The sequence below is a fragment of the Triticum aestivum genome, chromosome 3B, assembly GCF_018294505.1.
Source record: "Triticum aestivum cultivar Chinese Spring chromosome 3B, IWGSC CS RefSeq v2.1, whole genome shotgun sequence".
NCBI classification, from domain to species: Eukaryota; Viridiplantae; Streptophyta; class Magnoliopsida; order Poales; family Poaceae; genus Triticum; species Triticum aestivum.
The window spans coordinates 357,891,605-357,963,693 of NC_057801.1; positions in this window are offsets into that span (position 1 = coordinate 357,891,605).

A 72,089-nucleotide genomic window follows, 5' to 3' on the forward strand; every position below is an offset into this window, starting at 1 on the left:
TCTTTGCTGCATCATTTCTTCACGGATTATAGTGTAACATCCCAAATTTTCAATTTGGAATGTTATACATAGGTCATCATTGCATATCATATTTTATTGCATTTTTGGTTGATCCTAGAAATTCAAAGCAACTCAAGGACCCACGGAGAGAGTTGGGGATTTTTTTTATTTTCATATTTGAGTTTTTCTCAAATTTTGAAAAGTGGATCATTTTGTTTTAATAATTTTCTCTTCAAATATTTCAAATGATAAAATAAAAGAGAGGTGATAAAATGACTTCTCCAAAATAAAATAAATACTGGAGGAAAAATATTAAAATCAAATTTTATTTTATTTGGAGTTTTATTGCTATTTTATTTGAATTAGGAAAAAAATGCGTTTTTCAAAATTGCATTAGTATATTATTAGAGGACCATGAAAATTTATTTCAGGATTTTGGACTCCGTTTAGTATTTCTTTTGTTTGTTTTTCCGCGTCAGAATTTTTTTTAAAGAAGTGCACCGACCTAAACGGGTTGTGCCCGCCCCGGACACCTCGCCCGACCGACCTTTTTAAGGGCCGAAGCCGCCTCGCCGGCCTATCCGCCCCGCCACGAAACCCTACCCGCGCCACCGCCACCACCGCCTTGCGTCGCCGCCAGACGCCGCCGCCGTCCGCCCCGCCGCCGGAGTCCCCGCCACCGGAGCCGCCGCCGCCGCCTCGATCCCGCCGCCGCCGCCGCCGATCTCGCCGAGGTAGCCACCGCCCCTAGATCTAGTTTTTTTATTAGATCGGTTCTGTTTTTTTCGGTTTAGTTAATTAGCAGACGTTCGTCCGTACGTTCATTTTAACGAACATTGTTCGTCGGTTAGCCGCAGACAGCAAACGTTCATTCCTTAGCCTGTTCGTCTCATTTTGTTTTTCCATGGTTTTTCCGCGATTATTTTCGATCGTGATTTCTGCCCTGATCTTTATTTTAGTTTATCTTTTCGCTCGTTTATCCAAATCAGATGAAACAAGCGCCTAGATCTTCGTCTCGAAGCCCTCTTTTTGTTTAACCACTTGAACAAGATTTTGGTACTGTAAAATTTGACTTTAGTTAAGATTAGTAAACGAATCTTGTTTCTTTCGTAGTTTGTGTTTCGTCCGTTTGATTTGATTCTTTTTGCAAACCGGAGTTCTTCAGTTGAACTTTGTGGTTAGATCTTCTTATTTGAGTTTTACCCATGCTTTTAGTTGAGTGTTTATGTACGTTATTGTTTGTTTGTGATAGAATACCCGGAGTGCGAAGCGTGCTATTATGAGTCTCTAGGTTTTGCGGATCATCAGCAAGGCAAGTAACACTTTGATCATACCTCTTTATTACCCAGTTTTTATGCATTAGTTACAACCCTCAAACATTGCATGGTTAGGAAGTAGATGATGAGGTAGAACCTATTGCCCTGTTATTATCAAACCTTTAGGAGTTACTTCTACGTTATGCTTATATTGCTATGCTTTGCTTGTAGACATGGATTTGGTGAGTATATCCATGACATATGTGAGTATTGTTAATTAATGATTAACTTAAGGTCGCTACTTAAATACTACCCGTGTGATCACCCTACGGTTCGCCACCCAGGCTCAAAGGATCACAAGATTATTCATGCTAGAAACTTCCGTGTGCAGCCACAAGCCAATATGGGCTATGGCATAGTTGAGTATGTTGTGTGACCTCTTTCAGTGGTAGACTAGCAGATGTAGGGGATGTAGGTGGTTTTGTCTATCCAGAGTAAAGAGTTAATGCTTCTGAAAGACTGTGTCTCGGTCATCCGTTTCTCGAACATCATGTAGTGCGAGAAATCCAACGGTGGAGATCGAGTCTTGTGGGGAAAAGTGCGCAAACCTCTGCAGAGTCTATAAACTAATCATGGTTAGCCGTGTCCCCGGTTATGGACATCTTGAGTATCTGGTTCTTGGATTATCATGTTGATCTCATCACTCTAAATTAATTTGATTGGGTTAATTAATGTTGTTTAATAGGGATTGAGTTGGAGGAACCTTCTCAATGTTTACAACCACAATGATAGTTAAATAAAATGTATTCCTTTGTTGTAGGGAAAAATTGGTTTTATGCAAAACAGTAACCATAGAGCTTTCCACCATCCATATATGCATGTAGTGATAGCATTTATTCTGTTCATTACTCTATGTGTTACATTGCCAGCATATTCCATGTGCTGACCCATTTCGGGCTGCAACATATCATGTTGCAGACTTTTCAGACGACGAGTATGGTGCCATAGGTCGTTGTCGTTCACTCAGCTATGTCATTGGAGTTGATGGACTCACTTTATCTTCCAAGCCTTCCACTCTTATCGTATTTAGATGGCCTTAAGCCATATTATTGTAATAAGTTCTCTTTTGAGACATTCGATGTAATAAGTGTGTGATTGAAACTCTGTTATAAATCCTCAAGTACTGTGCGTGTCAGCATTACCAATCCAGGGATGACACTGATGCATAGAGACTAGACTGTTTGAGATCTGGTCGCTACAAGATGGTATCAGAGCACACACTAACTGTAGGACACGACAACTAAGCTAAAACCATAGGCCACTCTTCTCTACTCATTTCTGACTCCTCTCCCTTTTATCCTCTATAGGATGGCGGACTCAAGGAACAAGTTTACACAACCAGATGAAGACACACCTTTTGGACGACACTTGAAGGAAGTTACTAGGTATCTAAACATTGGAATACCAGGCTTCACCGGGACCTACATCGCCACTTTACCAGAAGATGGGCATTGGATGATTCGAGTTCAAGTTCCAGGAACAATGTTCATGCCAAACACTGAGCCCATAGAGTTTTCCTTTGATGCACCAACCTGGAGTCTAGGAAAGAGCATGGCAGCCCACATCACCATGGGACGCATTGGAGAAGATTATCACAAGGATCTCAAGGACACTATTTACAAGATTTGTGGGCGCCGAGATGAGCAATGGGAGATGATCAGCACCAGGAGGGACCGATCCATTGCAGCTTTCATCCAGGAGTTAAACCAGCACATTCATCGCCAGGAGAACCAGATGTGCGCAAGCATGATAGATCTGAAGAAGGCAATGACCAGGATCATGGAGCTAGATGAGGAACTCAAGTCTACACGCGACGAATATGAGGAGGAAATGACGATACTAGTGGAGAAGAATGACGACCTAACAAGGAAGCTAGGTGTATTCATGGGAGACCCCACGCCAGGAGGAGATGACGACGATTCCAAGGACATTCACTCGGACGACTACATCATCAATGACACTGACTCAGACCCCGACGATAGTGATGATGATTATGTTGATGAAGCTGGAGCAGATATCATGGAGTCTTCCATCGATTAAAACTTCTAGTCGACCACTAATCAGTAGTAGTATTCTCCCATGTATATAGTATAGTCTGAGCACTTTTGTAATGATAGTTAGACCGATTGTATGCCCTTGTGTGAATCGATTGAAATGATATGATTGTGTTGTCTCATGTGCATATGGGTAGTGCTTTCCATTTAGACCTCATTCTATTATGTTTTCTCACCTTTTCTAAACCCATCAGATGCCTCCGAGAGGCGACAATGAATTTGCTTTCCCACCGAAGCTTGCTCAGTTGATCCAGCAGCAAAATACCCTGATGCAGCTACTATTTTAGAATCAGAACCAAGGGAACAACAACAACAACAACCCACCACCACCACATGTTGATCACTTAGCCCGTTTCCTAAGGCTGAATCCACCGGTGTTCTCTAGTAGCACCGAGCAGATTGTTACAGATGATTGGCTCCGCAAGATTGGAAGGGAGCTGACGACTGCAGGATGCACAGATGCGGAGAGAGTGTGTTTTGCCGCACACCAGCTTGATGGACCCGCAGCATCATGGTGGGAGAATTTCACAGCCACTTACCCCATTGACACTGTTACATGGGACCAGTTTCAATAGGCTTTTCCGCACTACCCATGTTTTAGCAGGAGCCATGAACATGAAGAAGCGCGAGTTTCGCAACTTGCGCCAAGGAGGACGCACAGTGGGGCAGTATGTGGATGAGTTTACTAAGTTAGCATGTTATGCGCCGGATGACGTTGCTACAGATGATGCTAAGCAGGAGAAGTTTCTGGAAGGACTGAATGATGAGCTGAGCATGCAATTGATGGTGGCAACCTTCAACGACTACCAGGAGTTGGTAGATAGAGCTCTCATGATTGAAGGGAAGCAGCAGCAGATAGACAGTCGCAAGTGGAAGTATGGACAAGGGAAGTACAATTCAGGAGCTCAGCAGAGGCCTCATTTTACCCCGAACTCGGGAGGACACATTCACCACAACCATGGCGGCCATAATTCCAATGGAGGAAGTTCGCATAACCATAGTGGCCCCAAAAATGGGAATGGGAATGGAGGAAGCAACGGCCAAAACCGTTCCAACCCAGCAACGCCCGCCAAGAAGGATCTAAGTCACATTACTTGTTTCAAATGCGGGAAGAATTGACATTATGCCACGGAGTGTTCTGAAGTAAAGAATGGAAATGGCAATGGAAGCTCTGGGAAGAAGCCCAACCCTTTCAACAGGGGACAAGTGAACCACATTAGCATGGAGGAGGTTGAAGCACAACCTGATGTAGTTATAGGTAAGTTTTTGGTTAAGTCATTTACTGCAATCGTTCTTTTTGATACTGGTGCATCGCATTCATACATATCAAGGGGATTTGTGGATAAGTATAATTTGCCAACCCAAGCCCTTAGGTTACCCATGTTAGTAACCTTGCCAAGAGCAGAGTATATGGCCAGCCTATGGTGCGATCGGTTACCATTAAGGATTGGTAACTACATGTTCCCCTCAGACCTAATAGTATTGGAGTCGCAAGGATTGGATGTAATATTAGGCATGGATTGGTTATCAAAGTATGGAGGGAACATTGACTGTGCCAGTAAGTCAATTACGCTCACCACCCCAGAAGGAAGAAGGATTAAGTATGTATCTGGCATGTGCCGAAGAGGACTCAAGTGAATTCCTTATCAGGAGTTGTACAGGAGGAAGTACCACTGGTGAAGGATTTCCCTGATGTATTTCCAGAGGAGTTGCCAGACATGCCACCGGATAGAGACATTGAGTTTTTGATTGAGCTTTTGGCAGGCATAGGGCCAATATCTAAGAGACCGTATCGGATGCCCGCCCAGGATTTGGAGGAAATTAAGAAGCAGATTAAGGAGTTACTGGATAAAGGTTATATTCGCCCAAGTTCGTCACCTTGGGGATCCCCAGTACTTCTAGTGGAGAAGAAGGATGGACCATTGAGGATGGTTGTTGATTATCGTGCGCTGAATCAAGTGACGATCAAGAACAAGTACCCGTTGCCGATGATCATTGATTTGTTTGACCAGCTGCAAGGAGCTAAAGTATTTTCCAAGATCGATCCGCGATTAGGATACCACCAACTGAAGAGAGCAGGATATAACTAAGACAGCTTTTACCACAAGGTACGGGCTATATGAGTATACCGTTATGTCATTTGGTCTGACTAACGCACCTTCATATTTCATGAACATGATGAACAAGGTGTTTATGGAGTTTTTGGATAAGTTCGTCGTGGTGTTCATTGATGATATATTGGTCTACTCGAAGAATGAAGAGGAGCATAAGGAGCATTTGCGTTTGGTTCTCGAGAAGCTCAGGGAACATCAGTTATATGCCAAGTTCAGCAAATGTGAGTTTTGGTTGAAGGAAGTTGGATTCCTCGGACATGTTATATCCAGAGAAGGAATAGCAGTAGACCCCACCAAGGTTGTCTATGTGACTAAATGGGTATCACCCACATCAGTTGGAGAGATCGGGAGTTTTCTTGGACTCGTAGGATATTACAGGAGGTTCATTGAGAATTTCTCCAAGATTGCAAAGCCCATGATAGAGTTGCTGAAGAAGGACACAAAATTCAAATGGACTGAGGAATGTGAGGCCAATTTTCAGGAGTTGAAGAAATGCTTGGTTACAGCCCCAGTATTGATTCTTCCAGATCAAAGAAAGGATTATCAAGTGTATTGCAACGCTTCTCATCGAGGACTTGGAGCTGTGCTTATGCTGGAAGGAAGAGTTGTTTCATATGCCTCACGACAGCTTAAGCCTCATGAGCAAAATTATGCTACACACGATTTGGAGTTAGCATCTGAACTGCATGCGTTGAAGACATGGAGACATTTTCTCATCGGAAACCATTGCGAGGTGTACACGGATCACAAGAGTTTGAAATATATCTTCACGTAGAAGGAGTTAAATCTCAGGCAAAGAATATGGTTGGAGCTCATTAAGGATTATCATATGAAGTTGCACTATCATCCCGGAAAGGCTAATGTAGTAGCCGATGCGTTGAGCCGCAAGAGTTATGTTAATACGCTCATGACCGGAGGATTACCCAAGGATTTAGTAGAGGATCTTCGCGAGCTACGTTTGGAAGTAGTTCCGAGAGGTTATGTACCAGCATTGGAAAATTCAGTCTACCTTGATGGATAAGATCAGAGAAGCTCAAAAGACTGACAAGGAGATTGGCAAGAAAAAGGAAAGGATAAGCAAAGGAAAGGCTAAAGGATTTCATGAGCATGAGCATGATACCTTATGGTTTGAGGATCACGTATATGTGCCTAATGACCCCGAGATCAGGAAGTTGATTCTATAGGAGGCCCATGATTCGCCGTATTAGATTCACCCAGGGAACACCAAGATGTATCTGGATTTGAAGGAAAGTTTCTGGTGGACCGGAATGAAGAAAGATATTGCGGAGTATGTAGCAGTATGTGAAGGCAGAGCATTAGAAGCCAGCAGGATTGCTACAGCCATTGCCAATACCCGAACGGAAGTGGGACAAGCTAGGCATGGATTTTATCACAAGATTGCCCAGGACTCGTTCAGGGTATGACTCGATATGGGTTGTAGTTGATCGGTTGGCGAATGTAGCTCATTTCATCCCAGTGAAGACCACTTACACCAGTGCTAAGTTGGCAAAGATATATATGACCAGGATCATATGTCTTCATGGAGTTCCGAGGACCATTGTATCAGACAAAGGAACCCAGTTTACCTCAAAGTTCTGGAATTAGTTGCATGAGACTTTGGGTACCAGGCTAGAGTTCAGTACAACTTTTCATCCACAGACAGATGGACAGACCGAGATAGTCAATCAGATTCTGGAGGACATGTTGAGAGCTTGTGCGCTAGATTATGGATCTAGTTGGGATGACAATTTGCCGTATGCAGCGTTCTCATACAACAACAGTTATCAAGCCAGTTTGAAGATGGCCCCTTTCGAAGCCTTGTACGGAAGGAGGTGCAGGACACCGTTATTGTGGGATGAAGTTGGAGGCCATCAGTTGTTTGGACCAGATTTGATTAAGGAGTCTGAAGAGAAGGTTAAACTGATTCGTGATAGACTCAAGGTAGCCCAGTCCAGGCAAAAGAGCTATGCGGATTCTAAACGCAAGGAGACAGTTTGCAAAGTCGGAGAAAGAGTATATCTTTGTGTGTCCCCACTTCGAGGAGTTAAGCGTTTTGGAGTTAAGGGAAAGTTAGCACCATGTTTTGTGGGACCATACAAAGTTTTGGAACGTATGGGAGAAGTTGCTTACAAGCTGGAATTGCCAGAAGGATTGTCAGGAGTTCACGATGTGTTTCACGTTTCCCGGTTGAAGAAGTGCCACGCAGAGATGGCCGATATTCCTCTGAGAGATACAGTGCCACTAGAAGCGATTCAGCTGGATAGCAATCTGACTTATGAGGAGGAACCAGTGAAGTTCTCGAGTTTGCCAGTCGAGTGACACACAGTAAGGTTATAAAGTTCTGCAAAGTTCAGTGGAGCCACCATACCGAGGATGAAGCCACCTGGGAAAACGAGAGGAAGACCTACGGAAGGACCACCCACACCTATTTTCTAGCCAACCCGAATCTCGAGGGCGAGATTCATCTTAAGGGGGGTAGGTTTGTAACATCCCAAATTTTCAATTTGGAATGTTATACATAGGCCATCATTGCATATCATATTTTCTTGCATTTTTGGTTGATCCTAGAAATTCTAAGCAACTCAAGGACCCACGGAGAGAGTTGGGGATTTCGTTATTTTCATATTTTAGTTTTTCTCAAAATTTGAAAAGTGGATCATTTGGTTTTAATTATTTTCTCATCAAATATTTCAAATGCTAAAATAAAAGAGAGGGGAGAAAATGACTTCTCCAAAATAAAAGAAATATTGGAGGAAAAATATTAAAATTAAATTTTATTTTATTTGGAGTTTTATTGCTATTTTATTTGAGTTAGGAAAAGAATGCATTTTTCAAAATTGCATTAGTATATTATTAGAGGACCGTGAAAATTTATTTCAGGATTTTTGGACTTCGTTCAGTATTTCTTTTGTTTGTTTTCCCACGTCAGGTTTTTTTTTTAAAAAGTGCACCGACCTAAACGGGCCGTGCCGGACCCGGACACCTCGCCCGGCCGGGCTATTTAAGGGCCGAAGCCGCCCCGCCAGCCCAGCTGCCACGCCCCGAAACCCTAGCAGCGCTGCCGCCTCGATCCCCGCGCCGCTGCCGCCGCCGACCCGCGCCGCCGCCGCCCGACTCCACCGCCGCCGCCGACCGCCCCTTCGCCGGAGTACCCGCCGCCGGAGCCGCTGCCGCCGCCTCGATCCTGCCGCCACCGCTGCCAATCTCGCCGAGGTAGCCGCCGCCGCCGTCCCGGTTTTTTTGGAAAACCGTCATTTTTTTTAAACCCTAGATCTATTTTTTTATTAGATCGGTTCGGTTTTTTCGGTTTAGTTAATATAGCGGAAGTTCGCCCGTACATTCGTTTTAACGAACGTTGTTCATCGGTTAGCCGCAGACAGCGAACGTTCATTCATTATCCTGTTTGTCTCATTTTATTTTTCCAGGGTTTTTCCGCGATTATTTTCGATCGCGATTTCTGCCCTGATCTTCGTTTTAGTTTATCTTTTTGCTCGTTTATTCAAATCAGATGAAACAAGCGCCTAGATCTTCGTCTCAAAACCCTCTTTCTGTTTAACCAACTTGAACAAGATTTTGGTACTATAAAGTTTGACTTTAGTCCAGATTAGTAAACGAATCTTGTTTCTTTCGTAGTTTGTGTTTCGTTGCTCCGTTTGATTTGATTCTTTTTGCAAACCGGAGTTCTTCAGTTGAACTTTCTCGTTAGATCTTCTTATTGAATTTTACCCGTGCTTTTAGTTGAGTGCTTATGTATTTTATTGTTTGTTTGCGATAGAATACCTGGAGTGCGAAGCGTGCTATTATGAGTCTCAAGGTTTTGCGGATCATCAGCAAGGCAAGTAATACTTTGATCATACCTCTTTATTACCTAGTTTTTATGCATTAGTTACAACACTAAAACATTGCATGGTTAGGATCTGATATAACATGTGGGTTTGGGAAGTAGATGATGAGGTAGAACCTATTGCCCTGTTATTATCAAACCTTTGGGAGTAACTTCTACGTTATGCTTATATTGCTATGCTATGCTTGTAGATGTGGATTGGGTGAGTGTATCCATGACAGATGTGAGTATTGCTAATTAATGGTTAACTTAAGGAGGCTACTTAAATACACATCTGGGTGGATTGGTTGAGGCACCCTAGAGTACCCAGTGGTTGTCAGGGCACCTGGAGAATCCAGTGTTGTCCTAGGATATCCCAGAGTACCCGTGTGATCATCCTACGGTTCGCCACCCAGGCTCAAAGGGATCATAAGATTATTCATGCTAGAAACTTCTGTGTGCAGCCACAAGCCAATATGGGCTCTGGCATAGTTGAGTATGTTGTGTGACCTCTTTCAGTGGCAGACTAGCAGATGTAGGGGATGTAGGTGGTTATGTCTACCCAGAGTAAAGAGTTAATGCTTCTGAAAGACTGTGTCTCGGTCATCCATTTCTCAAACATCATGTAGTGCGAGAAATCCAACGGAGGAGATCGAGTCTTGTGGGGAAAAGTGCGCAAACCTCTGCAGAGTGTATAAACTAATCATGGTTAGCCGTGTCCCCGGTTATGGACATCTTGAGTATCTGGTTCTTGGATTATCATATTGATCTCATCACTCTAAATTAATTGGATTGGGTTAATTGATGTTGCTTAATTGGGATTGAGTTGGAGGAACCTTCTCAATGTTTAACAACCACCATGATAGTTAAATAAAATGTATTCCTTTGTTGTAGGGGAAAATTGGCTTTATGCAAAAGAGTAACCATAGAGCTTTCCACCAGCCATATATGCATGTAGTGATAGCATTTATTCTGTTCATTACTCTATGTGTTACATTGCCAGCATATTCCATGTGCTGACCCGTTTCAGGCTGCAACATATCATGTTGCAGACTTTTCAAACGAGGAGTAAGGTGCCATAGGTCGTTGTTGTTCACTCAGCTATGCCGTTGGAGTTGATGGACTCACTTTATCTTCCAAGCCTTCCGCTATTATCGTATTTAGATGGCCTTAAGCCAAATTATTGTAATAAGTTCTCTATTGAGACATTCAATGTAATAAGTGTGTGATTGAAACTCTGTTATAAATCCTCAAGTACTGTGCGTGTCAGCATTACCGATCCAGGGATGACATTGATGCACAGATACTAGACTGTTTGAGGTCTAGTCGCTACATACAGTCCATATGAATCTGCAAGACTTCGACGCAAGCGCTTCTGGACAACCAGTCAGATGAACTTTTATTCTTTGATCGTATTTGACAAGGACAAGGTATTTGAGCATCAACAAATTCCTCACGTGGATATGGAATCACTTCCTTGCTTCCAACTTGTCCCGAGTGTTCTTCATGACGCTGGGATATTAAACTTCTGCACTGACATTTGTGACTGGAAAGAAGAACTTATTTTTCAATTCTACGCAACACTACACCTCACTAGAACTGTGCAAGATGTGAATTCATGGGTGATTGACTAGATGACTGAAAATACTTATTACAAAGCACCGGCCTATGAATTGCTTCACGACGTCCCAGTCAGTCCTCCCACTGAAGCTGCACTGCTCCTCTATGAGGAACTTGAACTCTCAAATCATTTGAAGCAAGTGTTGATGAAGCCTTTGAAGGCTGGCCAAGCTCCAAGGACCACATTCCTCGTTAAGGAATTGCTCTATGTGCTAAGGATAGTTTATCACATCTTGACCAACTCCCTCAGTCCAATCAAGGGCCACAACTCTGATGAAGAAGAGGTTGCTGGCATCATGAAGAATCTGCTTATCATTCACGGTATTTGATGCGGAGCATCCCACGTTCATCCCCATGTACACTCCGACTACTCCCCAATCCCCAAGGATACATAAGATGAAACCTCGACTATGCGCCATTGGACACAAGGTGAACCCGTTCCTAAATGCTTCCCCTTTCCATTCGCGTGAGACATGGCTACTACCTCATGCATGGACCTTGCCTAAACTCAGGTACAACCGAGATGACCATGGAGAATCAAAGGACAAAGGCCAAGCATGGAAGAGGAGAAGGAAGAAGAGCCAGCTGCTACAGGCCCCGGACATCCGGCCCCAGCCCGGACATCCGGCCCTTCCCGCAAGCCCGGACATCCGGCCATAGCCCAGACATCCGGCGCCCATCACAGAACGCGTCCAGAAGCTGAACCCCGTCAACCCGGACATCCGGCCAGAGGCCCGGACATCCGGTCCTTCCCAAGACGCCGGACATCCGGCGCCTGCCCGGAAATCCGGCGCACGCTATCCAGAGAGTAGAAGAATCGGCCACTCCAGCTCGGACATCCGGCCCGCTAGCCCGGACATCCGGCACCTCGCGAAGGCCCGGACATCCGTCCCAACGCCCGGACATCCGGCCTCCCCTGCCTGCGTGCAGCGCATCTGGGCCGAGGCCCATGTACCCCTTTGCCCCTTAGACTATATATACTCCCCCTCCACCTACGTTTTAGGGTTAGCGTTTATTTAGCTCATTTGTGAGATAGAGCCTCGCTCATCCATCGGATCTCCTCCTCGTGAGAGACCGCGGCCTCTTCGGAGAAGATCCACTTGGATTCAAGACCCCTTTACGGGAAGATCCCCTCGTGGATTCAAGACCTCCTCTCGGAGAAGAACGGTTACCTCTATGTCTTTCCTTTGTTGATTCTGAATCTTGTGCTACCTTATGTGTTCGATGATCTAGCCCTTGTGTGATTGATTACTTGTCGGTTTAGTGATTCTCTCGTTTCTCCCCATGTTTTCCCTTGTGTTTTCCGCGCGTTCCTCGTGTGCCCCCGTAGGATCCACTCCAAACGTGAAAGATCGGCCCCTAGGGTTCCGCCCTACATCATCTTGGTATCATGAGCCACGTTGATCATGTTTTTGGAGCCCCTACCTTGTTTTTTTCTAGCTTGATTTTGTTGTTTTCGTCCTAAATCCGAAAATCCCCACCAAAAAATAGCCCAAATTTTTTTTGTGATTTGTTGGTTTGATGATGTTTTGTTGATTTTGATCCATGGATTTGCTTGGTTTCAAGTAGATCTAGCATTTCCCCAAGTTTCCCCACCTTCCATCCACGAAATCTCTCCAATTTTGCCCCCGAAATCATCAATTTCCGCCCCAAAATCGTGTTCCTCGAGTTCATCCACGGATTTGGAGCCTGGACATCCGGCCCGACCCCCGGACATCCGGCCAGCCCAGACATCCGGCTCCTGGAGCGCATTTTCGCACGCGGTTCTGGACATCAGGTCCCGGAAATCCGGCCTGAGCCCGGATGTCCGGCCCCTGTCATTTCAGCTTTTCCTGTTTCACCGTTTCGGCCATAACTAATTCATCCGAACTCCGATTTTGACGTTCTTTAGCTCGTTTTGAAGATCTTGACATCCCCATTCCCACAAAACTACCACCAACATCATTTGACTCCATAAAATGTTTGAAAATTTGGCAAGTTTGCCTAGGGCTTCCACCACATCATCCGCATAGCCACCACCGACTTCCGCAACCTAACCCATTTTTCTTGCCATAGCATTAGTGGTTGCTTGAGTAGTGATTTGAGTCTCCTAAGGTGTTTCGGCTACTTAGGGACGGTTACTTCTTCATCAACCACCACCATCTCCGCATAGACGTGCCCACCATACACTTCCGACACCCAACTTAACCCAATTTTGTTTAGCTTGTTCGAGTTGTGGCTTGTGTCTCCTAAGGTGTTTCGGCTACTTAGGGACGGCAACTTCAACTCCGACACGTGTATAGCCCATCTTTTCATCTCCGCATTGCCAAGTGCAAACCACCACCGCTTTCCGCTACCACCATTTTGACATTTGACATGTGAGATTTTGAGTTTGCGGTTTTTCCATTTCCTAAGGTGTTTCGGCTACTTAGGGACGAGACTCCATCATCTTGGTTCCTACATCAAGTACACCGCCACTCATCATCGCCAAGGACGGTAACCTCCATATCATCTTGGTATCGTGGTATCCCTCCATTGCATATTCCCCTTGCCATTGCATTGTTAACCCCTAGCCCATTTTGCGTTACTTGCCTATCAAGGCTAGCCATTTGAGTATTGCCGGCAACTTTACTTGTGCACATTAGTGATCATACTTCCCATAGCATACATACCATATCATCGTGGTGCATATATTGCTATCATATCTTGTGTCACAAGTTTGTTCCCGCATATACACAATTTCTATCTTGGTTTGTGCATTGTGCAAAAGTGGCCATACAAAAATAAAGAATAAAGCTTTTAAGCAAAAGAGAAAGAGCAAAGAAGCTTGTAAGCAAGTGCCATAGCATCATACCACATTGCATATAAGATTGTCATATTCGATCATCTTGGATCATCTTGAGAGAAACAACGGGAACCATACATACATAGCATACTTGGGATAAAAGTTTATTCATTTTGCATCTTATAGGTGGTGCACAAGTGTCGTATCCGCCTATAGATCAATCATGCTAGCGTCTCTCTTGAGTTGTGCAACACGAGCGTTTTCCGTGGATTCCACATTTTGTGCTCATTCCTTGGTTGAACGACCCCATTTATCTATCCGTGTGTGTGTTTCCATGTACCTTTCATTGCTATTGGTTTGCTTGTTTCGCTTGCGAATTTGTGAATCTCTTTCAACATTATTGACTCTTGCTAACATTTTGCATTAAATTTTTGTGCCACTACCCTCACTGAGCTCCACCATAAGCTTTACTTGTGTAGGTGTGAGAACCGACAAGGATTGGTACCAATAGTGCTATTTCATTGTCCGCATTTGAGTGAACTTGATTCATTGTCAACATCGGTCAAGGTACATTGGTATAAGTTCTTCTCTTTCTCCCACTCATATTTGCTCGAGTCTTGTGATGGATAGGCAAGGCATTTTCTCTCCGATCTACGACAACACCGCCGGCGTGAACAACTACATCAACAAAGTGTCCATCTTCGATCTACAATGACAAATATAAGGCGCACAATCAAGATTGCGAGAGCACATCGAGAACATCTCCATCGACATTCGTCACTTCGAAGCAAGGAAAAGGGACTACATCGACAAGAAGCTTTCCGCACATAAAGAGGAGCAAGATGCAAGGATGGAGGAGATTAGAGCGTTGATCAAGTCTTCTTCCCCTTCGTCATCTTCAAGGCGGCGACATTCAAGCCACAAGTCTTCGGAGCGCAAAAAAGATGCAAGTGCAATTCGTCCATGTCCACATCTTTGTGATCCACATCGTCGTGAAGGGCAAGTCACCTCCAAGCAACATGTGCACGACGATGACGAACACCTACGAGCTCAAGCACGACAACGACATCATCATCATGAAGATGCTCCACAAGCGCAAATGCACAAGTCCCAACAAGACCTACTTCATGCCAAGTCGACGCTTCATGAGCACAAAAGAAGACCGCGAGACGACCACCACCAAGATGGTGCTACGACTACAACAACCACTTCGGCATCTTCGCCAAGTGCTATCAAGGCATCTTTGCCTTTGGACGTACGACATCTTCACCTACTTCCCACGTGTACGCCTACATCGACTTCATCAAGTCGAAGGCGACTACCTACAAGCGAGGGTGACACTTCCATCTTTGGAAGCCCCCCAAGGAATATGGCCGAGCATGGGAAACTCCCTTCGGTCATGGAGACGAGCTACGAGGTGCCACATCATATGGGCCTCCCACACCAAGACGGTGACAAGACGGTCGAGCAAGGGCCATCCCCTTACACTACGGCGACGAGCGCGAACCTCTTCAACAACATGAAGATGACGCCCACATTGGACTCCTACTCCGAGTCAAGCTATGCGACCGCGCACGGAGACATTTGCACCTACACCTCTCCGACACCCACATATGTTGAGATGCCCAAGTGCCATGTGAGGAGAGCCACCACCACATGAGTGACATGAGTGACTCCACCATACGTGACATTGAGAGCATTTCCTATGAGAGGATGAGTGTGACCACCACTAGCCCCACACATGAGAGCATGCCACACATCCTATGTGAGGTTGAGAGCCATTTGAGTGACTCCACCAACAATATGAGTGAGAGCATCTTTGAGGGAGTGAGTGAGCCACAACACAGGTAGTTGAGAGGGCACGTGAGGCCACTATGATTTCTAACGACTTAACCTCTACTCCTAGTGTGTTTTCTTCTTTGGTGCTAGGTCTCCTACATGACGACATGCCTATCCTCGACGAGTCCATCCCTTGAATGGAGACACCGATGGCCATGGTGGATGATGATGCACTCCCCCACATGGTTCCATCAAGATGAAGATAACAACGAATGGATCTTCGACACCTCACCTACAACACATGAGCGACGCTCCAAAGGTAACATAGGTGATGGTATTTCTCTTGTCCCACTAGTGGACCATCTTGACATCGATTTCTCCCATGATGTTGACCCACCTATTACCATGCTTCATGCTAGTGAAACTTCTTCATGCCTTGACTTACCTATTTATGATGAATATGATGATGAGCATGTTGAGTTGCCTAGTTGTGATGCTATGCTCCATAGGATATCATGTGAAAATTATTTTGGTCACATCATGTTTAACAATCCATTGAACTTGTCATATGCTATGAGTGAGATCTCCCATATTGCATCATTTCAATCTCAACATAGTAACTATGCATGCCCCATTAAAATAAATCCCATTTGCACTTATGACATAGATGACGAGATGATGGTCATAGGCTTTTGCTTCTCTTGTGATGATATTGCCATGCTTCCTTTACATGATTTGCGCAATTCATCTACTATGTCATGCCATGATCACATTGTTCCAAATATGCATTGTTTTGGATGTTGTCAATATTCTCCATGTGATGTTGCTACTCATGCTCATGAGGAGACCCCCATAGTTTCCTCATACATATTAGGAGATCTTGATGCATTTCATACTCTGTATGATTACCATGATAGTGTACATTATATGCATTCCATGAATAACAATGCTCTAGATATTACTCGTGATGCATTAAACAATTTGAGTCTCCATTATGCTATACATAATAAAAAAACCTCTCATGATGGATGACATGTTTCTATATCACGCATCTCATTTATTTGAGCATTGGCTATTTAGTGCTAACCAACACATGCATGTGCGCATCATGATGGATGATGTGTACATATACCATGCACACACAATTTTTTCCTTTGTATTTATTTTGTGTAGGTACTCACATATACTCGTCAACCTCTCAATCCCAATAGTTGACAAAACGATCTCTCGAGAGCAACGACGACTTGGGATCCCGTGGACTATCCTTACCATCGTTCCCTTCGCGCAAGGACTACGCGCATATCTTCTACTTGGCTCTCACGCGGCTATGGGCTATTTACCACTTGTCATCTTATGCTCATTTTCCCATGTTCACTTTGCATGTTATCCTTGCTTCTATGCCTTTGCCATGCAATTGTGACCCTTGCTTGCATCTACCCATGATTCACCATTGTGATACTTCTATGTGTATTTGCATGCTTGGTGGAGATACTTGTAGCTATTGCCATGATTCTTTGTGCCCCATGTTATTGATACTTGTTGTGTTGGGAGAGTCATGATGACACATTGCTATTTACATATGGCTTCTCACCAATACATTCATGCTATTTTCCTCACATCTTGCTTTCATGCTTGTGATATGTCATGTGAATTATTCTTGCACACTATTTGCACCGACGACATGCTTGCCATGATTCCTCCTAGTATGTTGCATCTTCGCACTACTAGCTTGCTTGACTTGATCGCTATGATTGCTTGCTATGTTGCATCACCCATATTCCACTATTACTTGCTTTCTTGGGTCGATGACATATATGCTCATGCCTCTCACATGATATATCTTGATCATTGTCTCTTGTCTCAATTAGTTTCCTCTCTCACATCCACTTGTATTGAGTGCAACCATACTATGCTTATTGATCTTGAAGACTTTGACACTATACTTGTGATGCATGCTTGTTTACTTGAGCCTATTGCATTTGGTTGTTCTCGCATCATATGCCTCCATACTATGAAATGCTCCCTTGTCCTTTCTTATGATGAGCATGATGCATACACTTGTTGGGTATCTTACCTCACGAATGATAGGTGTTGCATTTGCACTAACCTCATTTGTTTTTCCGAGTGTTTGTAATGTTCTTTCATTTTGGAGGTTTCACAAGGCGATGCCGTTATGCGACAACTTGGTCATGCGAAGGCATACAAGATGTCCAACACCAACATTTGCGAGAATCTACTAAAGGTGAACTCCTTCCCTTTGAGCCATCCTCAAGTTTGCATATTGGATGGGTCACTCTTTCATTGTTGTTTCTTTCTTGTTGTCTAAATGATACATCTCGCGAGCGGAGGAGCGACATTGGAGATTGGCTACATGGACTTTCACATTGAGGAGCGCTCGCACTTATGGGATGCACCTTCGAGCCTCCACTCTTGCCTCGACATCGAGCATTGGTACACCAACACCTCCATATTTGGTAATTGTGCTCATGCATGTCATGCTCGATGGACATACCATACTCACCACAAGTTTGCACCCCATTATGATTGCCTTGTTGCATCTTATATTCCAATGTCATCCATGATATATGAGCTTGTGCACTTCCTAAGCAAATTTGTTGTGATCTTCCTTGATGGCATTTTCATACATCATGATCATATTGTCCACCATCAATTGCATGATAGCTTACACATATTGAGCATCCATTGCCATATTCATGCTATTGATGAACCATCTCTCTATGACATCATTTTGCACAATGGTAGAATTTGTCGCTTTGTCCACCATGCTAATTATCCCATGAATGATTTGCATATCATTCTAGATCATCTTGATAAGCATCATGTGTCTTGCCATGCACCATCTTGCCGCACGGACTCATATTTACTTGATGGACCCTTTGTGTGCGCTAACCATTGTATTTCCAAGTGTACTTTGTGTTTGCTCCTTTTGCGTGTATACCACTCCGGAGACACCTTGGGGGACTTGGATTGTGCCATGCCTTCAACTTCGTCCAACTACAAGTCCGTCCACGACAACCGTTTCCATGGTGATGAGGATCGCGGTCCGAGGTCGGATCTTTCCCAAGGGGGGGGGGATATGATGCGGAGCATCCCACGTTCATCCTAGGGTACACTCCGACTACTCCCCAATCCCCAAGGATACATAAGATGAAACCTCGACTATGCGCCATTGGACACAAGGTGAACCCGTTCCTAAATGCTTCCCCTTTCCATTCGCGTGAGACATGGCTACTACCTCATGCATGGACCTTGCCTAAACTCAGGTACAACCGAGATGACCATCGAGAATCAAAGGACAAAGGCCAAGCATGGAAGAGGAGAAGGAAGAAGAGCCAGCTGCTACAGGCCCCGGACATCCGGCCCCAGCCCGGACATCCGGCCCTTCCCGCAAGCCCGGACATCCGGCCATAGCCCGGACATCCGGCGCCCATCACAGAACGCGTCCAGAAGCTGAACCCCGTCAGCCCGGACATCCGGCCAGAGGCCCGGACATCCGGCCCTTCCCGAGACGCCAGACATCCGGCGCCTGCCCGGAAATCCGGCGCACGCTATCCAGAGAGTAGAAGAATCGGCCACTCCAGCTCGGACATCCGGCCCGCTAGCCCGGACATCCGGCACCTCGCGAAGGCCCAGACATCCGGCCCAACGCCCGGACATCCGGCCTCCCCTGCCTGCGTGCAACACATCTGGGCCGAGGCCCATGTACCCCTTCGCCCCTTAGACTATATATACTCCCCCTCCACCTACGTTTTAGGGTTACCGTTGATTTAGCTCATTTGTGAGATAGAGCCTCGCTCATCCATCGGATCTCCTCCTCGTGAGAGACCGCGGCCTCTTCGGAGAAGATCCACTTGGATTCAAGACACCTTTATGGGAAGATCCCCTCATGGATTCAAGACCTCCTCTCGGAGAAGAACGGTTACCTTTGTGTCTTTCCTTTGTTGATTTTGAATCTTGTGCTACCTTATCTGTTCGATGATCTAGCCCTTGTGTGATCGATTACTTGTCGGTTTAGTGATTCTCTCGTTTCTCCCCATGTTTTCCCTTGTGTTTTCCCCGCGTTCTTTGTGTGCCCCTGTAGGATCCACTCCAAACGTGAAAGATCGGCCCCTAGGGTTCCGCCCTACATCGGTATTCCTATCAACTATCATGATTTCTTCATGAGGACTTTGGCCAATGCTGCTCTGTCAACTTTTGAAGTCCTCAAAAGACAATTTCCTTAGCTGATGAGAAGGGCAAAGCAGCTGTTATTGATGAAGGCACTCGTCCATTGGATGGTTAGTTTCGCAAGGCTGCCTCATATTCTTCCAATGGTGACTCTGCAACACAAGATTCTACCACCAAAGCTTCAAAGCAAAATCCTCAAGCCACTCCTCTGCGTGTAATGACTGATCGCGAGCTTCTCCTTAGTCTTAACCAATATTTGATCAAAATCACAAATGGGTCAAGTGTTAGTTTGGTGCTATTCTTCAAAACATGACAGTCACTCAAAACACTATGAAGAAGAATCACCATTATCTGCATCAACTCTTCGACCGCACTTGGGCTATTCTTTCACATCTCTACAATGCTGAAGAACTCAAGGAAATGGACTTCCAACAGGACTTTGACTGATCTCAGCCACATTCGAAGAAATTCAAGAAGGTTAAAGTTCCTCAGCTGGTCGCCAGTTCATATTCTTCATCGCACGAGACGGATGAAGCTGAAGATTTGAACGACACTACGGCAGGCCCTACCTCAACGGACGACCCCAACAACGCTGGCGCTCCTCCATCGACCTCATGATGATATTCTTTAGGGGCGTTAGTCCTCATTTTTGGTCCCTTTTGGTCATTTGATGACAAATGGGGAGAATTTTGAGTTAGTCACGCGAGGACTATGAAGCATGAAGACTTTTGTTTTCATATTTTCATTTTCTCTTTCTTGAGTAATAGGAAACACCGTACTGTCAAAGGGGGTCGAGGTAATACTAAGGAAACACTTTCCAAGTGATGCTCATCTCAAGGCCTACACCTACCCAGTCCTTCCGTGTGAAGCCTTTGGAAATCTCATATAGTTCAGCCAATTTCTTCAGTGATAAAGACAAAGATCTTCTGGTCTTTGAGTAATTTGTTCTGGCTGAGGAGTTAGGAACTCGCCATTGCGGATTGCCTACATAGTGAGGAACATGATAGCCGTGAGGAATTTGATAGATCAAATTTCCGACCATTTTGTGTTGCGCGCCAGCTGTCCAAAATATCCAATCCACCGAACGGTCATATCATTGAAGGGCATTTATGTCTTATCATGTTGGGCTGCTACCTAGGCTATAAATAGCCACACCCTACAACCACTAGCTTGTTGGCTACTCCGAGAGAAACTGACACTTGTCATTGAGAGCATCCCGTCCTCCGAGGACTTTGAGCGAAAATCATCAAGTGAGGAAAACCCAAAACCCAAACACCTACAACCCAAAGTGATTGAGCATCACTGAAGAGATTGTTCCTGTGTGGAACCGACGCTTGTTACCTTTGGGGACTGTGCATCCTCCAGACGGTTAGGCGTCGTGGTCTAGAGCGTCCAAGAGGAATTGTGGATCGCCAAGTGACCAAGTCTGTGAAGGTTTGGAAGTCACCTGAAGACTTACCACGAGTGATTGGGCGAGGTCTGTGTGACTTCAGCTCAAGGAGAATACGGTGAGGACTATGTGTCCGAGACTGTGTGTCCTCAGGTTTAAATACCCAGCCGCTCCAACCAGACGTACAACTGTCACAGTAGTTGGAACTGGTCTACCAAATCATCGTCTTCACCAAGCTACAGGTACTATTTCCTCAACCCTTCATTTCCACATTCATGTGTTGATGAACATGATCGTTACTGTTTGAAGACTTTGACTGAAGACTTTCTCTATTTCCTCAACCCTATTTCTTTAGTCACTTTGTCTTTAGCCTGCTTATCCTGTTTTCACACTACCTGTACTCTGTGCTTGTTTTCATTTCATCATGATGACTATGCTATTGCTCTGTTATGCTTGTACCTGAGTACTTATTCGACTGCTAGTGTGCCGATATAATGCACTTTCAATTGGTATCAGAGCAAGGTACTCCCTTGTTCTGTGTGATTTTGGTTTAACCACCTGGAGTTTTAGTTATGTCGACTACAGCTCAATCAAGGTCTCAGTTGGGTGTCCTACCTTCGATGGGACGGGCTACCCTTACTAGAAGAATAAGATGCGCATGCATCTTGAGGCAATTGACAACAATCTCTGGTATGCTATGGAAAATGGTGTTCCCTCTGTCACTCCGTCCATGAACGCTGCTGATGTGAAGAGATTCAAGCAACTCGACTCTCAAGCGAAGAATAACATATGTGGCCATCTGAGCAAGGGACAGTACGACAGATTGAGTGCTTGGAAATAGAAAAGCTCATCTGGGACACGCTGTCCATGGGCAATGAAGGAGTCTCTACTCAATATGACTCTCGAGTTGATGTTCCTTGCAATCTCTTTAACCGCTTCAAAAGACTCGACAATGAAAATGTTCAGCAAACCTTCGATCGCCTCACTGACATCTCAAATGAGCTTCAAGCACTTGGTGCCACTGACATCACCGACCATGAGGTGGTGAAGAATTTGTTGAGATCACTTGATTCCTCATTCGATACTCTTGCACTGATGATTTAAGAACATGGAGACTACAAGTCACTAGATCCTGTTGATATCCTCGAGAGGCTAAATACTCATGAGTTACGGCTTCGTGAGAAGAGAGACCTCTATGGGCTAAGCTATGGAAGATCACGCGCATTGAAGGCCAAGGCAGTCTCTGAATCTGAAGGTGAGGATTCTGGTAGTAGCCGCCTTGGTGATCCTGAAGAATTAAGTTAGGAGCTAGCAATGCTTGTGAGGGAATTCCAGAAGTTCTCAAGGCGTGGCCGCTTTGGAAAATCTTCAAGAAGTGATGAGATGAGATCTGATTCCTCATCCCGCGATTACAAGAAGAGGACTTGCCACAAATGCAAGAAACCTGGTCACTACATTACTGACTGTCCTCAGTGGGAGAAGGAATCAAAGAAGAAGAAGTACAAGGATGACAGTTCTGATGAATCAAATAAGAAGAAGAAATCTTCAAAGTCGTCATTGTCAAAATCTTCAAAGTCTTCATCTCACAAGAAGAGCAGTTCCAAAAAGGCTAGGGCATTTATTGGCAAGGAAGTGGACTCTGAAGCTGAATCTGAGGAAAATGTGGAAGAGGAGGAACCTGAGGAGTTAGACTCGGGTGTGGCGAGTCTAGCCCTCACTACTGCTTATGTCAGCAAGTCCATCTTCAAAGCTGAAGAAGATGACCTCCCCAACAGTGCTAATGACAGCGTCAATGACTACGTGCCCACCTATTGCTTAATGGCTTAAGGAGCCAAGGTACTCAAACATCCCCCCTCTAAATCTAGTGAGGATGAATCCAATGATAATCTCAAACCTAGCTATTCCAAATTTGCTAAGATTGTTGTTAAACAACAAAAGGCTTTGGAAAAGGTTCAAAATCTGCTAGACAAAAGCGATGACCTGTTGGGTGAAGAATTGGATCGAACTCAAACTCTGACTGATAATCTTCAGCGACCGAGTCATCATAACTCTCTCTTAGCCGATCATGAGAATCTTTCTTATGAATTTCTTCAGAGAAAGCAAGATCTTGAGAAGTTAAGGGTTACTTATTAAGATCTTCAGAAGGAAAATGATTCATTGGTTGCTCAATAGATCAGTTCTGCTCAGGAAGAATTCATTCCACCATGTTTGAAATGCATTGAGAGTGAATCTGCTAATTCTTCACTTGAATGTTCAAATGCTTATGTTACTGCAAATTCTTCAACTGTCTCTAAGGTCTCAAATTCCTCATCTGAGGATACCACAAGTATCACGGACGATAATGAAGGGTTGAAGGAATTGTATGTGACACGCATATACAAAAGCCTCAAAGGGCATCAGACTCTTTGTGATGTGCTCAAAAAGCAGATCTTCAACAGGAACCCTAGGAAAGAGTGTATTTGCCTTTGAGAGGAAACTCAATGCTGACGGGACCTACTGGATACCTGAGCAGTATCCCAAAACCTCAAGGTTGCTACTAAAGGACCTACCGTAGATCCATCCACTTTATCTAGCTTTACTTGTGAATCTTCATGTTCCTCTGATGAGTCATTTGACTCCAACTATAAACTATTCAAAAATTAGAATGGTGAAGTATTTGCTCGATATGTTGGAACTAACTGCAGGAATAGTCCCCCTATGAAGAAAATCTGGGTTCCCAAAAAGTGCCTTGTAAGTCTTCAGGTGAATGTCCTCATGACACCACCTGTAAAGAATAGGAACCCCAGATCAAATTCTTCATATGGATCAAAATCTTCATATGGATCCAAGTCCTCATATGGACCAAATTCTTCATTTGGATCAAGTTCCTCACATGGATCCAAATCCTCATATGAACACCATCGTGCTAACGCTTCTGTTTTGTAGGGAAAGTCTAAAGGCTATGACTATGTGCATTATTCTTCAAATCATTATGTTCATAAGTTCCCGAAGAATTTCTTTGCTTTTTCATATGCATACTCTAACCCCTCTTATGTGAAATGAAGTGCACTGGCATCAATGCCACATTTCTCTTACAGAGCTTGCAGAATATGAACTCTTTGCCACTCCTCCAGATGTGGGTGGTGAACAAACAAAACTAATCTCGACACGTGGACAAAGTCATGCTTGTCGAGTCCTTAGGATTCAACCTCATGTCTGTCTCAATCCTTTGTGATCTTGATATGGTTGTTGTCTTTGGAAAATATCCTTGTATATGCTAATGGAATCTGAAAATTCCAAAGTCTTCAAAGGCTTTAGGAGAGGAGACTTGTATATTGTTGATTTGTCTGCAGGACCACAGCTTGCCACATGTCTACTTGCAAAAGCTTCAGAAGGCTGGTTATGGCATCGACGACTTGGTCATGCTGGCATGAGGAACTTGCATACACTCGCGAAGAAGAAGCATGTCATTGGCATCGAGGGTGTAAAATTCCTCAAAGATCATCTTTGTGGGGCTTGTGAGGCTGGAAAGATCACTAGAGCCAAGCATCCCTCGAAGACTATCATGACCACTTCTCGTCCCTTTGAATTACTTCACATGGATCTCTTTGGCCCTACTCATTATGCCACATTCACTAATGTTGCATCTCTATGTGGCTTTGTCATTGTTGATGATTATTCTCGTTACACATGGGTGCATATCATCACTTACAAAACTGAAGTGCAGGAAGTCTTCAAACGATTTTTCTCAAGAGCATCTACGAACTTCGGTGTGAAAATCAAGCATATCAGGAATGATAATGGGACCGAGTTCAAGAATACTAGTCTTGATGACTATCTTGATGAACTTGGTATTACTCCCGAATTATCTGCCCCTTATACTCCTCAGCAGAATGGCGTCGTGGAGCACAAGAACCGGACTCTTGTTGAGATGTCTTGCACTATGCTTGATGAATACAAGACACCTTCTCGTTTCTGGCCTGATGCTATTGATACTGCGTGTCACATCATCAACAGGGTATATCTTCACAAATTCTTCAAAAATACCTCATATGAACTCCTCACTGACAAGAAACCCAATGATAGAGGCAAAGGTGTCTCATCTAAACAAAACCCAAAGTCTAAACGATGCCCTAAGGGCTGTATATATGGAGGAAGAGGGGGGAATTTCGTGGCCCTTGGTGGAGGGGTCCGAAATCAACCCTATCTCTTGTTTCCCCACACATACGGACTCTAAAAATAGCCTATACTTATGTATTTCGAAATTACATGGGCCTGGCCCAATAATAAGGTGACGCAGCACCTAGAATAGCCTCGGGACGAAATTTATGAAGTGGCATCTTGTATATTTCGTCCAAGGCTTCATGCACCCATTATGGTGGCTTCAAAGTCCTGAAATCATCACTTGTAACTCCGTTCTTGTTCCCCTTGCGCATGCCATCATCTCCATGCTTGTTCTTGCTCCAATGTTCATCCTTCTCCAAGCTAGGCCCTTCATTTGTAAGCAAAACAAATGTATCCAATTTAGGCAGCATCATATTCTCATGAACATTAGAATCATTACCAAGAAACGAAAGTACCTGGTAATTTAGTTGGCGTGCGCGAGCTCTAGTAATTGGTCCAGTATGTATAGCAGCAGGGGCTGTGGGTGTAACAATTGTATTGGTGTCCTCATCATCCTCCCCTTCTTGAAATGAAGTCGTCCTTGACGGAAGTTCATCTTCCTCACCCAAATAAGGCTTCAAATCTGCAATGTTAAAGGTGGGACTAACTCCAAAATCTGCAGGCAGCTCAAGTTTATATGCATTATCATTTATTTTCTCCAACTCCTTAAAGGGACCATCAGCACGTGGCATTAGCTTTGATTTGCGCAAATTAGGAAATCTATCCTTACGCAAATGTAACCAAACAAGATCTCCACGTGCAAACACAACATGTTTTCTACCCTTATCTCCAACAAGTTTATATTTAGCATTCGTACGCTCAATGTTTTCCTTAGTTAACTCATGCATTTTAAAATCAATTCAGCATGTTGTTTAGCATCAAAATTAACCTTCTCCAAAGATGGAAGAGGCAACAAATCAATAGGTGCACGAGGTAGGAAACCATACACAACTTCAAAAGGGCACATCTTAGTAGTAGAATGCAATGAATGATTATAAGCAAATTCAATATGAGGCAAGCATTCCTCCCACATTTTCTTATTATTTTTCAAAACAGCCCTAAGCATAGTAGACAATGTTCTATTGACTACTTCAGTTTGTCCATCAGTTTGGGGGTGACAAGTAGTACTGAAAAGCGGTTTAGTCCCCAACTTAGCCCATAAACATCTCCAAAAGTGGCTAAGAAATTTAGTATGATGATCTGAAACAATAGTATTTGGCACACCATGCAAGTGAATAATTTCACGAAAGAACAAATCAGCAACATTAACAACATCATCGCTTTTATGACATGGTATAAAGTGTGCCATTTTCGAGAATCTATCCACGACAACAAATATGCTATCCCTCCCCTTCTTTGTTCAAGGTAAACCTAAAACAAAGTCCATAGATATATCCTCCCAAGGAACACTAGGTACAGGCAAAGGCATATATAAACCATGAGGATTGAGTCATGACTTAGCTTTTTTACATGTAGTGCAGCGAGCAATAAAACGCTCAACATCCCGTCTCATCTTTGGCCAAAAGAAATGTGTAGCAAGTACGTCCTCCGTCTTCTTCATGCCAAAGTGTCCCATTAATCCTCCTCCATGCGCCTCCTGCAACAACAAAAGACGAACAGAGCTAGCTGGAATGCATAGCTTGTTAGCACGAAACACAAATCCATCATTAACGACAAACTTGTTCCACATTCTTCCTTCTTTACAATTCTGCATTACATCTTTAAAATAAGCATCATGCACATATTGATCTTTGATGGTCTCCAAACCAAATATTTTGAAGTCAAGTTGTGAAAGCATAGTATAGCGACGAGACAAAGCATCAGCAATAACATTTTCTTTTCCCTTCTTGTGTTTAATGACATAAGGGAAAGTCTCAATGAATTCAACCCATTTAGCATGTCTACGATTCAGTTTAGCTTGACTTTGAATATGTTTCAAAGATTCATGATCAGAATGTACTAGTTTGCATGCACGCGCTATGCGCGTCTTTTACGTTGCAGAGTGATTTTCGCGAAAATAAGTCATGAAAATGACCGAGAAATGAAACTATACAGTCAGACATGCTAGCGTCTAATGAATAAAGAGCCGATATGGCATTTTAGCTCAAAAAACAAAAACAAATGTTCATGTACATATACTCGAAATTAGCATAAGAAAGCTTCTCATGTTCTTATGCAATCACTATCACATGAATAGGTAACTTGCACAAAAATTGGGGTACCCATTGCAGTAATTAAATAGACGAACCGTCTTCAAAAAATATATTTCTGGATGACAAAAAATTCTGAAAAAGTACATATTAGCTCACTTCGAAAAACACATTCCGAAAAAAGTACATATGAATTCACTTCGAAAAACACATTTGTAAATGACAAAAAATTCTGAAAAAAGCTGCACGCATTAATATCCCGCCATGGTCCACATGCAAACAGAAAGTTCCACGGAAGAATTAAACAACTTTTTTTGCATGTGCAAAAAAGATTAAAAAACGTGTTGTGAAATGCTATTTAGAAGCACTAAAATTGATCTTTTGTACATAGGCAAAATAAAAAGGCAATTATTCATAGAATTTTGTTTCCCGCACATATTTCGTGAAAATATACGCATGAAATTTTGTTTTGTACTTTTGTCATTTTCAAACATATTTGAAAAAGCGGGTACATATATATAGCTAGGTTTAGATTATGCCTACCCTACCTACTGCTATGTCTCACTGTAGCATTTACTACAACCTTCCACCTAGAATGCAGCAGTGAGGCCATGTATCGTATGACGTACATGCATTGCTAAAAAAGAAGTACGAATGTGGGCGTTGCACCTGGTTTGATTTGTTTATATTTTATTTTTTATCCTTCTACTTTTTCACCTCCTGTCGTATTTGTTTATCTGACCACACAGGCCATGTAGCTCTGCAGGTGTCAGCATAGGTAGTATGTTATAAAAGTACAACTCTAGGCCATGCGAGCACGGTGACTGTTTCCCTGCTCGGTGCTAATCGATCGATATTTCTGGAACGACCCAGATAACACTGAATGGCACTATAGCAGCGAATCCCTGTGTTATAAACCGTCGGATAGAGCCCAATGAACGGCCAGAAACGCATTTCAATGCTTGAATTCAAACATTCAAAACTCGTACACTATATAGTAGTATAGATAACAAATTCTTTGGGCCATAAATAATGTTGCCATGTTTCTAAAGTCCGAACAAGAGCATATAATTCTTTATCCTAAGTAGAATAATTCAGACTAGGCCCACTCAATTTTTTCAGAAAAATATGCAACAGGTTTGCCATCTTGAAATAACACACCTCCTAATCCAATTCCACTAGCATCACATTCAAGCTCAAAAGTCTTATTAAAATCAGGAAGTTGGAGTAAAGGAGCATGTGTCAACTTATCTTTCAATACCGTGAAGGCTTCTTCCTGTGCGGTACCCCAAAGAAAAGGCACATCTTTCTTTGTAAGCTCATTGAGAGGTGCAACAATGGTGCTGAAATCTCTCACAAAACGCCTATAGAATCCAGCGAGGCCAAGAAAACTCCTCACTTGTGTGACCGTTTTGGGCTGTGGCCAACTCTCAATAGCGTCAATCTTGGCTTTATCAACTTCAATTCCCTGTGGTGTAACAACATAGCCAAGAAAAGATACTCGGTCGGTGCAAAAGGTGCACTTCCCAAGGTTACCAAACAAACGTGCATCACGTAGAGCAATAAAAACAGCACATAAATGTTCCAAATGTTCTTCCAAAGATCTGCTATAAATCAATATGTCATCAAAGTAAACTACCACAAATCATCCAATGAAAGCACGTAAAACTTCGTTCATTAATCTCATGAAAGTACTAGGTGCATTAGTTAACCCAAAAGGCATGACTAACCACTCATATAATCCAAACTTAGTTTTAAATGTTGTTTTCCATTCATCTCCCAATTTCATACGAATTTGATGGTATCCACTACGCAAATCAACTTAGGAGAATATTGTAGAGCCACTCAATTCATCAAGCATATCATCTAGCCTAGGAATAGGATGACGATAACGAATAGTAATATTATTAATGCCTCTACAATCAACACACATACGTGATGTACCATCCTTTTTCGGCACTAGAATAATAGGAACAGCACAAGGACTAAGGGATTCACGTATATAACCTTTGTCGAGAAGCTCTTGTACTTGACGCATAATCTCCTTCGTCTCCTTTGGATTGGTACGGTATGGCGCACGGTTTGGCAGTGAAGCACCGGGAATTAAGTCAATCTGATGCTCAGTAATCCCGGTGGCACGTCTTGTGGAAAGACGTCAGTGAACTCCTGCAAAATGTTAGTGACAGCAGGAGGCAAAGAGGAAGGCACGTCCTCGAATGAAAATAATGCCTCTTTGCACACAAAAGCATAGCAAACAGATTTGCTGAAATCTAGCTCATCAATATCAGATTTGGTGGCAAATAAACATGCACTTTTCAATTTAATTTCAGAAGCAACACTAGATGGTTTATTATTAGGCTTCATTTGTTGCTCAAATTCTTTGTCCACAATCTGATTTTCACTCTTATTCTTCTCCTGTTTTGCTTTATTAGCTCTATTAATATCATCTTTCAAAATAGAATCAGGAGTCATAGGAAGCAAAGTAATATTTTTATCCTTATGAACAAGAGTATACTGATTGTTTCTACCATGGTTTTTATCAAATTGCCATGCTCTACCAAGTAATAAGGAACATGCTTGCATAGGTACCACATGACAATCAACATAATCAGCATATGTAGAGATACTAAAATGCACACGAACAGTACGTGTTACCTTAACCTTGCCGCTGTTGTTGAACCATTGGATGTAGTAAGGATGTGGATGCGGTCTTGTGGTGAGAGAAAGCTTCTCCACCATCTCCATGCTAGCCAAGTTGTTGCAGCTCCCTCCGTCTATGATGACGCGCACAGAACGTTCCTTCACAACTCCCTTGGTATGGAACAAATTGTGCCTCTGATTTTGATCAGCTTGTGTGACCTGGACACTCAAAACACGTTGAGCAACTAAACATTCATACCTGTCAGCGTCTTCAGGAGCCATGTATTGCGTCTCATGATCAGAATCATCTCCACCATGTTCTTCACGTGTAATAAGAGCCAAAGTCTCCTCATCATAGTCACTAGCGGAATCATACCCACAATCCTCAGTAGCAATCATCACACGCTGAGATTTGCATTGTCTCGCATAATGACCTCTTCCCTTACAACGACGACAAATAATATCACTTGTGTGCCCTATTGATGCCATGGAAGAAGAACTCTGTGGAGGCCCGGCAGGTTCGCTCTTGGCAAATAATGGTGGTTGTGTCTGCTTTCTTGTATCACGGCTGGAGGTGGCACTTGATGGAGGTGCTGGTGCAGTTGAAGTAGAAGATGCACGCGGTGTCCATGATGAAGGTCGGCCTGCAGAAAAGTTAGTTTGCGCCAATGCTTGTCGATCCTGCACTTCACGTTCAGCTTTACAAGCAAGATGGAATAAACGAGTGATATTAGTATACTCCTTATAGTCTAGAATGGTCTGAATCTCTCTATTTAATCCACCCAGAAAACGTGCAAGCATAGCTTCATGCTCCTCAACAATACCACATCTAATCATGCCAGTTTGTAATTCCTGATAATATTCTTCTACAAAAAAAAATCCTTGTCTTAAGCGCTGCAATTTTTGAAGCAATTCATGTTGATAATATGGTGGAACCCAACGAGTACGCATAGCAGTTTTCAAAGCAGCCCAAGTAGTTGGAATAGGATATAATCTACAATGTTCAGACCACCATACACATGCAAAACTAGTGAAAGCACAAACAGCAGCGGCAACCCGTCTCTCCTCGGGATATTGTAAACATGTAAATCGTTGTTCAGTTTCTAACTCCCAAGTAAGATATATATCAGGAACATATCTCCCCTCAAATGGTGGAATATTCAATTTCAGTTTAGGAAGATGGTCATGATCTCGTACCTGAGGGAGAGCCCTACCATTGTGATTATTTGCATGTGGACGACCTGGTTGTTGTGGTGCAGGTGGTTGCATGTGGTTCTGATTTTGATCAACCTCATCCTCGTAATCTCCCACATAATCATCCTCCTCCGCATCAGCAGCAGGAGCCACAGAAGTATCAACAGCAGCACCAATAGTTTGGCCAAACGTAAAAGGGACACGGCTCGCTCGGCGGAGGTCTGTTTCGCGACGTGGAGGTAGTCGTCGTTGTTGTTGTTGTTGTTGTAGAGGTGCGTTAGGTGCAGCGGGTGGTGGTGGTGGAAGACGCGCGAGCAATTCATTAAACTTGTTATCGAGCTTTGTTTCGAACGTCTTCTCCATGCCATCTATCTTCTCCATGGCCTCTTCAAATCTGTTTAGCACATCTTGCACCTGTCCACTCACCATCTGCTGAAATTTATCATGTAAAATCCTTATTCGTCATGTTCTCCCAGTCAGTCTCGTCGGCTTGTGATCCTGGCATGGTTAGCAGCAATAGAAACACACAAGAATATGATCCTGCAGACTACTAACAAGAGGTGGTGGTGGGTGTCACAAATCCGTCAAGCAAATCTCAAATTCTTACCAGTTCTTACCCAGCAGCAGGCGGTGATCGGCAACCGTTGTAGTCAAAACTCTCAAAGCTTGGATAGAGCGATTACCAGGGAGAGTCAAACGCACGACGTAGATGTATGTGGAGCTGGGAAGGCTTATAATATGGTAGCAAAAAAGGTCAGCAATAATCAATTCAGAGATGCAAAGTTGAATAAACGCTCAACGACGGTACTGTGCTGGTCCTAGGCTAGACTGTGCTAGAGACACTTAGAAACACCTAAAAATAGGATGGCCAGAATTTTTTTTGTCAAGTGCGTTTTTGGAAAATTTTGGGCCTAAACGGAGGGTGGTTTCTGGACTCTTTTTTTCCGAAACCTACTCCGGCAAGGAAACACGAATCGGAAACTATATGAATCTCGAAAACAAACCTAATATGCAAGGAACTCGGATTGGTGGTGGATATATGGTGGTGGTATATGGCAGCGGTGGTGGTAGCGGTGGTAGTATATGGATATGGATCGGTGGTGGTATATGGACACGGATTGGTGGTGGTATATGGATACGGATTCGGAGCGGTGGTGGTAGGTGGCAGGGGCGATGATGATGGTGCGGTGGCGGCGTGACAACTTATGACCAGAACTCGAAACTCTAAAAGACTAGACGCTAAGACCAGCAACTAGACACGACGATGCAACCGCAAATTCAACAAATCAAAACCCTAAAAAGATTATGCAAAGGCTCAGATTGGTTCGGATATGATGAACTAACCGAGCAACCTGGGAATCTGATACCACTTGATAGAGGCAAAGGTGTCCCGTCTTTCGATGAGATGATGAATTTCGCTTTGGTGGAAGTCGACTTTGACGATCCGACTACGAACGTGGGAGGACGTCGCACCTTAGCAATCGCTAAACCAACTCCGAGAAGTTATTGACCACGCCGGAGCATGATCAACCTGACCATGAGGGTCTGTTTCCTGCGAGCAAACGAAGAACAAGCAAGAAACTGAGATTGCAATCTGGATATTGCGAATATAAGATGAAAGCTTTATTGATCAAGGTGGGGTTCTGTGACGCCTTTGTCTGGTTGTTGAACACAAACGAAGTACGCGAAGTTGCAGCTATGGCAAACTTTTAATCTAAACAAAACCCAAAGTCTAAACGATGCCCTAAGGGCTGTATATATGGAGGAAGAGGGGGGAATTTCGTGGCCCTTGGTGGAGGGGTCCGAAATCAACCCTATCTCTTGTTTCCCCACACATACGGACTCTAAAAATAGCCTATACTTATGTATTTCGAAATTACATGGGCCTGGCCCAATAATAAGGTGACGCAGCACCTAGAATAGTCTCGGGACGAAATTTATGAAGTGGCATCTTGTATATTTCGTCCAAGGCTTCATGCACCCATTATGGTGGCTTCAAAGTCCTGAAATCATCACTTGTAACTCCGTTCTTGTTCCCCTTGCACATGCCATCATCTCCATGCTTGTTCTTGCTCCAATGTTCATCCTTCTCCAAGCTAGGCCCTTCATTTGTAAGCAAAACAAATGTATCCAATTTAGGCAGCATCATATTCTCATGAACATTAGAATCATTACCAAGAAACAAAAGTACCTGGTAATTTAGTTGGTGTGCGCGAACTCTAGTAATTGGTCCAGTATGTATAGTAGCAGGGGTTGTGGGTGTAACAATTGTATTGATGTCCTCATCACCCAATGTGAGTTATTTCAAAGTCTTCGGTGCTAAATCATGGATTAGAGATCCTCATCGCAATTCTAAATTTGCACTGAAAGCACATGAGGATTTTATGCTTGGTTACGGAAAGGACTAGCACACCTACAGAGTCTTCAACACCTATCACCACAAGGTTGTTGAAACTATAGATGTGCGGTTTGATGAAACTAACGGCTCGCAAAGAGAGCACCTACCTCCTGTGCTAGATGAAATGTCACCTGAGGAATCCATCAAGTTCAAGGCTATTGAGGATGTAATGCCCACTGAAGAATCTGCCGAAGAAGTCATTCCAGAACGTGAACAAAATCATACTGGTGCACCTGAAGGAAATGGCTCTGAAGAAAATGTTAAGCCAAATGAAAGTTGTCAACCTGCTCATCCTCGCATTGCAAATGAAGTGCAGATTGAGAGAATCATCGACGACATCAACGCACCAGGTCCTCTCATATGCTCAAAAGCTTCACATTTGTCTAATTTTTGTGGGCTCTTTGCTTTTGTCTCTATCACAGAGCCCACCAAAGTTGATAAGGCATTTCTGGAGCCTGAGTGGATTCAAGCTATGCAAGAGGAATTACATCAATTCGAGCTCAACAATGTGTGGGAGATTGTCAAACGACTAGACCCACGCAAACATAATAACATCGGCACAAAATGGATCTACCACAACAAGCAAGATGAAAATGGCCTTGTGGTCAGGAATAGGGATCGTCTTGTAGCTCAAGGCTACACACAGGTTGAAGGAATTGATTTCGATGAAACTTTTGCACCTGTTGCTAGACTTGAGGCTATTCACATATTGCCTGCTTATGCTAATCATAATATCATCTTATATCAGGATGTGAAAAGTGCATTCCTCAATGGTAAGCTTGAGGAAGAAGTATATGTTGCTCAACCACCAGGTTTTGAGGATCCAAAGCTTCCTGATCATGTCTTCAGACTCAATAAGGCCCTCTATGGCCTCAAGCAGGCCCCTCGGGCATGGTATGAAACTTTGAAGGAATTCCTCATGAAGAAAGGCTTCAAACCCAGTTCACTTGACCCAACTCTTTTCACCAAAACATATGATGTTGAAGTATTCGTGTGCCAAATATATGTTGATGATATTATCTTTGGCTGTGCTAACCAATGACAGTGACGAATTTGCCTATACGATGAGTGAAGAATATCAAATGTCTATGATGGTAGAATTGAAATTCTTCTTAGGTCTTCAAATTCGTCAACAATGCAACGACATCTTCATATCTCAAGAGAAATACCTCAAGGATGTGTTGAGGAAATTTGGCATGCAAGATTGCAAAGGCGTCAAAATCCCTATGCCCACAAATGGCCATGTATGCACCGATGAAAATGGTAAAGACTTCGATCAAAAGATATACCGCTCCATGATTAGCTCTTTATTGTATCTATGTGCATCTAGGCCAGATATTATGCTTAGAGTTTGCATGTGTGCCTGATTTCAAGCTACACCGAAGGAAGCACACCACAAGGATGTGAAACATATTCTTCGATATCTAGCTCACATTCCAACACTTGGATTATGGTATCCCAAGGGCTCGACTTTTGATCTCATTGGATATTCTGACTCTGACTATGCTGGTGATCGAGTGGATCGCAAGTCAACATCAGGCACATGTCATTTCCTCGGACGATCCTTGGTATGTTTGTCCTCGAAGAAGTAGAACTTCGAATCACTCTCTACTGCTAAAGCTGAGTACATTGTTGCCGGTTCTTGCTATGCTCAATGGCTATGGATGAAGCAAACCCTCAAGGACTATGGCATCAATGTGAAGAATGTGCCACTCTACTACAACAATGAGAGTGCTATCAAGATTGCTCACAACCCAGTTCAACACTTGAAGACAAAGCACATCCAGATTCGTCATCATTTTCTTCGTGATCACGTGTTGAAGGGTGACATCCCCATCGACCACGTGAAGATTGAAGATCAGATGGAAGATATCTTCACAAATCCCTTGGATGAGGAGAGATTTAACAAGTTGCAGTGTGAGCTAAATATCTTAGAATCTTCGAATGTCCTTTGAAAGGACACACATCCTAACACTCATACAAAATTGATGACTTAGATGTGCAACACACGAAGTAACGTTTTTCTTCAATCAATGAAGACTAACCCTCTAAGTGTGAAGAAATTAATGAAGAATTTGACTCTCAGAACCCTACGACAATTGTACGTGGTGCCTGAAATCATCATTCTTATACTGTGGGTTACGCCACCAACCAAAGTTGAAAATCTTCAAATTTGAGTTTTTTCTCTTTTTGCAATTTCTTCACCTTTCAAATTCTCCAACTTTGCAATTTCCTCAGTCTTTCCGACCGGTGTTCTTCATTGCCTCTACTATATATATATATATAGACACACACACACACACACACACATATATATATATATAGACACACACACACACACATACACACACATATATATATAGGGTGGGTCTATTCTAATAACACCCTTAAGACCTTATTCTGCTAACACATCATCTTATTCTGATAACACCCGAACCCACCCTACCGAGGCGAAATAAAAAAAAGGAGGTCCACCACCACTCCTCCCGCATCTCCTCGTACCCACCCACCTTCTTCGTCTCCACTCCCACCACACCACGGCACCAACCTCCCTGCCTTCCTCCACCACGGCACCACCTCCCTCCCTTCCCCCACCCCACCAACCGGCGCCATCTCCTACGCCCGTGCCCCACCCACCACACCACGGCACCAACCTCCCTGCCTTCCCCCACCCCGGTCACCTCCCAACGCCGGATCCAGGCCGCAACGACCCCCTCACCTTCCTCGACCGGCCTCCCACGGCCCCACCCCATGACGCCGGCCTCCACGGCTCCGGCCCCCCGCGTCGCCCCGCAACGGCCGACCTCCAAGGCCCCGGCCCCTGCGCCGCCCCGCAACGGCTGGCCCCTGCCCTCCCCGTCGCGACCCTCCCTAATCCCGCGAGATCCGCGACATGTCGAGCTGCCACCATCAGATCCCCCCACCGCGCCCCTTCTTCCTCAATCTGGTCCGTCCCGGGGCGAGGACGGGCTCTGCTACGCCGTGAACGAGGTAACTCCACGGGCGGGGTCGGCGAGCAGAGTTGGTGCTGAAGATCTGGCTGTTGCCGGGCTTTTCTCGTCGGATCCAATCGCTGTCAGACAGATCCGCTGCAGCGCGCCGGCTGGCCGCCTTCCGCAGCCTCGCCGCATCCTGCATCGACCGGAGAAACCCCTTCGTGCTCCCATCTTCCTCCCCCTACACCAGCGTTGGTGTTTTGGTGCCTCCCCCGTGCAACTCCGTTGTTGCCACAATGAAGTTCAGCTGGCTCACTGTTGTAGCACGTCACCAGCGGTGCACACTCTGCACGCATGTTGTCCACTTGGCGATTGTGCATTTCGGTGTTTACATGCAGGTCAACGCGAGAGACGTGCAGTTCAATTCACGGCTATGTTTTATTTTTTGAAATTTTTGTGTCACTGTAATCATGGATTACTCGCAGGTCATAAGTTTGGTGCGGCGAGCTCTTATAGTTCGGGGCGGCACTGGCCGATGGAGCGCCACCACACCTGCGCCACCCCTTCAACCTCCTCCAGGGCCGCCTGGCCCTGATCCGCCTAGTTGCCTCTGTCCTACCTCAATCTAGATCAGGATCTAGTGCCTCGGTAGCTGCCGGCCGAGCTTCTTCTTCCTCGCCGGTGAGCTCCTTCTCCCTCTCCCAGCAGATAGGGGAGTCGCTGATCAACACACTTCCTGGTGGTGTCCTATGGCAAGCGCGCTTGTAGTGCAGTCTGGTGGCGAGCACACTTGCAGTGCAGTCCGGCAAAAATTTATGTGGTTCGCTCCGTAAAAATGAATGTGTATGAAGAAACACTTATGCAGTCCTTTCTCGTGAGCGGGGAAGCCGATGCCATGACCATGCAGTCCCAACGCGATGTGTAATGTGTAGCATGCAAACAAAAAATGTAGTCTGCTCGCCTCGTCCCCGCAGTGCATATTTCATTTTTAAACCAAAAATATATATATGCAGTGCACTACGGGAAAATCAAAACTCTGTAGAGAAAAAGAAATAGAAAAATGCAGTGCACTCCGGTCTTTAAAAAAGTCCGCTCCGAAGGACTTTGTAGTACACTTCATTAAAAAATGTATTTGCAAATGTTTATGTTGTGTTTGTTGAAGAAATTGAAAATACTAAAAAAGAGTAGTGTGGTTCACTTTCGAGAGTGCTTGCGGCTCATTTTCAAGAGTCTTGCGGTTCACTTAGACCCAAAAAGTAAAAACGCAAAAAATAGGCAAAATAAAAAAAGTAATGCGGTTCACTTTTGGTATGTGTCATGGTTCACTACCTACCATTGTGAAGTGCAAAAAAATGTCATGTAAACGACAAAAAAATAATGAGATTCACTTCTCCATCCAATAATGAGGTTCACTTCTCCATACTGTTGCGATTCACTTATGTTCGACGTGAAGCGCGATTCACTCGCTCGTCTTGAAAACTTTTACGTCCGACAAAAGAAATCATGAAGTACGCTTGCTTGTCCGATGCAGTGCGGTTTTTAGTCTGAAGCAGTGCATTCTTCTGTCTGATGCAGTACAGCGTCGATTTTGGTGTCGCGAAAAACAGAGTATCCGCATTTTGGTTTCAAAACTGCTCTTAAACCGTAAGGAATTAGAGAGAGCGTTCTACATGAAAAAGTTGTATCTCGGTGATATCTTTCCAACAGCATATTGTTTGGATCATTCCGACAAGCGAATTGTAAAAAATTCGTGAAAAATGGTCGCTGCCTCTCGTCGTCAGCCGCACAATTTTCAAAATTAACTAAAAACTGTAAGGAATCTCAAAAATATTCCAATATATGAAAGGTGCGCCTTGTCCGTAGCTTTCCGACTGGTGCTCTTCATTGCCTATATATACACACTTGATTTTTTTCATGTCCTCAACAGCATTCACTTATTGCTAATTCTTCAAGTTGACTTCTTCATCTAAATGAATATGATCAGACCCGTTCCCCCTCTATGCTAAACTCAACCCAGTCTATTCACAAATTCTTCATTTACGTTCTATTTGAAACCTGTTCGAAATCTTCACTCTGTCCTTGACAGCTAAAGAACTTGCAAACGAAAATTTAAAATATTATTATCTATTTTTTTCGGCTTGTGCCGCTCAAATTGTTACGCATCCCACAACGGGATTAAACTATTCACCCACGATCTAACACGATCTCCACCTCTCAATACGTGGATGACACATGTCGCTAGGATGGCAAGGGTGAGGGCACCTTCGTCCAATTTCTTCGGATGAGCGGTTTTTCACCTCGGCTATAAATTCCCCTCTCCTCCTCAGACCTCATTTACCCCACTTGATCTCACTCCCCTCGCTCGAGCTCTCTGACCTAGCGCCGCCGCTACTCTCCATCGTTGCCGGCGAGGAAGAGCTTCACTGCCTCGACCTTGTCGCCGTTGTACTCGCGCCGGCCGCGGAAATCTTTACCTCTGCCACCGCCGTAGCTGTCTCTCACCGCCAAGTTAGGGCGTGGGAGATCTGTATTGACAAACTTCTCCACTTCCACTCCCAATTCATCATGTTCTTCATCAAGGGTAAATAAATCTGTTTTTATTGCCCTTGTTGATTCTGATGATTTCCACAAAATCTTCAAAAGGTGTTTATTCTTCAAGTTCCATATTCTTAAACACCTGGTTGCATCTGTTCTTGATTTGTTTCTCTATGATGTGTTTTTCTTCAAGATTCCTCAATTGTGTGGATTTTCAATCTATACAACTCTGGAACCTAAGACAAGAATGCTTAGTGAAATTCCTCAAGACACCCATGGTCAAATTCGTCAAACTTGATTCCTTTTTAAAAACAAATTCTGAGAATGCATATGACCTCTCCAAGTTCTTCACACCTATACTCTGTTCACAGGCACACATGTACGTTGCTGAATCACTAGGTTCTCATCAACTTAACTCATTTGCAGCGTTCCTAGAAGACAAATTGCACACCTCCTCAGAAACTTTGGTTGTTCAAAATCCTCAAGTGCAGAAAATGGCAGATGGTAAGCGTCCTCGGAAAGGAGGAAAGAGGCCTGAAACAAACATAGCTTTTGAAATCCCTGAAGACATCTATGATGAATATTGCACTCCTGATGAAGCTACTCATGGCAAGGAGAACAAAAATTAGCACAAACTGTGCATTCAGCGGATTGAAAGAAGTTGGGCAAGAGAATGGAGGGAATATCGTTATGTCACTCCAAAGTACATGAAGAAATTCGCAGTTAACCCTCCATGTCTAAGACCTCCAGCCAAGAAATTCGCAGGCCAAGAAGCTGATCCCTCTAGCGTCAAAAGATGTGAGGAATTTCCCAAGGAATGGGCCAAGGGCCAAGCCAAGTTGGCTAAAATGGCAAAGGAAGTAGTGAAGAAATTCAATGAAGATTCCCCTACTACTGCTGCTGAGGCCTCTGCTAGCAAGCCCAAGAAGGCCATACCAAAGAAATCAGCTGTGAAGCCATCTTCCTCAGCTACAATGCCCTCAAGTCCAAGTTCTTCAAAGCCCTCACAGCCTATTCCTGATGCAACTTCTTCAAATGCAGCTCCAGCTCCCTCAGTTGCAAAATCCTCAGCTGCACCTGCAAAGTCCTCAGCACCTGTGCATCTTGCCACATGCCAACGGACTACTGGAATCTCTATTGCTTCAGGAGCCTCTGCAAGTTCCTCATCTCCGCCTTTGATGTGTTCCTTTCTCAAGCATGCCATCAAAGGAGATTGTTCCCTTTGGTGAGGAATACGTCATTCCAGATGACAATGATGAAGAAAATCCCTCTGCTGCTACATCAGGGCAGTTGGATGAAGAAATTGAAGTGGATAAAATCCCTTCAACTCTGCTGGTATCATCACCCATGCCTCAGTTCACAGCCGAAGAGGCAGGTGTTGAAGAAATTGATGAAGAACATGAGGATGTGGACAATGGGTCCACAACTCCTATTTTGAATGATGATTATTGGGAAAGACATCATCCCAATTCACCCCTGCCCACTCCTCTACATCAAATTCCTTAGTCCCCAGTTCAAACTGAAGAAATTCATACTAGATCTGAAGAACGTCAAACTTCAATTCACTCCATTCCTGAAGAAGCTCCAGCTATTGATGCTAAAGAAATGGACACCAAGACAGCTGCTGATGAATCTGCCACTGAAATTCCTCAGTCGGTGGCTCCATAGGTTGTGCAACAAGAGGATGTGAAGACTTCAGCTGTTAATCTTCAGCCCAAGCGAGAAAATCCTCATACAAAGAAGCAGAAATTCAAAGTTGATGATTTCTTTGCTAAGCATCATTTCTTCACGGATTTGTAACATCTCAATATTCAATTTGGATGTTATACATAGATCATTCATATGCATTTCATATTTTATTGCATTTTGGTTTTTATTTGGTTGAGATCCAAGAAATCTTAAGCAACTCAAGGACCCCAGGGAGAGAGTTGGAGGTTTCATAAATTTTCATTTTTGAATTTATTCAAATTTGAAAAGAGGGACCATTTGATTTCAACAAATTCTTTACAATTATTCCAAAACAACAAAAATAAAGAGAGAAGATAAAAGGACTTCTTCAAAATAGAGGAGAAATATTGGAAAAGAAATTTGGAAGTCAAATTATTTTATTTGAATTATATATCATTTTTTATTCGGTAGAATTAGACAAAAATATGCATTTTTAAAAATTGCATTTAGTCCAGAAAAATGTTCACTTTGTCCCAAATATTAGGAAGGGATGGTGAAAATTGTTTCTGGAATTTTTAGGATTTTTATTTTATTTTATTAGGATTTTTCTTCGTGGTGTTTTTTTAAAAGTCGCGCGCACCGACTGGGCAAGCCCAGCCGAGCCAGGCCAAGGCCCAGCCGCCAACCGCCATCGTCGCCGCGCGTGTCCCAGCCGGACTCCGGCAGGGAGTCCGAGCCGCCGCCGCCGTGCCCCCTTCCCCAAGTCGGATTTCCCCCCGACCTCGGCCTTTATAAGCCCGTGCCCCGAGCCGTCTGTCGGTGTCAAAATCGGCAGATCTCGGGTAGGGTATCCCGAACTATGTGTCTAAGGATCAAAGGTAACAGGAGGTAGGGGACACGATGTTTACCCAGGTTCGGGCCCTCTTAATGGAGGTAATACCCTACTTTCTGCTTAATTGACTTTGATGAGTATAGGGGTTACAAGAGTTGATCTACCTCGAGATCGTAATGGCTAAACCCTAGATGTCTAGCATGTATGATTGTGATCGCCTCTAAGGACTAAACCCTCCGAATTATATAAGCACTGTAGGGGACTAGGGTTATACAAAGTCGGTTTATAGAGGAAGGAAACTACACATCCGGACGCCAAGCTTGCCGTCCACGCAAAGGAGAGTCCCATCCGGACACAGGAGAAGGCCTTCTATCTCGTATCTTCACGGCCCATCAGTCTGGCCCATGTCACATAGGCCATCTCCTCGAGGACCCCACAGTCCAAGACTCCCTCAGTAGCCCCTGAACCGGGCTTCAATGAGGATGTACTCGACGCATAGATTGTCTTCGGCATTGCAAGGCAGGTTCCTTCTCCGAATACTCCAATGCAGTCCTCCACACAAAATAGTTGTATCCGGCTCTATTAAATAATTATAGCCTTAAGCCGTCAGGGCAATATTCAAAACGAAGTAAGTCACGTCCATAGGCGATTTTTTCGGCGAGGCGTTATGTCATGGCCTTGTTATTATGCTGAACCAATTCACTGCCCTCGCTTCATGTTTCGAGGCACGATCATAGGCACGTCTTGTCAAAGCAGGGATCGTGTCCCCTTATCACAGGATTCTCATTAATAGGGGTTTGGGTAATTCAACCGTGCCATTCACACGTCCCCTTGGGAATAGGCGAGATTTAAGGCCTATGAGGGGGCGCTTGATATCCACTGCCTCTATAAGAATATAAGGATCCATCTTTTTACCCCACGCCTTCTTCCTCCTCAGCCCATCTGCCATTCGAGCTCCGGCGCCCAAGTCCCAATATTTTCCATTGCCACCAAACACCCTAGCCATGTCTGGATCTGGAGCGCAGGTGTCAGATTTCGAGATCCGGCAACCCGTGAGAGGTTTGAGCACTGGGGTGCGTGCGGAGATCTCAACCTGCCCAACCTACCTACTCGCGATCCTCCCTAGCCTAGCGCGTAGAGCTCATAGAGACATAAAGACACAGAGATTTATACTGGTTTGGTCCACCGTTGTGGTGTAATACCATACTCCAGTGTGGTGTGGTGGATTGCCTCGAGGGGCTATGGATGAACTAGTACAAGGATGAACAAGCCTCAGGAGGTGAGGTGTTCTTGAGTTGGTGTGGTGCTCTACTTGCTCTGTTTTTGGTCCCTCTCTATGGTGGTGGCTAAGTCCTATATATAGTGCCTTGGTCCTCCTCCCAAATATGAGCAGGAAGGGATTCCACAAACAGCGGGATTTGAAAGGGGACAAGTAATATAGTCTATCCTGACAAAACTAGTCTTCGCCTGCGAAAAGCCTCTGGTCGTGACGCTGCGGTGGGCTCGACGATGACCTCCATCCTGCCGTCCTGGCGGTCTTGGTCTTGTTGCAGCATAATGGAAACCTTTGGTTGATTCCTCGGGACTCCGCGCTTGTGGCTTGCCTCCCTTTCACCACAGAGGAAACCTGCGCTCTGCACCCGCATGGCACCCGCCTGGCCTTGGTCGTCATGGCTCACGTCAGCTGGGCCTCATGAGGTAGCTGCATAGAACTCTCCGCCCCTCAGGAGCCCTCCTATGGAGGCCAACTCCTTCGGGGGTCTTGGTGCCATCCGCCTCGCGAGGCTCGGCCCCTCGCGAGGGTCTTGCTATGTTGGTGTTGAAGCTGGGCCGTACCAGGCCGTCGATGGAGCCACGTGGTGGGCCGCAGGCAGGCAGGACTGGATACCCCAAGTCCTGGACGCCGATAGTAGCCCCGGGCCCAAGGCGCGCTCGGACTTCGCTTCTAGGCGAAGCCAAAGGGCAAGTGTGGAGCGCTGCGGGCCCCATCAGCCTGCGGCCCTGAAGACACATGGCGGTTGATTGGACGTGGGCGTCTTTGCTTCCCCACGCTGCCTCGACAACTGCTCAACTTGACAATTGCATGCTGCATGCAGAAAAGGATCATCATTACTGGAGATCGTGGGAGGCCGACGATTTACCTTCTCTCGGCTATAAACGTGCGAGCGGGTGGAGCCCCTGCCCATTTCTCTTTCGTCTTGCTCTTGCTTGCTTCTCTTCCTCTTCACTTCGCTCCCATGGCGCCAATCAGGAGGTTCTCTGCGGCAGTGAAGGGGAAGCCTCCTAGGGAGGTGCCGGGCCCTCTCCCACCAAAGAAGCGACTTCACCTCCATGATGATGCTGGCGCGAGGCGAGAGGTGGCCAGGCCTTGGCTATCGAGGCCTCCGCCTGGCTTCCCCCTCCCCTTGTACGCCCGGGCGCAAGGTGAAGGAGTGCACCACCGAGCGGCGCCTCGCGAAGATGTCAGGGCCGCCATTGTCCTATCGGCCGCGCCACGGACCCACGCTGAGCATAGCTCACGCGAGTTTGTGGTGTGGGTGGCGATGCCTCCGATACTTGGATCCGATTCCCGCGGTTCTTCGCCAGTGAACTGCCTCTAAGGGGACCGGTGGAGCTATGGTTGTAGCACGCGGGGTGCAACAGCCTGGCCACTGGGGCTGAGGTCGAGGTGGTGTCATTCGGAGACGTCTTTATGACACGAGGATGGGGCGAGGTCGCCCGGGCTTGCCGAGCGGAGGGAGCCCTGGCGATCCACTTCGAGTACGATAGTGCGGCCACCTTGTTCTTCAAGGTCTTCAATGAGCAGGGCGAGCGGCTGGAGTGCTGCCCCAGAGGAGACAGCTCGAGGGACGCCATCATGGGCGCTGGGTGTGTCGTCGCCCCCTTCAGCGCTTCGTCTAGCAGCAACGACGATTCCTGGGAATCCAGCGAATCTCTTGAGCCCAGCGATTCTCCGGAGTCGAGCGACGACAGCTACATGCCACCGAGCTCACGCGGAGGCCGGAGTGCTGCCACAGCTGCCGCCCGCTGTCGTAAGCGACGCCGTAAGGTCCTGTAGTTGTTTCTCCTGCGCGAGATGAAAATCAGCCCCCGTGGGGCTTGTAAGGATCGGGACGTATAAACAGTATCGCTATTCCTTTTGACTTTGTAATGGATGCCCGTATTCCAGTCCGGCTAAGTCCCTACCTTTTTCTATTCCCTAGACAACGTGACGCTCTACGCTGGCGGGACCCAGTCCCCAGGCAGGCTTCAGTTGTCGCTAGTATGCCAGGTCGTGATGCCGTGGTCAAGGCCAGGAGGTGAGCGGCCCAAGGTCCGGTAAGAGCTCATGAGACGAGATGCTCACGAGGTCCCCCTTGGCGTGCAAGTAGCTGTACAGAAAATCGAAAAGGGGAGTTGAATCGCACAAACAGAACTGCAAGGCGGGGCGAGTGCAACGAAACTGGCGCTGTAGCGAGTTGAGACTTATCTTTTGCGATCTGAGTCCACCAGAGGGGTAATGCTTGCCGTCACGCCTGTGGTGCCGTCAGGTGCAGCCCGTCCTGGCCACCCTCCTTCCTTGCTTGCCAAGGTACTCTACATCCTCAGGACTCGGCCCTCGAGCGAGCTCATCCGCCGCTGGTATGCCAGGTCGTGATGCCGTGGTCAAGGCCAGGGGGTGAGTGCTAGAGAGCCAGTAGGAGCTCCCGAGGCACGGTGCTCGGGAGGCCCCCCTTTAACATGCAAGCGACTCGCGAGGTTGGACGATGGTCGTCCGGCCGAACCCTTGGCTCATCGTAGGGTGATCCTGCAGGTTAGATGACCAAGGAGGCCGAGAGCCCTAGGCGTGTGTCGGAGGCACCGAGGACCCTACGAGGTGGTGTATGCGAAGCGGGCCGCGAACCAGAGCTTGATCCCCGGATTTATCAGCGTTGCAGGGACGGACCCAAGCACAAGCGCCGTGCCGATGTGTGTTTCATGCAGAAATGGTGTTAGTCAGACGCATCAAGGTCGTGAGGCAGATGTCACGAGGTGACGATCATAGATAAATTCACGGAAACGATTAGATAATCCTGGCGAATGCAAAACAATACACACCGTAGGGATGAACCTACACGGCCTGGGGATGATGCAGCCCGAGGGGCGCCCCCAAACTGAACGAATTGGGGAGATGTCACATGGTACCGTTGCTGAAGAGTTGTTGAAGTAGCCAAAAAGCGCGTGCTACTGAAGCCGTTCCTCATGAGCTGCTCAGGTGCCGGGCCTCGGGAGGCTCGGACGGGCCGGAAGGCTCCTGAAGGTGCTCCTCCATCTCCGCCAGGGTCGCCTGGTGCCTGGCTTCGCAGGCCGCCTGAGCATCCCTCATGCAGCGCTGGAACGCCTCAGCCGCGCCCGCCAGGCCGAAAGGCATGCAGACGTAGCTGTGAGGTGGTCCCTCGCATCGACAGACATCAGACGGCCACATGAGCTGTCGAGACGCGGACCTGTTGAGCCCAGGGATGTCGATGCAAACGCGGAACTCTTTACCCTCGCTAGGGCAGTGAGATCCACCCCGCGGCACACGACGATCGCCTTGCAGAACCCTTCCTTCCTGAATTTCCTCGATCGCCTCGCTGATGAACTCCTGAACGCCTGGTACCTCATGCATGATGCCTTCTCCTGGGAAGCATGCTCTGAAGAGCGCTTCCACGTGGTGCCCGAGCGCCAATCTCGCGACATGGGCTAGGTCTGAGGCCCTCCAGAGGAGAGCCCTTGAGCCCAGCCTGAGAGGGGCGCCGGGAGGCGCCTTCCTATGCGATGGGTGAAGGTGCCGCATTCAGGGATGCGAGGCTCAGCGTCGCGCCCTCGAGTGATGCTTCCTCACGACACCCCTGGCTCATCTACAACTTCCTTGTCTTGGGGGCGACCTCTGGAGGAAGGGTGCCATCTTCTTCTTCTGGGTTCTCAACTGCTGCAGCCTGGAAAGCGCGCTCAAGGGAGCACACCACATCCTTCTCCTGACAGGCGACCGTGATGATGCCGCTGCTTCCTGGCATCCTGAGGATGTTGTAGCCGTGGTGCGTGGCCGCCATGAACTTGGCCGGTGCTGGGTACCCAAGGATGGCGTTGTAGGGCAGGCGGATGTCGGCGACGTTGAAGTCAATGAGCTTGGTGCGGTAGTTGTTGCGCTCGTCGAAGGTGACAGGGAGGCGAACTTGCCCGATCGGGTGTGTTGATCCATCGGTCACTCCTGAGAATGGCTTGGTGGGGTGCAGCTGGTAGTATGGCACCTAGAGCCTGTCGAACATCTGGACTGAGAGACCATTGAGCCCTGCTCCGCCATCAATGAGAGTCTTGGTGACGGTTACATTGCTGATGATGAGGGAGCAGAGCATGGGGAGCGTGCTAGCGGTGGCCGCGCACTTGGGCCGGTCTGAGGAGTCGAAGGTGATGGCGCACTTGGACCACTTGACGGGGCGAGTTGCCTCAAGCTTGGGGAGCGCCGCGTTGACCTCGCGTGCAAACTGCTTGAAGACACGGTGAGAAGCTAGGGCTTGTGAGCCGCCCAAGATGCAGGCGATGGCCCGCGGCTCCTGGAAGCCCCCAGCCCCCTCGTCCTAATGGTGATCCTCATTCCTTCTTGGCGGTGGAGGAAGAGGAGGCAAAGCTGCATTGCCCTGAGGGTAGTCCTCACGAGGCTGCTCCCTCTAGTTGCCCTCGCAAGGCTGGTCCTGCCAGCGGTCCTCACGAGCTGGTCGCGCCACTCCTCACGGTGGGCGCGTCCGTCCCAGTGACCTCCGCCTCGGCCACCTCCGCGACCGTAGCCCCAATAGATCCGCTCAGGGCGTCAACCGAGGTGCCCATCATGGAGAGCCCTGAGCTCCTGGCAGTCGCTGGTGTTGTGGTTGTAGATGTTGTGGAAGGTGCAGAATGATCGCTTGCCCTTGGATGACTCGGGATGGACGCAACCGCGCTTGGTCTCTGGCTCTGCCGCAAGCATGGTCGGCCCCTTGTGCTTTGTGTCCTTGGTCTTGGTCTTCTTGTCTTCTGGATCAGCATCAGGGAGCTCGAGGAGGGAGAGGCGTCCCTCCTCAGCCCTCGCGCACTTGTTCGCCATGTTGAACATCTCCAGAGCAGTGCAGAGGTCCTCGTGGATGGCGAGCTCCTCCTTCATCTTGATGTCGCGGACGCCATCGGTGAGCGCGGAGATGATGGCCTCGTCAGACACCTTGGGAATCTTGAGGCGGACGTTGTTGAAGCGCTGGATATACTTATGCAGGGTCTCCCCAGGCTGCTGCTTGACACGGTGCAGGTCGCCCGCAGCCGGCGGACGGTCACGGGTGCCCTGGAAGTTGGCGATGAAGCGGCTGCGCATCTCCTCCCAGGAAGAAACCGACCCCTCGGTCGGGTTCATGAGCCAAGAACGTGTGCCATCCTTGAGGGCCATTGGGAACTAGTTTGCCATGATCTTCTCGTCGCCGTTGGCCGCCTCGATGCTCAGCTCGTAGAGCTATAGGAACTCTACGGGGTCTGCGGTGTCGTCATAGCATGGAGGTAGGTCGGGCTTGAACTTGCTCGGCCAAACGACATTGCGGAGTCCTGCAGTGAACGCACGGCATCCTGTCGTGGCCACCGGCGGTTGTCGAGGGGGTGGAACATGGTCCTGGTGCATGCGCACCGCCACCTCCTATGGCGGCTCACGAGCCTGGTGCTGGGGCGCTTGAAGCACGTGCGCCTCTCCTTGGGAACGTTGAACCACCTGGCAGCTCACGTCGTCCCGAGCCGGCACCGGGCGCTGCGGGTCGCGCCGTGGAGCCATACTCCTTGGCTCGACGATGGCGCTCCGGGCCAGAGGCGGGGGAGGAGCCCCGTGCGTGACGTTGCCTGCTGCAGGTGGGTGCTGAGGCAGCGAGCAAGTCGGCCCGTCGGAGCCCCCGTGCGCGATGCTGATGAGCTCGGCGATGCGCTCGAGCCTCTCCTCATAGAGATCACCCACGGGGCGGTAGTGAAGAAGCTCATGTGCCGTGAGCACACCGGCTTGCGCGTCCACCAGCCCGTGGCGCGCGTGGGATGATGAAGAAACTGGAGTCAGCGATGGAGTAGCGGTGCGGCCGTCATGGCGCACCGACAGGTGCAGCGACGAAGCTTGCTGCTCGTGTCCGGCAGGGCCCGTGGCGCATTGGCCGCCAGAGAAGGAGCGCGGCTGGTGCAGCCATCACCTGCCAGAGCCGTCTGAGTGACGAGGGCGGCGACTGCAGCCCGATGCTCGGCGCGAGCCTTGCACGTCTCGGCCATGGAGATGTCGGAGCAGTGGTGGATCAAACGACGGAAGAGAGGATCCGACGCACCCCTACCTGGTGCACCAAATGTCGGATTTCGAAATCCGGCAACCCGTGAGAGGTTCGAACACTGGGGTGCATGCGGAGATCTCAACCTGTCTAGCCTACCTACTCACGATCCTCCTTAGCCTAGAGCATAGAGCTCACAGAGACACAAAGACACATAGATTAATACTGGTTCGGGCCACCGTTGTGGGGTAATACCCTACTCCAGTGTGGTGTGGTGGATTGCCTCGAGGGGCTATGGATGAACTAGTACAAGGATGAACAAGCCCCAGGAGGTGAGGTGTTCTTGAGCTGGTGTGGTGCTCTACTTGCTCTAGTTTTTGGTCCCTCTCTATGGTGGTGGCAAAGTCCTATATATAGTGCCTTGGTCCTCCTCCCAAATATGAGCGGGAAGGGATTCCACAACAGCGAGATTTGAAAGGGGACAAGTAGTACAGTCTATCCTGACAAAAGTAGTCTTCGCCTGCGAAAAGCCTCTGGTCGTGACGCTGCAGTGGGCTCGGCGATGACCTCCGTCCTGGCGGTCTTGGTCTTGTTGCACCAGAATGGAAACCTTTGGCTGATTCCTCAGGACTCCGCGCCTGTGGCTTGCCTCCCTCGCACCAAAGAGGAAACCTACGCCCTACACCCACCTGGCGCCTGCCTAGCCTAGGTCGTCATTGCTCACGTCAGCTGGGCCTCATGAGGTAGCTGCATAGAACACTCCGCCCCTCAGGAGCCCTCCTGAGGAGGCCAACTCCTTCGGGGGCCTTGGTGTCGTCCGCCTCGCGAGGCTCGGCCCCTCGCGAGGGTCTTGCTATGTTGGTGTTGAAGCTGGGCCATACCAGGCCGTCGATGGAGCCATGAAGTGGACCGCAGGCAGGCAGGACTAGATACCCCCAAGTCTAGGACGCCGACAGTGGGGCAAGTGGATGGCTTCCTCTTTTACAAAGGAGAACATCAAGGATCTCCGGGAAGCTGGGTACCTGGCCGTGGATATAATCCACCGGCTCCCTGGCAAAAAGCAGATCATTCCCACTCCGAAGCCTAATGAGAGGGTAGAGTTCATCCCCCATTTCCTTCACGGACTAGGGTTTCTCCTTCATCCTTTCATCTGCGGTCTCATGTTTTACTATGGGTTAGATTTTCATGATCTAGGCCCAAATTCCTTCCTCAACATTTCGGCGTTTATCATCGTGTGCAAGGCATTCCTCTACATCCCTCCCCACTTCGGCCAATAGCTCAAGGTCTTCAATGTGAAGTCGAAGGTGGTCGAAGGCCAACACGCAGAGTGCGGCGGCACCACCTGACCAAAGGGGGCCTTTGTGGAGAGCGTCAAGGGATGGCAGCAGGGCTGGTTCTATATCATGGAACCCCGTGATACCACATGGCTGCCGCTCCTGAGTTCAAGTTTGGGCCCCCGATGCGGCTTACATGCTGGCTCAAAAAGGGCCTAGACTGGGAGTCGCTTGACGAGGTGACGACGCTGGAGAGTCGCGTCAAGGGCATGATAAACAAGAACACCAGCCTTGCCAGCGTGATCCAGGTGATGCTTTTTCGCTGAATTCTCCCTTGTCAATGCCGGACTCAACATATGTGGGAATTCAACCCGGCCGGTCCTCGGACCCTGCAGCGGTTCTTCGGCACGATGCACAAAGACATATGGAAGCTGCTCTTCAAGGCTCAAAAGTCATGGTCGAAAACAACCAAAGACCGCGGCCTCGACTGCGCTCGTCCGGCCACTCCCGTAAGTTTTATGATGATTTTAATTTGCAAATCCAAGGAGTATATTGAACTTTCCATTGCTCCCACAGGGCTGGACAAAGAAGGTGGAGCAAATCCGATGTGCAGCTTCGCTGCCCGAAGACCCAACCATCCCTTTGTTGACGAAGATGCTGGTTCTGGTGCCATATTAGGAGCCGGAGAAGAAGGCCAAGAAGAAAGGCAAGGAGGCCAGAGGTGTCCTCCGTCGTAAGAGCGCTTCGGACGTTGTGTCCGAAGATACCGAGACCTCCTCCTCTCATGATGAAGATGTAGAGGAGGAAGGGAGCAATTCTCCCCTTAAAGGGGGAAAGAATAAAAGGGAGGCTCCAGGGATCTGGAGGCGGAGGCGACCAAGAAGGGGAAACCCTCCCTTTCGGATGATTCTGAAGCGGATGTCGATGCCATCCCCGAGTGGCACCCCAGGCCGAAGCCCTTGGCCGGATCATAAGTATCCGAAGACATCGTACATATATCTAAATTTATGACTTATTATTTTAACATACTAAATTGCACATTGCAGTCTCGCTCGCGATCTCCCCCAACGATCGCCGTCATCTGGGAACTCGCTAAGGCCGAACGTGATGGAGAGTGATTCGCCTCCGCAGGTCTCTCCACCCACCGCCACAGACAACACTGAAGTGTTGTCCCGAAGAACCTCTCCAAGTCACGGGGAGGTGCGGGAGGCCGTGAAGGTGGCGACGGAGAGTAATCCCTCTGTCGCCAAAGAGAGGGGGAAATCGACCCCCACGAAGACCGGCGACAAGGGCCTTGCTCAATTTGGCCCCCAACCAAATATTACTCCGGAGACCCATACGGCTCCGGAATCGGGCCAGCAGCCTCCTTCGAGAGAATGGGGCGCGCCATCTCCACCGGCGTCCCCTATCAACCCGGAGGTGCCGGACACTCTGGTGGAAGCGCTTTAGAGTGCTTCCATTGTGGAGGAACACCGTACCCTTATGGGTAAGGTGGTTGAAAAGGTTTGGTCCGCTAAGAGCGGATTGAACGAAGCCTACACCAACCTTTTATCAGGCTTTCAGGTATGTGACATAATATATTTTTGGCTATTTGCAAAAGGAATGCCTGTGTATAGATAGTAGCCCCTGAGACTCTGTTTGACGTTCGCGAAAAAAGGCCGAACAGAGGATCGAATAATGTTTGGCAGGAGGTAACAAACATGTCCCGTTTGATGAACAAGCTTCGATGTGAGCGACAACCTTGCATGCCGCCAAAGTATCCGAACTAAAGTAGAAGTTGGAGGAAAAGCAAGATATGTGATACCGAAGCATATCTAAAATTATATGAGTTCCAATTTGTTATCTAACTGAGCTTTATGATTATGCTCATAGTTGACACGTCTGAGGTCGAAGCCGTCAAGAATGCGCTGGCAGAGGCCAAGAAGGAGGGGGACGAGGAACAAACCACCCCCGAAAACATGAAGCGAGGTTGGAGGAAGTCCAACAAGAGCTTATTGATGCTATAAGCAAATGTGAGTCCTTGGAGCGCAAGGTGTCGGATCGAGACTCCGAACTTGCTACGGCGCTCCAAAGTACCAAGGAGGCCCGGATTGAAGCCCAAGGTGCCTGTCGGGAGATCCGAGAGGCCAAGCAGATTGTGGCGGGTAAGGCCTTTAATATGCAGAGCAAAATTGTGAGGAGAAAGTACACCTTACTGAAACGCATTTGGAGTTCTCCAGGAGTGTTTGCGGATCTTCCCCGAAGTATTGCTGATGCTGCATTCTCTGAGCCGAAGCGGGGATCTTGACAGAGAAGCTATTCTGGTTGCAGTACCTGGCGCCAGAGCATCCTCTGCCCCTCAGTGATCAGCTGAAACAGCTGACCGAGCTACATAGGATGGCCGAACTGGCCATGAAGGGTGTTATAGTCCGTCTTTCGCCAGCCGAACCCATACCAAGTAGCTGCTTTGGGCTTGTGAAGCGGCAAGTCGATGCCTGCCCACGGCTTGACGCTATAAAGCGGTCAGTCTGTATCGAAGGTGCCCGGATGGCCTTCGCCCGTGTCAAGGTGCAGTGGGCGAAGATGAATGCCACCAGTCTGGCAATCGAGGGACCGCCCGCAGGCAAGGAGCACCGTATGTCGGAGCGGTATTTCAACGACGTCCTTGAAGGATCCCGCATTATAGGGGGCCAGTGTTCGAAAGACATCATTTTTGAATGAATGTATCTGTGATGCCCGAACTTTGTATTTATGAAAACAAGTCATTTGTATAATATTTTTCTTGTTTCATCTGAAATTATTTTCCCTCCATTGCGGCCATTTATTGAATCTGAGAGTTGGCCAGTCGTCGGCTTTAGCCCCTCGCGTAGGTAGTACGAGGGTGTTAGGAATAGCACAAAAACACACTTAACCCAACGACTTGGTCCTTGAAGGAAGTGCTAGTGCGGCGAACCAGGCAATCAGACTATGCGGCTTTATCACTCTCACTTAGCCATAGGAGTTTGACAATAAGATTGTAGGCGCGGCCCTTGGTATCATTCGGTTATCCAAACTTGGTTGCTGTAGACACCTGACCAGGTAAAAGCCAGTCCTTCATGTGACACGGAAAAAACCGCAAGAGATTTATACTGAGTCACCGAATAGCTGACCAGCTCTCGCCGCATCATGACAGTAAGTTTTCGGCTTTCTCTACTGAGGTGTTTATTGATACGTCCATTTTGCATCATGATTTTATATCAATATTTATTGCATTATGGGCTATTATTACACATTATGTCACAATACTTATGGATATTCTCTCTGATTTTACAAGGTTTATCATGAAGAGGGAGAATGCCGGCAGCTGGGATTCTGGCTGGAAAAGGAGCAAATATTGGAAACCTATTCTGCGCAGCTCCAAAAATCCTGAAACTCCACGGAAGTCACTTTAGGAATTAATAAGAATTATTGAGCAAAGAAAACACTAGAGGGGGCCCACACCTGGCCAGGAGGGTGGGGGGCACGCCCCCTGTCTCCTGGGCCCCCTAGTGGCCCTTCGGTGCCCATCTTCTGCTATATGAAGCCTCTTACCCTGGAAAAAATCAGAAGCAAGCTTACAGGACGAAACTTCGCCGCCACGAGGCGGAACCTTGGCGTAACCAATCTAGGGCTCTGGCGGAGCTGTTCTGCCAGGGAAACTTCCCTTCGGGAGGGGGAAATCATCACCATCGTCAGCACCAACGATCCTCTCATCGGGAGGGGGTCAATCTCCATCAACATCTTCACCAGCACCATCTCCTCTCCAAACCCTAGTTCATCTCTTGTATCCAAAATCACAAATTGGTACCTGTGGCTTGCTAGTAGTGTTGATTACTCCTTGTAGTTGATGCTAATTGGTTTACTTGGTGGAAGATCATATGTTTAGATCCTTAATGCATATTAATACTCCTCTGATCATGAACATGAATATGCTTTGTGAGTAGTTATGTTTGTTCCTGAGGACATGGGTGAAGTCTTGCTATTAGTAGTCATGTGAATTTGGTATTCGTTCGATATTTTGATAAGATGTATGTTGTCTCTCCTCTAGTGGTGTTATGTGAACGTCGACTACATGACACTTCATCATTATTTGGGCCTAGAGGAAGGCATTGGGAAGTAATAAGTAGATGATGGGTTGCTAGAGTGACAGAAGCTTAAACCCTAGTTTATGCGTTGCTTCGTAAGGGGCTGATTTGGATCCACTAGTTTCATGCTATGGTTAGGTTTACCTTAATACTTCTTTTGTAGTTGCGGATGCTTGCAATAGGGGTTAATCATAAGTGGGATGCTTGTCCAAGAAAGGGAAGTACCCAAGCACCGGTCCACCCACATATCAAATTATCAAAGTAACAAACGCGCCATATGAGCGTGATGAAAACTAGCTTGACGATAATTCCCATGTGTCCTCGGGAGCGCTTTTCTCATTATAGGAATTTGTCCAGGCTTGTCCTTTGCTACAAAAAGGATTGGGCCACCTTGCTGCACTTTATTTACTTTCATTGCTTGTTACCCGTTACAAATTATCTTATCACAAAACTATCTGCTACCTACAATTTCAGTCCTTGCAGAGAATACCTTACTGAAAATCGCTTGTCATTTCCTTCTGCTCCTCGTTGGGTTCGACACTCTTACTTATCGAAAGGACTACAATAGAAACCCTATACTTGTGGGTCATCAAGACTCTTTTCTGGTGCCATTACCGGGGAGTGAAGCGCCTTTGGTGAGTGGAACTTGGTAAGGAAACATTTATATAGCGTGCTGAAATTTTCTGTCACTTGTTACTATGGAAACTAATCCTTTGAGGGGCTTGTTCGGGGCATCTTTGCCCCAACCAGTAGAGAAAAGAGTTCCTCCTCAACCTACTGAACCTACTGAAAATGTTTACTTTGAGATTCCTTCGGGTATGATAGAGAAACTGCTAGCTAATCCCTTTGCAGGAGATGGAACATTGCATCCCGATTTACACCTTATCTTTGTGGATGAAGTTTGTGGATTATTTAAGATTGCAGGTATATCCGATGATGTTGTCAAGAGGAGGGTCTTCCCTTTATCTTTGAAGGGATACACATTGACATGGTATAGGCTATGTGATGATACGGGATCTTGGAACTATAAACGATTGAAATTAGAATTTCACCAGAAGTTCTATCCTATGCATCTTGTTCATCGTGATCGTAATTGCATATATAATTTCTGGCCTCGCGAAGGAGAAAGCATCGCTCAAGATTGGGGGAGGCTTAAGTCAATGTTATATTCATGCCCCAATCATGAGCTCTCAAGAGAAATGATTATTCAAAAAATTTATGCTCGGCTTTCTTTCAATGATCGCACCATGCTTGATACTTCCTTTGCTGGTTCTTATATGCTGAAGACTACTGAATTCAAGTGGGATTTACTGGAAAGAACTAAACGCAACTTTGAAGATTGGGGTTCCGACGATGGTAAGGAGTCAGGTATGACACCTAAGTTTGATTGTGTTAAATCTTTTATGGATACCGATGCTTTTCGTGGATTTAGCGCTAAATATGGACTTGACTCTGAGATAGTAGCTTCTTTTGTGAATCTTTTGCTACTCACGTTGATCTCCCTAAGGAGAAGTGGTTTAAATATAATCCTCCCGCTGAAGTAAAAGTAGTTGCACCTATTACAGTTGAAGAAAAGATTATCACTTATAATGATCCTATTGTTCCTACTACTTATTTTGACAAACCTCCTTTTCCTGTTAGGATAAAGGATCATGCTAAAGCTTCAACTGTTGTTCGTAAGAGTAATACTAGAACATATACACCCCCTGAGCAAATCAAAGTCGAACCTAGTATTGCTATGGTTAAAGATCTCTTGGATGATAATATAGATGGGCATGTTATTTATTTCTATGGTGAAACTGCTAATATTGTTAGACCAGGTGCTAAGATACATAGACCTGTTGTAGGCATGCATGTTATTTCTGTTAAAATAGGAGATCATTGTTATCATGGCTTATGTGATATGGGTGCTAGTGCTAGTGCAATACCTTTTTCCCTATATGAAGAAATTATGCATGATATTGCACCAGCTGAGTTAGAAGATATTGATGTTACAATTAAGGTTGCCAATAGAGATACTATTAAGCCATTTGGGATTGTTAGAGATGTCGAAGTCTTGTGTGGGGAAGTTAAATATCCCGCTGATTTTCTTGTTCTTGGTTCCCCACAAGATGATTTTTGTCCCATTATATTTGGCAGACCCTTCTTGAACACTGTTAATGCTAGGATTGCTTGCAAAAAGGATGTTGTTACAATTGGCTTAGAGGATATGTCTCATGATTTTAATTTTGCTAAGTTTCGTAGACAACCCCGTGATAAAGAATTACCTAGTAAGGATGAAATTATTGGTCTTGCTTCTATTGCCGTACCTCCTACTGATCCGTTAGAACAATATTTGCTAGACCATGAAAATGATATGTTTATGAATGAAAGAAGGGAAATAGATGAAGTATTCCTTCAACAGGGTCCTATTCTGAAACACAACTTACCTGTTGAAATCCTAGGGGATCCCCCTCCACCCAAGGGTGATCCCGTGTTTGAGCTCAAACCTTTACCTGATAATCTTAAATATGCTTATCTTGATGAAAAGAAGATATATCCTGTTATTATTAGTGCTAACCTTACAGAGCAAGAAGAGGAAAGATTATTGAAAACTCTGAAGAAGCACCGTGCTGCTATTGGATATACTCTGGATGATCTTAAGGGCATTAGTCCCACTCTTTGCCAACACAAGATAAAATTGGAGAAAGATGCCAAACCAGCTAGAGATCCTCAACGGCGGTTAAATCCTAAGATGAAAGAAGTGGTAAGAAAGGAGATACTAAAGCTCCTTGAGGCAGGTATAATTTATCCCGTTGCTAATAGTGATTGGGTAAGTCCTATTGCGTCCCTAAGAAGGGAGGTATTACTGTTGTTCCTAATGATAAGGATGAATTGATCCCGCAAAGAATTATTACAGGTTATAGGATTGTAATTGATTTTCGTAAATTAAATAAAGCTACTAAGAAATATCATTACCCTTTACCTTTTATTGATCAAATGCTAGAAAGACTATCCAAACATACACATTTCTGCTTTCTAGATGGTTATTCTGGTTTCTCTCAAATACCTGTGTCAGCGGATGATCAATCAAAAACTATTTTTACTTGCCCTTTCGGTACTTTTGCTTATAGACGTATGCCTTTTGGTTTATGTAATGCACCTGCTACCTTTCAAAGATGCATGATCGCTATATTGTCTGACTTTTGTGAAAATATTTGTGAGGTATTCATGGATGATTTCTTCGTATATGGATCCTCTTTTGATTGCTTGAGCAACCTTGATCGAGTTTTGCAGAGATGTGAAGACACTAGTCTCGTCTTGAATTGGGAAAAGTGCCACTTTATGGTTAATGAAGGCATTGTCTTGGGGCATAAAATTTCTGAAAGAGGTATTGAAGTTGATAAAGCTAAAGTTGATGCTATTGAAAAGATGCCATGTCCCAAGGACATAAAAGGTATAAGAAGTTTCCTTGGTCATGCCGGTTTTTATAGGAGGTTCATTAAGGACTTTTCTAAAATCTCTAGGCCTCTGACTAATTTATTGCAAAAAGATATTCCTTTTGTCTTTGATGATGATTGTGTAGAAGCATTTGAAATACTTAAGAAAGCTTTGATCACTGCACCTATTGTTCAGCCACCTGATTGGAATTTACCCTTTGAAATTATGTGTGATGCTAGTGATTATGCTGTAGGTGTGTTCTAGGGCAAAGAGTTGATAAGAAATTAAATGTTATCCAGTATGCTAGTAAAACTCTTGATACTGCCCAGAGAAATTATGCTACTACTGAAAAAGAATTCTTAGCAGTTGTATTTGCATGTGATAAGTTCAGACCTTATATTGTTGATTCTAAAGTTACTATTCACACTGATCATGCTGCTATTAAATATCTTATGGAAAAGAAAGATGCTAAGCCTAGACTTATTAGATGGGTTCTCTTGCTCCAAGAATTTGATTTGCATATTATTGATAGAAAGGGAGCTGAGAACCCCGTTGCAGACAACTTGTCTAGGTTAGAGAATGTTCTTGATGACCCACTACCTATTGATGATAGCTTTCCTGATGAACAATTAGCGGTCATTAATGCTTCTCGTACTGCTCCATGGTATGCTGATTATGCTAATTACATTGTTGCTAAATTTATACCACCTAGTTTCACATACCAGCAAAAGAAAAAGTTCTTTTATGATTTAAGACATTACTTCTGGGATGACCCACACCTTTATAAAGAAGGAGTAGATGGTGTTATTAGACGTTGTGTACCTGAGCATGAACAGGAACAGATCCTACGCAAGTGTCACTCCGAACCATATGGAGGACACCACGCTGGAGATAGAACTGCACATAAGGTATTGCAATCCGGTTTTTATTGGCCTACTCTCTTCAAAGATGCTCGTAAGTTTGTCTTGTCTTGTGATGAATGTCAAAGAATTGGTAATATTAGTAGACGTCAAGAAATGCCTATGAATTATTCTCTTGTTATTGAACCATTTGATGTTTGGGGCTTTGATTATATGGGACCTTTTCCTGCCTCTAATGGATATACACATATTTTAGTTGCTGTTGATTATGTTACTAAGTGGGTAGAAGCTATTCCAACTAGTAGTGCTGATCATAACACCTCTATTAAGATGCTTAAAGAAGTTATTTTTCCGAGGTTTGGAGTCCCTAGATATCTCATGACTGATGGTGGTTCACATTTTATTCATGGTGCTTTTCGTAAAATGCTTGCTAAGTATGATGTTAATCATAGAATTGCATCTCCTTATCACCCACAGTCTAGTGGTCAAGTAGAGTTGAGTAATAGAGAGCTCAAATTAATTTTGCAAAAGACTGTTAATAGATCTAGAAAGAATTGGTCCAAGAAACTTGATGATGCATTATGGGCCTATAGAACTGCATATAAAAATCCTATGGGTATGTCTCCATATAAGATGGTTTATGGAAAAGCGTGTCACTTACCTCTCGAACTTGAACATAAAGCATATTGGGCTATTAAAGAGCTCAACTGTGACTTCAAACTTGCCGGTGAGAAGAGGTTATTTGATATTAGCTCACTTGATGAATGGAGAATCCAGGCCTACGAGAATGACAAGTTGTTCAAAGAAAAAGTTAAAAGATGGCATGACAAAAGGATACAAAAGCGTGAGTTTAACGTAGGTGATTATGTGTTGCTATTCAACTCGCTTTTAAGATTTTTTGCAGCAAAACTTCTCTCTAAGTGGGAAGGTCCTTACATTATCGAGGAGGTCTATCGTTCCGGTGCCATAAAAATCGACAACTTCGAAGGCACAAGTCCGAGGGTGGTGAATGGTCAAACAATCAAACATTATATCTCAGGTAATCCTATCAATGTTGAAACCAATATTATTGAGACCGTAACCCCGTAGGAATACATAAGGGACACTTTCCAGAATGTTTCAGACTCCGAAAAGGAATAGGTATGTGGTACGGTAAGTAAACCGACTCCAAAACAATTCTAATGGCAATTTTTCTCCGTTTTGGAATATTTAAGATTTTGGGGAGCAAGAAGTAATCCGAGAAGGACACGAGGCCTCCACAAGGGTGGAGGGCGCCCCCCCCCCCCTACTGGGCGCGCCCCCCTGTCTCGTGGGCACCTCGTGTACCTCCCGGACTCTATTTTCTTGCACGTCACTTCTTTTGGTCGGTAAAAATTCATTTATATAATCTCCCGAAGGTTTCGACCACCGTATCACGCAAAAACCCTCTGTTTTTGTTTAGAGTTGTTTCTGTTGCAGGTTAGAGCAATATGTTGTCACAGGATTCGGAGGGAGAAAGCTATGTGGCTAATTTCCTTGAAGACCCTAAGGTCTATGGGGACTTGGAGCATGGTGGCTGGACCACTGAGGAAGAGGAAGACTATGAGCCTAAGGGAAAGGAGGAGAGAAGCTCAAACGAAGATGAAGCCCCATTACCTCAACCTGGGGACATGCATGTGGAGTTTAAAAAGTCAAGCCTCCCTGATATAGCAAAGAAGCCAAAGATCGAGTTTATCCCTTTTCGTCTCTTGCAGGAAAACAAACAGGAACTACGTAGAAGTATATTAAGTCTTGAGCGGGATATTGATGATCTAAAGGAGCAAAATGTTGTCCTCAAGCGTAAATTGAGGAACAAGCCTCCACCATCATCATCACCACCTTCGTCACCTCCGAGGACATAATCACATGGGTATGGGCACTCCCCTTGGAAACTGCCAAGCTTGGGGGAGGTGCCCCGGTATCGTATCACCATCACACTCCTATCTTTACCGTTTTACTTAGTTCGATCCTTTTAGTAATATCTAGATCTAGTAGAAAAAAGTTTTGGTATGGAATAGTTTTGAGTTTTGCTTTGTGATCTCTCTATGTAATCGAGTCCGTGAGCTATATAATAAAGATTAGTGTTGAGTCAAGGGCTTTGCTATCTTTCTATGATCTTGAGAAAATAGAAAGAATAAAAAGAATAAAAGAGTTCATATTGATCTTATGGATAGTGATGACTTCACATATAAAGAGTATGAGGCATAAATGTTGTTGAGAGTTGACAAACGTAGTTTTGGTCATCGTTGCAATTAATAGGAAGTAATAAAGAAAGAGAGGTTTTCACATATAAATATACTATCTTGGACATCTTTTATGATTGTGAGCACTCATTAAGTATGACATGCTAAAGAGTTGATGTTGGACAAGGAAGACAACGTAATGGTTTATGTTTTCTCACATCTCAGTTAAAGTATATTGTCATGGATCTCCCTAACATGTTGAGCTTGCCTTTCCCCCTCATGCTAGCCAAATTCCTTGCACCAAGTAGAGATACTACTTGTGCTTCCAAATATCCTTAAACCCAGTTTTGCCATGAGAGTCCACCATACCTACCTATGGATTGAGTAAGATCCTTCAAGTAAGTTGTCATGTTGCAAGCAATAAAAATTGCTCTCTAAATATGTATGACTTATTAGTGCGGAGAAAATAAGCTTTATACGATCGTGTGATATGGAAGTAATAAAAGCGACGGACTGCATAATAAAGGTTCATATCACAAGTGGCAATATAAAGTGACGTTCTTTTGCATTAAGATTTTGTGCATCCAACCCTAAAAGCACATGACAACCTCTGCTTCCCTCTGCGAAGGGCCCATCTTTTACTTTATGTCTTTTACTTTATGCAAGAGTCAAGGTGATCTTCACCTTTCCCTTTTTCATTTTATCCTTTGGCAAGCACCTCGTGTTGGAAAGATCCTGATACATATATCCAATTGGATGTAAGTTAGCATGAACTATTACTGTTGACATCACCCAAAGGTGAATACATTGGGAGGCAACACAATAAGCCCCTATCTTTCTCAGTGTCCGATTAATACTTCATAACCATAAGTATTGCGTGAGTGTTAGCAATTGTAGAAGACTATATGATAGTTGAGTATGTGGACTTGCTGAAAAGCTCTATCTTTGACTCTTTCCGATGTATTGACAAATTGCAATTGCTTCAATGACTGAGATTATAGTTTGTTGGTTCTCAATGAAGTTTCTGAACCATACTTGACATTGTCAATAGATTGTTACTTGAGTATAAGAAATCATATGACAAAATTCATGTATGTTGCTGTTATAAGAATAATCATGATGCCCTCATGTCCGTATTTTATTTTTATTGACACCTCTATCTCTAAACATGTGGACATATTTTTCGATTTCGGCTTCCGCTTGAGGACAAGCGAGGTCTAAGCTTGGGGGAGTTGATACGTCCATTTTGCATCATGCTTTTATATCAATATTTATTGCATTATGGGTTGTTATTACACATTATGTCACAATACTTATGGCTATTCTCTCTGATTTTACAAAGGTTTATAGAGGGTGAATGCCGGCAGCTGGGATTCTGGTTGGAAAAGGAGCAAATATTGGAAACCTATTCTGCACAGCTCCGAAAATCCTGAAACTCCACGGAAGTCACTTTTGGAATTAATAAGAGTTATTGAGCAAAGAAAACACTAGAGGGGGCCCACACCCTGGCCAGGAGGGTGCGCCCCCTCCCCCTACTGGGCGCGCCCCCTGTCTCCTGGGCCCCCTAGTGGCCCTCCGGTGCCCATCTTCTGCTATATGAAGCCTCTTACCCTGGAAAAAATAAGAAGCAAGCTTACGGGACGAAACTCCGCCGCCATGAGGCGGAACCTTGGCGGAACCAATCTAGGGCTCTGGCGGAGCTGTTCTGCCAGGGAAACTTCCCTCCAGGAGGGGGAAATCATCACCATCGTCATCACCAACGATCCTCTCATCGGGAGGGGGTCAATCTCCATCAACATCTTCACCAGCACCATCTCCTCTCCAAACCCTAGTTCATCTCTTGTATCCAATCTTGTATCCAAAACCACAAATTGGTACCTGTGGGTTGCTAGTAGTGTTGATTACTCCTTGTAGTTGATGCTAATTGGTTTACTTGGTGGAAGATCATATGTTCAGATCCTTAATGCATATTAATACTCCTCTGATCATGAACATGAATATGCTTTGTGAGTAGTTACGTTTGTTCCTGAGGACATGGGTGAAGTCTTGCCATTAGTAGTCATGTGAATATGGTATTCATTCGATATTTTGATGAGATGTATGTTGTCTCTCCTCTAGTGGTGTTATGTGAATGTCGACTACATGACACTTCACCATTATTTGGTCCTAGAGGAAGGCATTGGGAAGTAATAAGTAGATGATGGGTTGCTAGAGTGACAGAAGCTTAAACCCTAGTTTATGTGTTGCTTTGTAAGGGGCTGATTTGGATCCACTAGTTTCATGCTATGGTTAGGTTTACCTTAATACTTCTTTTGTAGTTGCAGATGCTTGCAATAGGGGTTAATCATAAGTGGGATGCTTGTCCTAGAAAGGGCAGTACCCAAGCATCGGTCCACCCACATATCAAATTATCAAAGTAACGAACGCGAATCATATGAGCGTGATGAAAACTAGCTTGATGATAATTCCCTTGTGTCCTCGGGAGCGCTTTTCTCATTATAGGAATTTGTCCAGGCTTGTTCTTTGCTACAAAAAGGATTGGGCCACCTTGTTGCACTTTATTTACTTTCATTGCTTGTTACCCGTTACAAATTATCTTCTCACAAAACTATCTGCTACCTACAATTTCAGTGCTTGCAGAGAATACCTTACTAAAAACCGCTTGTCATTTCCTTCTGCTCCTCGTTGGGTTCGACACTCTTACTTATCGAAAGGACTACGATAGATCCCCTATACTTGTGGATCATCATTTATCCGGCTAACCAGAAACACAATCACAGTAGTTCTCCCTTTACTTCCTTAGCCGAACAATCGGGACGTAAGGTAGTAAACACAGGAGCCGGGCAACCCAACTATTGACCCAATACATGATTAAGAGTTGATGCATATAATGCTAGATTCGGACGTCGAATTGCACTGTAAAAGTGTTCAGACTTATGTTATTTTTAAGAAATGTACGTGGTTGAATGGAGCCCATGGTGATTTAGGTCGTGCCGAGGTGTACATGACAATCACACAAAAAAGAAGAGGGAATACAGATTGGGAAATAAGCCAGTACCGAATAGTTTGGGCAAAAAACTGTTTCCACTATAGTCTGATTGATACATCAAAACGTATTTGTACAGATAATGCTATAAGCATCGAGGCTATTTTACATGCCGAGCGAAAGGGAAAGCTGTGCACATGTACTAAAAAGGGGAAGAGGTGATCTTTGAAGATCCTTTAGGTACTCTGCCGTACATCTGCGCTACTTTTCGCCTTGGTGTGTGATCCTTTGAGAGGATTAATGGGTAGGTTTTCCTCAGGGGCCGGAAAAGGGCCCTTGGCACCATAAAAAGGTGATGTGGGTTGTAGGGAACCTGAAAAAAATGAAGTTAAGAAAATGGTAGATATGGGGGTCCAGGTACGGTCGAGGCGTATTGTGGACTTTATCCTTGATATGCCTCAATCATCGTCCATGGTATCTTTAGTGCGTAGTTATGTGCACGGATACATATGCCGCAGTTCGGTTGGAGCTAAGACTGAGGCTGAATTGCTAATCGAGCTCCTGACAAGCTGGACTATCATTCTCCGGGGTAGTCCAGACTCTTTTGACAGGGTCCTGGGGCTGGACTACCGATGTGGAGTTTGGCTTGATAAGGCCGACCTGCACTTCCGCTGCGAGGGATGTGGTGTGTTCTTCAGTATGAAGGGAGCGATCCATGTTTCCATGAACTATTATAAAACCGCGTGGTCCTGGCATCTTGAGTTTTAGATAAGCATAGTGCGGGACCGCATTGAAGCGGGCAAACGTAGTTCGTCCGAGCAGTGCATGATAGCTACTGCGGAAAGGGACAATGTTGAAGATGAAGTCTTCGCTTTGGAAGTTGTTCGGCGAACCGAAGACGACTTCCAATGTGATTGAGCCCATGCAGCGGGCCTCTACACCAGGTATTACTCCTTTAAAGGTAGTTTTGGTGGGCTTGATTCTTGATGAGTCAATACCCATTTTTCGGACTGTGTCCTGATAGAGCAGGTTAAGACTACTACCGCCGCCGTCCATGAGGACTCTCATGAGGTGGAATCCATCGATAATTGGGTCGAGGACCAATGTGGATGAACCTCCATGACGGATACTGGTCGGATGGTCCCTGCGATCAAAAGTGATCAGGCATGCTGACCATGGGTTGAATTTTGGGCGACTGGCTCTATCGCATAGACGTCCCTTAACGCGTGCTTGTGCTCCCTCTTGGGGATGTGAGTAGCGTATATCATGTTCACTTCTTGATCTTGGGGGGGGGGGGATTTCTTCTGTCCTTCTGTGTTCGGTGGGCGAGGCTCCTTGTCGTCATCCTTGCTGGGCGACCCTTTCCTCGTGTCCTCGATGTTTAACTTACCAGCCTGTTTAAAGACCCAATAGCTTCTGTTGGTATGGTTGGCGAGCTTGTCCGGGTGCCGTGAATTTGGCAAGGTCGATCGAGTATTCGGTCCAGGCTAGATGAACTGTCTTTGTTTATTTTGAATGGCCTCTTCCGCTGACCGGGTTTGGGGCCACCGAATCCGGCATTGACCGTCGTGTATTCGGCATTGTCAGTGTTGCTCTGACGCTTCTTTTGTTGTGTCGGGGCCTGCCGTTTCTGCTCCTTGCTTCGGAAGTGCCAGGATCGCTGGTACTGTTGCTGCTACGGGCAAGCTAGCTATATTCGCCTACGCAAAAGCGGGTCATGAGTGATGTGAGGGCTGCCATGGACTTCGGCTTTTCTTGGCCGAGGTATCGGCCAAGCCATTCATCGCGGATGTTGTGTTTAAAGGCTGCTAGAGCCTCGGCATCAGGACAATCAACAATTTGGTTCTTTTTAATTAGGAACCGGGTACAGAATTTTCTGGCTGACTCTCCGGGCTGCTGGACTATGTGACTGAGGTCATCGGCGTCCGGAGGCCAGATATAAGTGCCCTGGAAGTTGTCTCTAAAGGCATCCTCCAAGTCTTCCCAGCTTCCAATAGAGTTTTCTAGGAGGTTGTTTAACCAGTGCCGAGTTGGTCCCTTAAGTTTGAGGGTGGAGGTATTTGATGGCATGTAGGTCGTCACCGCGAGCTATGTGAATGTGGAGAAGAAAATCTTCAATCCATATTGCGGGATCTGTTGTGCCATCGTATTATTCGATGTTCACGGGTTTAAACCCTTCTGGGAACTGGTGCTCCATTACCTCATCAGTGAAGCATAGGGGGTGTGCGGCGCCTCTATATCGGGCAACGTCACGATGCAGTTCGGATGGAGTCTGTATGCGGTTTTCAGCCCGGGTGAAGTTGTGCTTGTCGTGCCAGGCTTGATGGCCATCTTCTCGCGCTGGGGCATGCCCCCTTGATCCATAGATTTATCTGGTCTGACCGGCTCTATTAGCCAGGTTCTGTCGTAGGTCATAAGTGTATCCTACAGCTGCTGTCTCTCTGCCTTTATGGAGGGGTGGTGCAGGCTGGTGTTCGGCTTGAGTTGCCGCTCTTTCCCGGCAACGTGGTTGTCGGTTAGGTCCGTTGGCAGCGTTACGCGTTGGCGGTATAGGCTCTGGGGCCTCGTTGTCGAATTGGGGTAGCAGCTTGCGCTTCGAGTAACTCTTAGTTGGGCGTTCGAGGCTGTATTCCTCGGTTGCTCGGACATCAGTCCATCTGCCATTGAGCAGATCCTGATCAACTTGAAGCTGTTGCTGCTTCTTTTTCAGGCTTCTTGCAATGGCTATTAGCCGGCGCTTAATGTGCTCTTGTTCAAGGGGTTCCTCTGGCACGATGAATTCTTCGTCTCCGATGCTCTTATCCTCTTCGAAGATCGGTAAGTAGTTACTATCCTCTGAGCCCTTGTTCCCGATGGGATCATCGCGGTTGACTTGCCCATCCTCCCAATCATCATGCTCGGATGTTGGTTCGATAGGGGCTTCTTGATCTTCGGCGTTATCCGGAGTATTCTTGTCTCCGGAGCCGGTATTGCTGTCTTTTCCGCAATGCGATTTAGAGCGGCGCCACTGACGTTGACACTTTGGTGGTACCACGGGAGGCTTGTCCTCGACAGGATCCTTCCCACCTTCGCCATCATCCTCTTTGGGTGTGTCCACCATGTACACGTGATATGTGGAAGTAGCCGTCTAGCGTTCGGTAAACAACGGGTTCTGGCTTTGTTCTTCTCCGGCATCGCCGTCCATGCCATCGATGTCTTCGAAAGCGTAATCGAGCATGTCGGTTAAGTCCTCGGCGGTGACTATGAAGTGGGTGGCGGGTGGGACGTAAAATTCCCCGCTCTCAGCCGCTAGTGTGGGCCGGGCGTAGTTTGGCAGCAATCCTTTTGTGATGGCGAGAGATCGCATTAAGTCCAGGGCCTCATTTAAGAGTGAGGTTTGGACAGGGAAGCAAGAATCCGTGGAGCAGGGCGGGACAGGAGTTCCCTGGCCAAGCTCATATAACACGGACCTCGAGAGTTCAGAGATGGTGTTCGGGGGTGAGTCCGGCTTCGTGTTGGTGAAGGGAGCCTAGTGTGACTCCGGGCCTGCCAGTGAAAGGATCCCCTTCGTATCTCCGGTGTTGAGCTCTATGGCTGCGGAGAGTCCAGCGGGCTCTAAATTCCCGTCTTCGGACTCAGAGAGGTGTTCTGGATCTAAGGCCGGAGCTGCACAGAGGCCGCGGACCCTTGGAAGATCAAGTCTCCTCGAATATCGGCAACATAGTTTAGGTTTCCAAAACTGATCTGATGACCAGGGGCGTAGCTGTCGATCTGCTCCAGATGGCCAATTGAATTGGCACGCAGTGCGAAGCTGCCAAATATGAAGATTTGCCCGGGGAGAAAAGTCTCCCTCAGGGCGGTATTGTTGTGGATGATTGATGGAGCTATCGAGCCTTCTGGTGACGAAAAAGTGGAACTCTCAATGAAAGCACCAATGTCGGTGTCAAAACCAGCAGATCTTGGGTAGGGGGTCCCGAACGTGCGTCTAAGGATCGAAGGTAACAGGAGGTAAGGAACATGATGTTTACCCAGGTTCGGGCCCTCTTAATGGAGGTAACACCCTACTTCCTGCTTGATTGACTTTGATGAGTATAGGGGTTACAAGAGTTGATCTATTTCAAGATCGTAATGGCTAAACCCTAGATGTCTAGCATGTATGATTGTGATCGCCTCTAAGGACTAAACCCTCCAGTTTATATAAGCACTGGAGGGGACTAGAGTTATACAAAGTCAGTTTATAGAGGAAGGAAACTACACATTTGGACGCCAAGCTTGCCGTCCACGCAAAGGAGAGTCCCATTCGGACACGGGAGAAGGCCTTCTATTTCGTATCTTCACGGCCCATCAGTCCGGCCCATGTCACATAGGCCGACTCCCCGAGGACACCACAGTCCTCGTATCTTCACAGCCCATCGGTCCGGCCCATGTCACATAGGCCGGCTCCCTGAGGACCCCACAGTCCAATGTCGTAGCAGATGCGTTGAGCCGCAAGAGCTATGTTAACACGCTCATAATCGGAGGATTACCTCAGGAGCTAGCCGATGATCTTTGAAAACTACGCTTGGAGATAGTTCCAAGAGGTTATGTTGCGGCATAGGAAATTCAGTCCACTTTGCTGGGAAAGATCCGAGAAGCCTAGAAGGCAGACAAGGGGATTGCAGAGATAGAGAAAAGGATGAGTAGAGGAAAGGCTAAAGGTTTTTGTGAGGATGAACACGATACTTTATGGTTTGAGGATCGTATCTATGTGCCTAATGACCCTAAGATCGGGAAGTTGCTCCTTCAGGAGGTTCATGATTCGCCTTATTCAATTTACCCAGGCAACACCAAGATGTATCTGGATTTGAAAGAAAGTTTCTGGTGGACAGGAATGAAGAAGGATATTGCAGAGTATGTAGCAGTATGCGATGTATGCAAGAGAGTTAAGGCAGAGCATCAGAAACCAGCAGGGTTACTTCAGCCGTTGCCGATACCCGAATGGAAGTGGGATAAACTAGGCATGGATTTATCACTGGATTACCCAGGACCCGTTCAGGCTATGACTCTATCTGGGTTGTAGTTGATCGCTTGACGAAGGTAGCCCATTTCATCCCAGTGAAGACAACTTATACGAGTGCTAAGTTGGCAAAAATATACATGACCAGGATTATGTGTCTGCATGGAGTTCCGAGGACCATCGTATCAGATAGAGGAACGCAGTTTACTTCAAAATTCTGGAATCAGTTGCGTGAGACTTTGGGTACCAAGCTAGAGTTCAGTACAACCTTTCATCCACAGACAGATGGACAGACTAAAAGAGTCAATCAGATTCTGGAGGTCATGTTGAGAGCTTGTGCGCTAGACTATGGATCTAGTTGGGATGATAATTTGCCCTATGCAAAGTTTTCCTACAACAACAGTTATGAAGCCAGTTTGAAGATGGCCCCTTTCAGAGCCTTGTACGGAAGGAGGTACAGGACACCATTATCTTGGGATGAAGTTGGAGATAGAAAACTGTTCGGGCCAGACTTAATCAGAGATTCTGAGGAGAAGGTTAAGTTGATTCGAGACTGACTCAAGATAGCCCAGTCCAGGCAGAAGAGTTATGCATATACTAAACGCAAGGAGGTATCCTACGAAGTCGGAGACCAAGCATATCTTCGTGTATCCCCACTTCGAGGAGTTAAACGTTTTGGAGTCAAAGGGAAGCTACACCACGATTTGTAGGACCATAGTTTTGGAACGCATGGGAGAAGTTGCCTACAAGTTGGAATTACCCAAAGGATTGTTAGGAGTTCACGATGTGTTTCACGTTTCCTAGTTGAAGAAGTGCCATGCAGAGATGGCCTACATTCCTCTGAGAGATACAGTGCCACTGGAAGCAATTCAGTTGGATAGTGATCTGACCTATGAAGAGAAGCCAGTCAAGATTCTTGAGTTTTCCAGCCGAGTTACTCGCAGCAAAGTCATCAAGTTTTGCAAAGTTCAGTGGAGCCACCATACCGAGGAGGAAGTCACCTGGGAGCGAGAAGAAGACCTCCGCAAGGACCACCAACACCCTTTTGCTGACCAACCTGAATCTCGAGGGCGAGATTCATCATAAGGGGGGTAGGTTTGTAACATCCCAATTTTCAATTTGGATGTTATACATAGATCATTCATATGCATTTCATATTTTATTGCATTTTGGTTTTTATTTGGTTTAGATCCAGGAAATCTTAAGCAACTCAAGCACCCCAGGGACAGAGTTGGAGGTTTCATAAATTTTCATTTTTGAATTTATTCAAATTTGAAAAGAGGGTCAATTTGATTTCAACAAATTCTTTCCAATTATTTCAAAACAATAAAAGTAAAGAGAGAAGATAAAAGGACTTCTTCAAAATACAGGAGAAATATTGGAAAAGAAATTTGGAAGTCAAATTATTTATTTGAATTTTTTATTCGGTTGAATTAGAGAAAATAAGCATTTTTGAAAATTGCATTTAGTCCAGAAAAATGTTCACTTTGTCCCAAATATTAGGAATGGATGGTGAAAATTGTTTCTGGAATTTTTAGGAATTTTATTTTATTTTATTAGGATTTTTCTTCACGGCGCTGTTTTAAAAAAAAAGTTGCGTGCACCGACTGGGACGGCCCAGCCGCCAACCACCATCGCCGCCGCGCGTGTTCCAGCCGGACTCTGGCAGGGAGTCCAAGCCGCCGCCGCCGTGCGCCCCCTTGCCCAAGTCGGATTTCCCCTCGTGTAACACCCCGAGACCGATGCTCCAGATGCCTTCCTTGTATTTCGAGATTCGTCGTGTGATTTGTTTTGTTCGTTGCATTCATCCCTGCATCATGTGCATTGCATCATGTCATCATGCAACCCCTTTTTAAAACTCACCTAAATAAATTGCATAGATCCTTGATCTATTTAAATCGAGGGATATTCACATGGTAATTTCTCTTTAAAACATATTCAAAGTCTCCTACTATTATTAGGGAGCTATAATGAATATTTCATTATTTGGAATTGATCATAATACACTTGCAAATAAATCCCAATGCCTTTGTTATCTCAATTCTTGGTCTCCAACTCTGCCCATAAATTATTTCGTCATTTTCCCGAGCTCCGCCAAATTTCTCAACATTTTTGGACATACCGAATACCCACTTCTTTCTCACACTCATTTGAATTAAATTCAAATGAGGTGGAATTCAACTCCACACCCACGCTCACTTTATATTTTTCTTGGATCAAGCTCATTTTTATGAGTCCGGGAAAAATTATCCCCATCCGCAAATCCTTTCCCTAACCCTCTCTTTCTTTTTCTTCTCTCTATTTCTTTTCTGCTAAAGAATGTGAGAGAGAGAGAGAAGAGAGCCCAGCCAGCCCACCTAGGCCCAACCATGTCCACAACCCATCTAATCCCTATAACCCTAGCTCGACCCCCCTGCTCAATACCTATACCTCTCGTTCCCTCTGCCCGCCGCCACACACACACACACGCATCGAGCCAGGGAGAGGAGCTCCCTGCGCCCGATCCCCTCGCCTCCCTCCTCCTCGATCCGGCCCGAAACCACCATCGTCGCGCCTCTTCGCCTCCGCGTTGTCCATCCCGTGATCTGGCGCCCCCAGCCTCATCATCGCCCGTGCCTCCTCCTCCTCCATTCGGCCTCAACCTCCAGGCCATCTCCGCTATGACCCGTCCGGCCACCGCCCGCTCCGGTGACCCATCGTCACCCGCCGCCGTCGGTGACCACCAGGAGGGACACCCCGCGCGTGACCCGAGCCTCTCCACGCGCGCCCGCGCCTATCACTTCGCTCCCACAAGCGCGCAGCCGCCCCGTTGCCCCTGCGTTCCTCGCCCCGCTGCCGCACCGTCTTCTTCACTTCCTACCATCAAGCGCAGCTATGCCCTTGCTCTGTCCTCTGCTTCGCCTTTGCACCACCGCCCTTCAAGCTCAACGCCCTCCCCAGCCATCTTCTCCTGTTGCCTTGAGCAGCCCCTTCACGGCCAACTTCCACGAGATCTCCACCCCCTTGCTGCCCGATTGGCTTTGTTTCCCCTCTTGTCGCTGCCAAGACCCGGCAACAAGGGACGTCAGGGACGCCTTCATGGATTCCTCTCGCCAAGTACCACGACGCCCGGAGCCCTGGATACTTCAAGGTTGACTCCATCGTCGAGAACGACTACGTGACGACCCTGGATATGGAACTGCAAAACGCCAAGTACCCCTTCGAGTTGACAAGACCGGCAAGCCCGACGACCCCGAACATCTACGAAACGTGAACCACTACTTCCACTACCGTCGCCATGTACCACTACTTCCGCTACCGTCCTGAGAACGTCTACTTCCACTACTTCCACTACGAACTCGACCCGCTCCGAAAAGGCACGCTTCGAAGGTATAACCCCGAGACGACATCCGTGGACCGAATGCATGTGTTGTATGAGATGCACCCTATGTTTGGACCGTGTCCGAATTGTTCCTTGCACGTTCGCCGTAAGCCATGCCACCGACATGTGGGACACCCGG